The sequence below is a fragment of the Tenrec ecaudatus genome, chromosome 5, assembly GCF_050624435.1.
Source record: "Tenrec ecaudatus isolate mTenEca1 chromosome 5, mTenEca1.hap1, whole genome shotgun sequence".
NCBI classification, from domain to species: domain Eukaryota; kingdom Metazoa; phylum Chordata; class Mammalia; order Afrosoricida; family Tenrecidae; genus Tenrec; species Tenrec ecaudatus.
Genome location: NC_134534.1, coordinates 91,813,377 through 91,885,465, shown reverse-complemented (window position 1 = coordinate 91,885,465; position 72,089 = coordinate 91,813,377). Strand labels below are relative to the sequence as shown.

The 72,089-nt window shown below is 42.5% G+C and overlaps 2 protein-coding genes across 3 annotated transcripts in view; both read left to right on the top strand.

Moving 5' to 3' along the window:
• Positions 1-19,204: 19,204 nt before the first annotated feature.
• On the top strand, positions 19,205-36,714 carry LOC142448166 (uncharacterized). Of its 2 annotated transcripts, none has more exons than XM_075549747.1 (5): positions 19,205-19,436; positions 22,038-22,096; positions 23,012-23,138; positions 23,389-23,484; positions 34,357-36,714. In XM_075549747.1, the coding sequence occupies exons 2-5, from the start codon at positions 22,082-22,084 to the stop codon at positions 35,721-35,723; spliced, it is 1,605 nt and encodes a 534-aa protein (XP_075405862.1). In that variant the 5' UTR covers positions 19,205-19,436; positions 22,038-22,081; the 3' UTR covers positions 35,724-36,714. The 2 variants fall into 2 exon arrangements, with proteins under 2 accessions (XP_075405862.1, XP_075405861.1); XM_075549746.1 differs by having other exon boundaries at positions 19,205-19,501.
• Positions 36,715-68,137: 31,423 nt separating this feature from the next.
• FAM240B (family with sequence similarity 240 member B) overlaps positions 68,138-72,089 on the top strand; it is an 8,715-nt gene continuing 4,763 nt past the window's right edge. The window contains exon 1 of the mRNA XM_075550695.1: positions 68,138-68,298. Coding sequence (XP_075406810.1) covers positions 68,156-68,298 — 143 coding nt within the window. The 5' untranslated portion in view covers positions 68,138-68,155. The remainder of the gene's footprint in view (positions 68,299-72,089) is intronic.

Here is a 72,089-nt window from a genome sequence, read left to right as displayed (position 1 = left end):
GAGAGACCTGATTACAAGGATCTACATATAACCTCCTCCCTGGGGAATGGCCAACAGAAAAGTGGGTGAAGGGAGACGTCGGACAGTGTGAGATATGACAAAATAATAATTTATAAATTATCAAGGGTTCATGAGGGAGGGGGAGCGGGGAGGAGGGGATAAAATGAGGAACTGATGCCGGGGGCTTAAGTGGAGAGCAAATGTTTTGAGAATGATGAGGGCAATGAATGTACAGATGTGCTTTACACTATTGATGTATGTATGGATTGTGATAAGAGTTGCATGAGCCCCTAATAAAATTATTTTTTAAAATTTATGCTGGAATGTACATGAGGATTACTTTAGCTCTAATAGATCGTTTTAGGGAGTGTTGATATTTTTATAACATTATGTCTTCTTATCCATGAGCATCATGCATTCTTCCATTTAGACAGGCTTCTTTTGTTTTTTTGTAGTATTTTATATTTTTCTTTTTATAGGTTGTTTCTTATATCAGATTTATTTCTAAAATTAAACTGTCTTTCCCTTTAAAGATTTATGATCTCAAAAACCTTAAAGGGCAGTTCTGCTTTGCTCTATTGAGTCACTATGCATCAGAATTAACTAATTGCACTGGGTTTGGTTTTGTGGTGTTTATTTAATTTTTTGGGTAACTTTTGTATATGACATTATTTTGCTTGATTATCTACTCAAACATCTCTTTGTGAATATTACACAATGCAATTGATTTTTGTATGCAGTGTCAATCTTGCACCTTGCCATTTTGCTGAATTTTTCAAATAGTTCCAGTAATTTTCTTGCCAAGTCTTTGAAAATTTCTATATATAGGATACCATCATCTACATATAGAGATAGTTTTTTTTTTAGCTTTTTGGCCAACTTGTATGTATTTTATTTTATTTTCCTTCCAGTTCTGACTAACTCTTCCAGCACTGTATTGATAGGAATAGTGATAAAATGTGTTTTTATCTATTTTCCCTTCACAAGCAGGCTTTTAGTCTCTTTCCATTGAAACTAATATTAGCCATTGGTTTTGCATAAGTGCCTGTAATGATATTGAGGAATTCCCCATCTATTCCTATTTTGTTGAGTATTTTATATTTTCATTGTTGGAGTATGTCAAATGCTTTTTCTATATCAATTGATATGCTTATATGTTTTTTATTCTGTTTTATTTGTATGGCAGATTACACTGATAGTTTTTTATAATGTTAAAGCATCCTTACATACCTGGTATGATTCCCATTTTGTCCTGGTGTATTTTGTTTTTCTCTTGCTTGAGTCTATTGGCTAGGATATTTTTGAGAATTTTTATTTTGGGGTGCATAAATGGTATTGGACTGTAATTTGGTTGTTGTTTTTTAACAATGCCTGTATGATTTTGTTATAAGCATTTGATTCTTTACATTGTCTTTCTATTTAATTTATTTCTGCTCAATTTTTTATTATTTCTTTTCTTCTGGTGATGGTAGGCTCATTTTGCAACTATTCTTTTAATTGTTAGAGGTTTGAGGTTAAAGGTTTGATTTGATTTTTTGTATGTATGTTTATTACTGTACATTGTCCCCTGAGCACTGTGTCTGCTGTGTTTCAAAGGATTTAGTATGCTATGTTTTCATTTTACTTGATTAAACATATTTTAATTTCATTTTTAGTTCTATTACTCAGTAGCTTGAAAGCAGAATGTTACTCAAAATCCATGTATTTTATTTTTTCTCTTCTATTATTTATTCCTAATTTTATAGTGTTTTGATTTAAGAAGATACTTTAATATTTTCCTGTTTTAAAATGTATTGAAGCTTGCTTTGAAGCTTAAAATGTTTTATTCTGGAAAATATTCCATATGCACTGGGAAAGATATGTATTGTGTTGCAGTCGGGAAAAGAATTCTGTATATGTGTAAGGGGTCATTTTGATTGATTGCATTGTTGTTCGGGGTCTCTGTTGAATCTTTCAATTCCAGTTTTCATAAAAATCACTGTATTAAACTCTTCTATTATGATAATTATAGAGCTTTTATTTCTCTCTTCAATTTTGTTAACTTTTGTTTTATGCTTTTTATTATATGCCCAATGAAAGAAGCTCAAAATACATAAATGTATGTCCTCTTGTTTAATTAACTCTCCTTTTTATTGTGGAATAATTCCATGACCTTTTTTAAAAATCATTTTATTGGGGGCTCATACAGCTCTTAGCACAATCCATACCAATTGACTCTTTAATCATAATATAATATCCTTTCTTGTCTCTTATGCTAATATTTACCTCAAAATATATCCAATTGAAATTAATATTCACACACCTGTTTTGATGACCATTTGCTTACATTCAGTATAGTATGATAGGTATGAATTTATGACTGTAATTTTGCTGCTGTGTGTGTGTTTGGTTTTGCTGGTTTCTTGATCACACATGATTTTCCATGCTGAGTTCATTTTGTTGTAGGTTTCCTTGTCATTTCCCCCCATTGCTATTGTTTTGGTGTTAATAAGCCTTTATGAGTTTTCTGGTTTTTATTTTCATTAAGTTTATTAATTTTCTTTATTCTTATTCATTTGAATTACTCTATAATTTATTCCAAAGTTAAAAACTGTGTGTCATATCTTGAAATCTATGTGACTTCCTCTCTGTTCCCTATTTTCAGTCTTGTAGGTTTGTCTTATTTTGGATACATCTATATCTGGAATGACTTCTGGGTGGTGTTGCCATGTATATTAATATCAGGTTGTCTGCTGTTACTGGTTCTCTATTTCAAGAATTCTCTTTAATGTTTCTTGTAAGGTTGTTCTGTATTTTAAAATGTTCTTTGATGTTGTTTATCTGGATAGTGTCTTAATTCCACTCACATATTTGAGGGACAATATTTCTGGGCATATGACTATTATTATTTTTAATCAGTTTATTAGGGGCTCATACAACTCTTATGACAATACATACATACATCAATTATGTAAAGCACATTGCCCTCATCATTCTCAAAACATTTGCTCTCCACCTAAGCCCGTGGCATCAACTCCTCATTCTATCCCCTCCCTCCCTCTTGAACCCTTGATAATTTATAAATTATTATTTTGTCATATCTCACACTGTCCGATGTCTCCCTTCACCCCCTTTTCTGTTGTCCATCCCCCAGGGAGGAGGTTATTTGTAGATCCTTGTAATCGGTTACCCCTCTCCACCCCACCTTCCCTCTATGCTCCCAGTATTGCCACTTGCACCACTGGTCCTGAAGGGACCATCCGCCCTGGATTCCCTGTGTTTCCCGTTACTATCTGTACCAGTGTGCATCCTCTGGTGTAGCCAGATTTGTAAGGTAGAATTGGGATCATGAAAGTGTGTGAGTGGGGGAGCATTTAGGAACTAGAGGAAAGTTGTATGTATCATTGCTACACTGCACCCTGACTGCCTCGTCTCCTCCCCAAGACCCTTCTGTAAGAGGATATCCAGTGGCCTACAAATGGGCTTTGGGTCTCCACTCCGCACTCCCCCCCTCATTCACAATGATATGATTTATTGTTCTGATGATGCCTGATACCTGATCCCTTTGACACCTCATGATTTCACGGGCTGGTGTGCTTCTTCCATATGGACTTTGTTGCTTCTGAGCTATATGGCCACTTGTTTACCTTCAAGTCTTTAAGATCCCAGACGCTATATCTTTTGATAGCCGGGCACCATCAGCTTTCTTGACCACATTTGCTTATGCACACGTCTGTCTTCAGTGATTGTGTCAGGAAGGTGAGCATCACAAAATGCTGGAATGTTAGAACAAAGTGTTCTTGTGTTGAGAGAGTACTTGGGTTGAGGCCCAATGTCCATCTGCAACCTTAATTCTTAACATATAGATATGAGTGCATAGTTCTATTCCCCTCTCATTATATATATTTATATATATACATGCCTATATTTAGGCTTCTATAAAAGCCCTTTGCCTCCTGGTTCTTTCTTCTATTTGCTTTTTACTTTCCTCTTGTCCCTCTATCATGTTTGGCCTTCATTCAGGGTTAGTAATTCCTCACTACTACATTGGGTAATATATTTTTTCTTTCAGAGGTTTATATATGTTATCCCATTGCCTTCCTCACTGTATTATTTCTGTCAAGTTTAATTTTACTGGTTCTCTTTTGTAAGTAACTTTTCTTTTACTCCTTGTCTTTGGTTTTCTAAAGTTTGGTAAGGCTATACCATGTTGACTTTCATTTGAGATCACTCTTTAGCGGGATTTGTGGAGCTTATGAAATGAACAGATGCTCTCCTTTCGTGATTTTGTACTGTTAGGTGCTGTTGAGCTGGATCTGACTCACGGCCTCTCTGGGCACCACAGGGTGCAACACTGCCTGGTTCGGCAGCGCCTTCACAATTGCTGTTATCCCGGAGCCCATGTTTTAACCGCAGTGTCCGTTCAGCCTGTGGAGGTTTTCCCTATTTTCACTGCCTTTACATTTTACCACTTATGATGTCCTTTCCCAGGGACCTGTCTCCTCTGATGACGTGTCCAAAGCATGGGACAAGGTCTTGCCATCCTCGATTCTCTTAAATTTATTTTCCAATTAATTAATTCTTTTCATCCCTGTTTCTTATTTTTTTAAACATTTTATTAGGGATTCATACAACTCTTATCATAATCCATACATATACATACATCAATTGTGTAAAGCACATCTGTACATTCATTGCCCTCATCATTTTCAAAGAATTTGCTCTCCACTTAAGCTCTCTGCATCAGGTCCTCATTTTCCCCTCCCTCCACGCTCCCCCCTCCCTCATGAGCCCTTGATAATTTATAAACTATTATTTTGTCATATCTTGCCCTTTCCGACATCTCCCTTCACCCCCTTTCTGTTGTCTGTCACCCAGGGAGGAGGTCACATGTAGATCCTTGTAATTGGTTCCCTCTTTCCAACCCACTCACCCTCTACCCTCCCAGTATCACCCCTCACACACCTGGTCCTGAAGGTATCATTCACCCTGGATTTCCTGTGCCTCCAGCTCCTATCTGCAACAGTGTATATCCTCTGGTCTTGCCAGACTTGAAGGTAGAATTCGGATCATGAGAGTTGTGGGGAGGAAGCATTTAGGAACTGGAGGAAAGCTGTATTCTTCATCGGTGCTACATCGCACCCTAACTGACTCATCTCCTCCCCTAGACCCCTCTGTGAGGGGATCTCCAGCAGCCGAAAAATGGGCTTTGGGTCTCCACTCTGCACTTCCCCCTTCATTCACTATGGTAAGATTTTTACATCCCTGCTTCTAAGGCACATTCTGCCTGTACTTTTTCCTAGATATATTTGTTGGTTCTTTGGTAGTTCATGGTTGTGTTAGTTTGGGTAGACTAGGGAAACAAATTCATAGACACTCATATGCATATAAGAAAGAGCTTTATATACAAGAGCAATTGAATATTGAGGAAACATCCCAGCCCAGGCCAGATCAAGTCCATAAGTCTGATATTAGCCCATATGTCAGATATCAATCTATAAATTCCTCTTCAGGCTCATGAAACACATGCAATGACAATGAATGAAGGAAAATCACAGGTCAGTGGGTGAAATGTCTTGTGGATCCAGTGGTAGTGGAAGCATCTTAGCTCTGTCAGGGGACACTGTGTGGCTCCTTCAGCTCCAGGGCTCTAGCATAGCTCCATGTGTCTTCTCAAGGGAATATCTCTCAGGGAGTGAGTGTGTGTCTTGCCTCCACTAGCTGTTTATCTCCTTAGTGCCTCCAAATGAGGTCCTCAAGCTGCAACCTGATTGACAGGCTAAACTTCACCCCTCACTCTTAAGTTTCAAATTGGCACCAGATTATATAACCACTACAATGGTAGTTTCAATATTCTTGCCAGCACCACAATTCAAGTGCATCAATTCTTCTTTGGCCTTCCTTCTTCAGTGTCCAACACTCATAGGTATATGAGCAATTGAAAATACCATGGCCTGGTTCAGGTGCACTGTTGTCCTCAAATTAACATCTTTGTGCTTCAGTATTTTAAAGAGGTCCTGTGCAGCAGATTTACCCAATGTAATGTGTTGTTTGATCTCTTCACTGCTTCTCCTATTAACATTGATTGTGGATTCTTGCACGATGAAATCCTTGACAGCGTCAATCTATTCTCCATTTACCATGATGCTACCTACTGGCCCAGGTGTAAGGATTTTTGTTTTCTGTCTATTAAATTGCAATCCATATAAATTCCTCTTCATTTTTGGCAAGCAATGCTATGTTAAATGCATACGAAAAGTTGTTAACAAACTTTCCTCCTATCCTGATGCCACATTCTTCTTCATATAGTACAGTGTCTGGTATTATCTGCCTCATATAGACATTGAGTAAATACGGTGAAAGGATACAACCCTGACACACATCTTTCCTCTGCAGCTTTCCTGATGTTAAACCATGCAGTCTTCGCTTGTTTTGTTTGAATGGCTGTTTCGTAGTCCATGTACCATGAAGTGTTTTGCCTGAGTGTGCTGAAATTCCCATTCTTCTTAATACTGTCCATAGTTTGTTATGATCCCACAGTCAAGTGCCTTTGCATGAAACACAAGTAAATTTCTTTTGGTACTCTGTGCTTTCCACCAAGAGCCATCTGACATCAGCAATGATGTCCCTCAAGTCATGTCTTCTGAATCTGGCTGAAATTTCTGGTAGCAGCTCCTTGTCAAAGCAAATGTTGAATGATCTTCAGCAAAATTTTGTCCACATGTGATATTAATGATATTGTTTGATAATTTCCACATCCTGAAAGGGATACAAATATGGATCTCTTCCATTTGGCTTGTCAGGGAGCTGTCTTCCAAATTTCTTGGCATAGGTGTTGAGTTGTAAGGGAACCCAGTCCACGGGTTCAGTAAGCGCAACTGTATGGTTAAAATACATATAAAGATTATAGTAAAGTCATAGAGAAATAGGAGAGATGGGAGAGAGAGAGAGAGAGAGAGAGAGAGAGAGAGAGAGAGAGAGAGAGAGAGAGAGAGAAAGAAATAAAGAAGTCAGACACATTTCATGGTAGCATGCTCACCTCAGCTCCTGTTGGTGGTACATGTAGAAATGGGAGATGAGAGAGCAGGAGAGAGAGACTGGTTTATTGCTAACCAAAACTTTTATCTTTCAGGGGGTGTGCAAGCTAGCCCCTGCTCTAGTCCCGGATCCAAATGTTCCCTCCCCCCCCCCCCTTTTCCCTTTTAGCTTCCCTTGGTCTTCCAAACATGCTGCATTGGTGTTCTACCTGTGTGGGTTTGTTCCTTAATACCGGCTGGTCTTCCGTGGCCCAGGCCTAGGCCCAAGGCGTTCGGAAGCCAAGCCCAAGTAACTGCTGTTAACTTTCACCTTCCAATGATGCTGCCTCTGACATTTTCTGGAAAAGCTCTTAATACGGCTCCACTCCCAGGATTCTCCAGCCAGAGATCCCGATTCTTTAGAGGTTCCCGAGCTGCTGGATAGATGTCCCCCTTCCCTTCAGAGATTTGGAAGTCTGCTCCTGACAGCAGGCGTCTCTGTAGGCCGGGGTGCCACGCCATGCAGTGGCCCTCATAGCTTGGAATCTGGAAAAGCGGTCAAACCAGAATGTCGCGACTGGTCTCCGACTCCTCCCTTGGGCAGGGGCACCGCCTAAGGCCTCAGATTCACGCCATGCCACGCCGGCTGTGGGCGCTGAATCTGCGATTACCCAACCTCGAGGCATCGAGCTCTTGGTAATCTTTGTGTATTTGCTTTCCAGATGGGACAGAACAGCTCCATACTGATACCTTTGGAGGTTCCCGAGCTGCCAAATAGACGTCCCCCTTCCCTCCAGAGATTTGGAAGTCTGCTCCCGCCAGCAGGCGTCTCGATGTCACAGCTTGCCTCCGACTCCTCCCTTGGGCAGGGGCACCTGCCTGTGGCCTCAGATTCATGACACTACAGACGTGGGCGCTGAATCTGCGATTATCCAACCTTGAGGCATCGAGCTCTGGGTAATCTTCGTGTTGTTTGCTTTCCAGATGGGACAGACCAGCTCAATACCGATACCCAGGGATTACCCCCTCAGATGCATCCTGTTCAATTGGGAAAGTGGTGGGAGATGCCGTATATTAGAGCATTCTTCCTTTCAAGGAAGAACAGGGAGGTTTATTCCCAGTGCACCCAGGACCCCCTGAGGGACCCTGGACTAGAGAGACTGTGGCCTCAACTCTGAAGTAGCCCAGAGTATTTTACTTGTAGTAGAGGCAGCGGGGGAGCTTGGTCCCCAAGCAATTTACAAACCTTTCACCCTAATTGAACTCAAGCAAATTAAAAGTGACTAGGGCAGTTACTCTAACAAACCCGAACAGTACATAGGACACTTCCAGCACCTCACCCTAGCCTGTGATTTAACCTGGAAAGATGTCATGATCATACTGGGACAGACCATGACAGATTTTGAGAAAGAGCATGTGCTCAAAGGTGCTAGAAAGTTTGCAGAGGAGTTAGATGTGATGAATGAAAAATACCCTGTAGGGGAAACTGCTGTACCCTTCACAGACCCTGCTTGGAGTCACAGTGAGCCTCAGCACAAGTGGGCACGGGAACATTTCCTGATGTGCATCACGGGTGGACTAAAGTCAGGCAGGCAAAAGGCCATTAATTATGCCAAGGTGACAGTGATTCACCAGGGACCTACCGAGTCTCCTGTAAGCTTCTTAGAGAGGCTAAAGGAAGCGCTAAAGAATCATGCTGCTGTAGATATTGATTCCTATGAGGGGCAAGTCCTGCTCAAGGACAAATTCCTCACACAGGCTGCACAGGACATTCGCAAGAAAGTCCAAAAACTAGTGCAAAGGCCTGAAGGAGCTACGCTGGAGGAGATGGTTGCTTGTGCCAACACGGCTTTTTACAATAGGGAGCAGGAGAGCTAGGCTCGATCCCGGGAGAAGGAGGAAAGAAAGGACCTTAGGCATGCCCAGATATTAGCTGCACTCAACAGCAGATGCCCGCCAAATGCCTCCCAGGTTACCCAGACTTTTAAACCAGGTACCAAGTGCTACATTTGCCAGCGACCGGGTCACTGGGCTAGGAACTGCCCTGACCGGAACGAGCCTCCTCAGACGCCATGCGTCCATTGTAAGCAGACTGGCCACTGGGCTGGCCTCTGTCCTAAGGCCCAAAACCTGGAGGGGAGGCACCCACAGGCCAGCTGGCACCTGACATTGGAGGAGGAGGATTGAAGGCACCTGGTCCGGACGGCCCAGCAGCAAGAGCTTCCAGGTGTTCCTCACAGTGGAGGAACCTCTGCTTCCCCCACAGGAACTGTGGGAGCAGATGAATACTCCTGTGAGCCACTGGATGGTCTGAGGATATTTCATTGACACCACAGGACAGATAAGTCTACCTCACACCCCTCACTCCCTTTAGGCCAGTGAATACCTTTCCTCCGTTCCTGTGTTTACAATGACCAAACTCTGTGACACTAACCTAACTTCAAGGGCACTGCCACCTTACAATCTTACCTATGTCTCACTTAAGCTGTTCACCTGTTTGTTTGTTTTCCAGTTCTCAGGTTCCCAAGGCCTCTAAACCACGTGTGCCTTCTCCAGGACCACCACCTCCAAAACCCACCTCGACCTTATCTATCCTGGGCTCTTAATGGACAACCCCTTCTAACAGAGTAGGAAGGGTATGGACCCCAAACTCCACTATGCCCCTTTGTCAGTAGGAAGCAGCTAGAGATGTCGTCATCCAGTACCCCAAAGATTTGGGTCCATATCTCTTCAGGGGGGAATGTTAGGCAGCTTAGCCTAGGTGATTGGGAAGTCCATTGACGCATGCCCAGGAGAGCCAGCAAAGGACAAAGCTGGATTTTCCCGCCGGTGGGCGCAGATGGGCGGTACACCTGGAGCAGCCCACCTGGGCCAGGTGATTGCAATTCAGCCAATGGGATCGACCTGGGGTTGTTCACCACGCCTTCCCCGGGAATCCTTGAAAAGGGAGGAATCGAGAGGGAGAGGGTCTTGCTTGGGTGGTCTGGTCGTCTTCGTGGGAGGGGAGAGATCTTTGAGTGACCCTGAGCATCTCTGCCAGGCCGCATGGTCAAAGGAATCCTATGGGTGCTGCGTAAAACCTGAAGCTTCTTTTAGCTCTCATTAAATACACTTGGATCATGAACCAGGCTTCAGCGTGAATTCTTTCTCACGCGGAGCCAAGGACCGAGGCTGAAATTTAGGCCGGAGAGAGACCTTACAGAACCATTGAAGATAGGTATCCTAGGCACTAGTGAGCTAAAATGCCCTGGAATTGACTATTTTGGATTAGACAATCACATAACGTACTCTGCCAATAAAGGACAGGACTAGCATCATATTCTTTGTCAAAAGAATATTTTAAGCTGTGTCCTGAAATGCAATGCTATTAGTATAGCATAGAGCCATCTGCTGACAAAGAAGACCAGTTGCTATGCCTCTGATTCAAATTTATGTACCAACCACTGTAAAGGCGAAACTGAGGTGTGGGGAGACGGACAGGCATAACTGATAGGATGAGGGAGAGAAGAAACAGAAATAGCTTTATTAGGGGGGGAAGCTCGCGAACAAGGTTCACTGATCTAGGTCAACAGGTCAGGGAAGTCGTGCTCAGCAGCTGGGGGCACAGGTTTATAAAGCGGTGGTGAGAAATGTATGGCAATGAGCATATGGGGACTGGACCCTCTGAGGACTGCTTATCGACTCCTTGCGGCTCTCTTCAAACCTGGTTTCACTAGTTATCGCATCTGGCGGTTATCTTATCTGGCACCGTCTGCTGCTGACCTTTGGGATGTGCAGGGAACCACATGCAGGTCTGGGACCTGCTTCAGCTTAGTCCAAACAGGGCTGCCTAATTCGGACCCGGCCCAAACAACCAGTGCCAAAGATGAAGAAATTAAAGGTTTTTACCAACTTATGCACTCTGAAATTGATCAGCTATGCAACCAATCTGCATTGCTTATTACTGGTAATGGGAATGCAGAAGTTAGAACTAAAGACAAAGGATTCCTAATTTAAAAACATGACCTTGATGACAGACACACCACCAGAGGGCATATGATAGAATTTTGCAAGACTAAGGACCTATTCATTAGAAATAGAGTTATATATTTTCAAATATATATATATTCAACAATATATTGGCAATTGTACATGTGGACCTACCGGATAGGAAAGATAGAAATCAAATTAATTATATCTGTGAAGAGATGATGGAAAAATTCAATTCCCATTACAAGATTCTAACCTAGGCATAAACTGCTTGCTCAAAAATAAAAAAGCTAAAGTAGCATTTTGTGGGTTTTTTTTCATTTTCTCAACAGCGAGTTTTTTCAAATACAAATGTCACGATACTGAAGGCAATGAGTGGGGCTTACCTTTCCTAACCCTTCCGCCCAGGTAATTCCTAATACTCACTTAGCAGCTGCAATTGTAACGGCAATGTGCTAACAAACGCCCTCTAATCGTTAATCACATCCAATATTCATATCTATCCCACGTAATACCGATAGCAGTATGTAGGAAAAATCAATATAATACCAGCACTGCCAAATCCTAAGCACAAGTCTTTAAACAGTAAATGAAATCCTTTCTTATCCCGTTCATATGCGTCATGTCCCTGGGACCCAGAAACATCAAACCAGGCCCAGGCCATTCTGACTGATCAGCATGGCTTTTGCCTCAAGACTTCACGTTTCCACATCCGGAGCCACAATCTATCATCCATTACATTCATTTGCTCAATTTCAGGTATGAATAACTAAAGATTGAGAGGTTGAAAACGGAGGGCGGGGCTTCTCACCAGCCAGAGGAAGGCCAGGGCAGCACAAGAGGCCCCTCCTGTCGGTTGCGGGTCTTTTGGAACCAAGATGAGAGGTTGGAGATGGAGACATGGAACAGAGATAGAATTTAGCCAGGAATGTGAAGTTGAGAAAGATTTTATGGAGGCAGGGAAAGAATTCCCGGGAGGGGGAAGGGAGAGCAGAGGAGGACAGGGGCATCTTGAGCCGCCCCGCCCCCCGCAGGGCAGGTTCAGAGACCCAATGAGTTAAGTCAGGGGAGTTGTACTTGGCAGTGAGGCAGTGGGAACATGGATAGGGCTTGAGCCAAGGACGTATATACTGGTAAGGGGAAGGAAGACCTTCTGGTACTGAAGTTGCAGGGTCTGAGTCAGGATGTGGTCTGTGAGTAAATCATCCTGGAACGCTGAAGAAAGGGGCTGTACAGACCCTGCCTGGAGAGAGAAACTCCTTGGAATGCTAGAGGCAGGGACTGCACAGTCTAGCTCTGGCCTGGAGAGGCAGGAGGAAGGGGTGCTACAGTCCAGCAGGCTATCTTTCCGGAGAGCTGGGGGAGGTGTCTGTATGGTCCGGCCCTGGCCCAAAGATAATTTCTAAGAATGAAAAGTTTTATTCCCTATATGCTTTCCAGATAACACTATATCTGACCCTTGGCTAACCAAAGAAGAAAAATCCAATTCCATCTAATTACCAGAGGGCAGACAAGTCTTCACTCTCTAGGTTCAAGATTTTTTTCCCTATAGCACACCACTCCACCAGAACTATACTGTGTTAGGCCAGGTTGTCTAGAGAAACAAATCCAGTGATATTCATCTATGTGTAATAAAGAGCTTTATATGGAGACGTAATTACATATTAAGAAGGCATCCCGGCCCAGTCTAACACAAGTCCATATGTCTGATGCTAGTCCAAAGTCCTTCTTTCAGACCCACATAGCCACATGCTGGTGATGCAGAATGGTGAACCAGAAGATAGGAAGATCACAAGCCCATGGAGCAGAGCCACACAGATCCAAAGTTGATGGAAACATGGTGGGATGCCAACAGCAATCAGGATTGTCAGCAGAGTCCCAGAAGAGGGGAAGGCAAAGGGGCAGAGAGAGGGAGGGAGGATCCCAACTTAACCCACTTTTAAGACCACACCCCCAACATGGCATCATCAATCTGTGACCTGATTGATTGGTTGGCTTCTAGCCCTATACTTTAATACATCTTCAAGGTGACATAAAATCAGCTAACTACTGCACCAACACAGGAAAAACTATCCATTTTCTTTAAAATTGATGCCAATTGCACTTATGGAAGTGAACATACAGAAGTTGCAACAGAGATCAAGTCCAGACATCCTTTAGTAAAGATTTGGTATTGTGAGCTGAGAAATGAAAGAGAGCACTTCAAGATACTTAAATTTTTTTCATACCAGGTGCTATTAAGGACTGCCTAAGGAAGGACACGTTTTTTTGTTTTGAATCATTTTATTGGGGGTTCATACAACTCTTATCACAATCCATCCATCCATCCATTGTGCCAACCACATTTGGACATTTGTTGCCCTCATCATTGCTTTCTACTTGAGCTTTTGGTATCAGCTCCTCATTTTCCCCCTCCCTCCCTGCTCCACTTCCCTCACAAACACTTGATAATTTATAAATTATTTTGTCATGTTGTGATGTCTTACACTGTCCAACATCTCCCTTCAGGCCTTCACCCACTTTTATGTTGACCGTCCCCCAAGGAGGGGGTTAGATGTAGATCCTTGTAATCAGGAATCCCCCTTTCTGCCCCACCTTCCCTCTACCCTCCCAGTATCACCACTCTCACCACTGGTCACTACTCTCACAACTGGTCCTGAGGGGTTCCTCTGTTCTGGATTCCCTGTGTTTCCAGTTCCTTTCTGTACCAGTGTACATCCTCTGGTCTAGCCAGATTTGTAAGGTAGAATTGGGATCATGATAGTGGTGGTGGGTGGGTTGGGAAGGAAGCATTTAAGAACTAGCGGAAAGTTGTATGTTTCATCCTTGCTACACTGCACCCTGACTGGCTTGTCTCCTCCCTGTGATGGAAAAGTGTTTTTTTTTTTAACATAACGCAAACTGTCATCCAATATTCAAGTAAAAACTACCTTTCAACTGTACTGGAAACTGGGCTACTAGTATTTGAGGGCCTATTTCAGAGTATAAAAGAGACCCCAGATCTCAAGTCTAATTTAAGGAAAACATTTATTAAATCTTATAACAAGATACAAGGAAGACCATTAGCACCAGGTCATAATGGTGTCCTAGAGTTTGCAGAGATTCAGAGACTTAAAAAGGACATGGAGGGCAAACTAAATTGTCTCAAGAGCATGATTGGTGGCAGATCGATACATCATAGTCATAAGTAGGAATACAGAAGCAGGAACAGGGCCATGCTGGAAAATGTACATTATGTTAGACAGAAGAGCTCTTCTAAAACATAGTTTATTGGCATATGCATCACATATTATACAATTTAATCATTCAATCATAAGAGTTGTGCAATCATCACCACAATAAATTTCAGAACACATTCTTCTCATACTTATTATTGTTTACCCCATCTCCCCTTGCTATGCACTTATATAATTATTAATCCAGTTACTCTCTGTAGATTTGCCTATCCTGGATTTCATATGCAGAAAGTCAACAGAAAACAAACAGGAAGCAAAACAACAACAATACAACTAACAACAAACAAAACCCTCAACAATAATGGTTAGACAAAACATAGAAAAGCCTCTGAAGATAAACAAGCGGCCATCTAGCTCAGAAGCAACCAAGTCCACATGGAAGAACACACCAGCCTGTGTGATCGAGTGGTCCCAAAGGGATCAGTTACCAGGCATCAAAGAACAAAAAATCATATCATTGACTGCACACCTCCATGATAGGATCGCTGAAGACAAATGGGTGCATAAGCAAATGTGGTGAAGAAAGCTGATGGTGCCCGGCTATCAAAAGAGATAGTGTCTGGGGTCTTAAAGGCTTGAAGATAAACAAGCGGCCATCTAGCTCAGAAGCAACCAAGTCCACATGGAAGAACACACCAGCCTGTGTGATCGAGTGGTCCCAAAGGGATCAGTTACCAGGCATCAAAGAACAAAAAATCATATCATTGACTGCACACCTCCATGACAGGATCGCTGAAGACAAATGGGTGCATAAGCAAATGTGGTGAAGAAAGCTGATGGTGCCCAGCTATCAAAAGAGACAGTGTCTGGGGTCTTAAAGGCTTGAAGGTGAACAAGCGGCCATCAAGCTCAGAAGCAAAAAAGCCCACATGGAAGAAGCACACCAGCCAGTGTGATCACGAAGGGACCAGGTATAAGGCATCATGCAAAAAAAAAAAAGATATAAGTGTGTGTATGTATGTGTATATATGTGTATATGTATATATGTATGTGTATATATGTATATATATCATATTAAATGAAGGGGGAAGTGCAGAGTGGAGACCCAAGGCCCAAGTGTCGACCAATGGAGATCCCCTCATAGAGGGGTTTAGGAGAGGAGATGGGTTAATTAGGGTGTGAGGTAGTATCGATGAAGAACACAGCTTTCCCCCAGATCCTGGATGCTTCCTCCCCCCAACTACCATGATCCGAATTCTACCTTGCAGGGCTGGATAGGACAGAGGCTGTACACTGGTGCATATGAGGGTTGGAGGTACAGGGAATCCAGGGTGGATGATACCTTCAGGACCAAGGGTGTGAGGGACGATGCTGGGAGAGTGGAGGGTGAGTGGGTTGGAAAGGGGGAACTGATTACAAGGATCCACATGTGACCTCTTCCCTGGGAGAGGGACAGCAGAGAAGGGGGGAAGGGAGACTCCGGATAGGGCAAGATATGACAAAATAACGATGTATAAATTACCAAGGGCATATGAGGGAGGGGGGAATGGGGAGGGAGGGGGGAAAAAAAAGAGGACCTGATGCAAGGGGCTTAAGTGGAGAGCAAATGCCTTGAGAATGATTGGTGCAGGGAATGTATGGATGTGCTTTATACAATTGATGTATGTATATGTATGAACTGTGAAAAGAATTGTATGAGCCCCAATAAATTGATTTAAAAAAACATATGAAAAAGAAAGCAGAAAATATTAAAAAACTGAAATAACTTTAAAGTGGATCAAAAGGGGAATCAGATGATAAGGTATTACATTTTAACCTAACTACATCTGCCATAATATTATGTGTTACAATGCTCTGTATGATAGTAAGGCCATTCACATCCCCTGACTGTGTTCGCTGGAGCTTCACCAGAGGCTTAGTCCATGTAGAAATCCCACAAATGTATTTTGCAAATGTGTTTGGGGCTTCCACTGTCATCCATTGTCTTCTGTAAACCAGGTGTTCACAATTTAAACTCTGATACGATTCCCTCCTTTGGATTTGGATTTTATTATTTACAATCTGTGGACCACACAGAGTGGTCTGCTTCTTTTTTTTTTTTGTGGTCTGCTTCTTTAATGTGGACTTCATTGACACCACACTTAGAAGATTCCTTGTTGTTGTTTTTTCTTTGTAGTTTTAAAAAATCATTTTATTGGGGGCTCGTACAACTCTTTTTTTCATTTTTATTTATTTTATTTATTTTAAAAATTTTATTAGGAGCTCATACAACTCTTATAATCATCCATACATATACATACATCAATTGTATAAAGCACATCTGTACATTCTTTGCCCTAATCATTTTCAAAGCATTTGCTCTCCACTTAAGCCCTTTGCATCAGGTCCTCTTTTTTCCCCCTTCCTCCCCACTCTCCCCTCCCTCATGAGCCCTTGGTAATACATTGTTATTTTGGCATATCTTGCCCTATCCGGAGTCTCCCTTCCCCCCTTCTCTGCCGTCCATCTTCCAGGGAGGAGGTCACATGTGGATCCTTGTAATCAGTTCCCCCTTTCCAATCCACTCACCCTCCACTCTCCCAGCATCGTCCCTCACACCCCTGGTCCTGAAGGTATCATCCACCCTGAATTCCCTGTGCCTCCAGCTCCCATATGCACCAGTGTACAACCTCTGTCCTATCCAGTCCTGCAAGGTAGAATTCGGATCATGGTAGTTGGGGGGGAGGAAGCATCCAGGATCTGGGGGAAAGCTGTGTTCTTCATCGGTACTACATCGCACCCTGACTGACCCATCTCCTCTCCTAAACCCCTCTATGAGGGGATCTCCAGTGGTCAACACTTGGGCCTCGGGTCTCTACTCTGCACTTCCCCCTTCATTCACTATAGTGTACACACACACACACACACACACACACACACACACACACACACACACATATATATTCTTTTTTTTTTTACCTGGTCCCTTTGGCACCCCGTGATCGCACCGGCTGGTGTGCTTCTTCCATGTGGGCTTTATTGCTTCTGAGCTAGATGGCCGCTTGTTCACCTTCAAACCTTTAAGACCCCAGACACTATCTCTTTCGATAGCCAGGCACCATCAGCTTTCTTCGCCACATTTGCTTATGCACCCGTTTGTCTTCGGCGATCGTATCATGGAGGTGTGCAGCCAATGATATGATTTTTTTGTTCTTTGATGCTTGATAACTGATCCCTTCGGGACCACGCGATCACACAGGTTGGTGTGTTCTTCCATGTGGGCTTTGTTGCTTCTGAGCTAGATGGCCGCTTGTTTATCTTCAAGCCTTTAAGACCCCAGTCACTATCTCTTTTGATAGCCGGGCACTATCAGCTTTCTTCCCACATTTACTTGTTCACCCACTTTGGCTTCAGCAGTTGTGTCGGGAGAGTGAGCATCATAGAGTGCAAATTTAATAAAAGAAAGTATTCATGCATTGAGGGAGTGCTTGAGTAGAGGCCAAGGTCCTTCCACCACCTTAATACTAAACCTATAAATATAGACACATAGATCTATTTCCCCATCCTCATATATATTTGCATGTACATGTCTTTGTCTAGACCTCCATAAATGGGGGGCTCGTAAAATTCTTATACAATCCATACATACATCCATTGTGTCAAGCACATATTTACATTTGTTGCCATCATTCTCAAAACCTTTGCCTTCTACCTGAGCCCTTAATATCGGCTGCTCATTTAAGATTCCTTGTCTTAAGACAAGTCTTTAAGATCCCAGATGCTATATTTTCTGATAGCTGGGAACTATCTGGTTTCCTCACCAGGCTTTGCTATAGCACCCATATCTTCAGTAATTGGGAGAACATTGAGGAGGGCCATATCATAAGAAATAATTGTTCTTAGATTTGACAGGAAGATAGATTAGGCATAAAGGGGCATTTTCCACTAAATGCATATCTAAACGAAAATTAGTTGGCCACAACACACAAAAGGGGTGGCAGAAAAATTAGGCACACATTAGACACCTATGGGAAACCCAGAACTGACCATTCGTAGACTAAGGTCAATGGTCACAGGTCAAAGTCACAGGTGCGCAGAATTTAGCCCCTGGAGTAGCAAAACCATCAGCCACGCCCCTCAAGTAATTTCGAAGATAAAGGCAGAGGCCAAGGGCAGCCGCCTTCTTGGCACCTGGGTTTTCGCACACTTGTATGGGTCTCGTGTGTACTCTCTGAGACTAATCCCGGAAACTCCCCGTTCCCTCCTAAGAGTCACTTGGATTTAAAAAGTGCTGCTTCTGCCGAGTGAATGCTTTCAGCGTTGAGAACCGAGGCAAACCAGCCCAGAAACCTAACCCTTTGGGCAGGAATCACATGGATAGCACTGGGTTTTGTCTGTTCATTAACCACCTCTTTTCTCTTTGTTGCGTGTGTCGCGTAAGTTTTGTTTTCCTCGCTATTATAACGGATAATCCCCCTACAACAGGCGCACTTCCGGGCAACGGCGGCATCCTGGCCACGAGTGGAAATGGTCTCACCGACCACTTACAACCACTTACTGAGAACACCGTTTCTGGGGCACTACCTTCAAACTAGATTCTATCTGTGCCAAACCTTTTTAAAGTTTGAAAGAGTTTAAATTCTGCAGAGAATATCCTGTGATGAGTGCTGACTTTATTAGCAAATCCCGAGCAGTATTTCTAAGGCAGGGTCCGGGGTGGTGGGTTCCAGCAGGTAATTTGTTGGGTGCCAGCCAGCTTTTCGTCGTGAAGGAACTGATTGTCTTACAAGTACATTTCCCTGTTTTTATTTATAAAGCGCACGTCTGCTCGAAGGTATAACATTTTCTTTGAAACCGCAAGTCTTGAAAAGTATTCCACTTTTGTTATGGGACCTGTAGGTACAGGCGCCCTCACAGAACCTAGCTCCCAAAGGAAAGCGGAAGCATATTTGAAAGCAAACAGATGACGTCACACGAGCGCGAGGGCTCACGGGAAGTGTAGTCGAAACTACACTGGCATCCTATTGCACGCTGGGAAGGGTCATCGGGGTCCACTGCGCATGTGCACCAGCTGCCCCGCCTCTCTATTTCCGCCTGTGGAAGCTGGCTCGCTGGTGGTGCGGTGGCTAACCTTTGGCTGCGATCCGCGTGGTCCTCAGTTCAAGACCACCAGCCGCTCTGCGCGCGAGAGCCGCCCGGTCTGTACTCCCGTAGACAGTGGCAGTCTCGGAAGCCCACAGGGGGCGCTGTGAGCCAGCCCTGACTCGATAGCCCTGGGAAGATGGTCTCGCAGCTTCCGGCTGAAGCCACCGGGACGGTGAGAGTGCAGCCGCGTCGTCCGGCTTCGGGTTTTCCCGGGAAGCTGTAGCTGTGCCCCCGCAGGTAGGAGCGGGGAGTACTCATTCGTCCGTGACCAGCGTCAAGGGAAGCATCCTAGGTCCGAGGCAGGGGCCGTCCGAAAACGGTGATGATAGTGGTTCGTGGGATGACCGTGTGAATAAGCGATCACTTGCGAGGTAGTTCCCCAAAGGCTTAACTCTAGCATCTTGGCGAGTGTATGATAACCGAGTTGCCGTTTATTCTGGTCCTCTGTTTTCTCAAGTGATCCAGCTAACCATCGTATGCCCAAGCCCCCAGCGATGGAAATACAGGCAGACCCTTACCACGTGCCCGCATAGCCTGGAGTTTTGGAGCCGCAGGCGTGGAGCCGACCCTCCACTGCACTGCACTGGGCATCTGTGTGTAGTGCTGCCCAGTAGAGAGCCTCAGCCAAAACCCAAACTCATGGCCGCGGAGTAGATGCTGACGCACAGCCGCTCTGTAGACCTTCCTCTGGGCGCTTACAGGCGCAGACAGGCTCACCTTTGCTCCTCTGAGTGACTCGTGGGTTCAAACTGCCGACCTGGCTGCTAGCAGCTCAGTGCGTAACCCACATAATAATAATAATTATTATTACTAGCAACAGTAAAAACGGGACACAAGAAGGCACACCTGGGTTGAAGACCTGGTCTCCAGCAAAAGCATAACCAGCCAGATCTGATAAAAACTTAAAAGTCTCTCATCTTTTGTTTTTCTACATCTGAGCTGCTGTCATCCTATGCCTGTCTCCACAGGTGGCATCTCGTGACCCCTGTAGCTGAGCATTTACAGTCTCAACATGACAGTACTGCAAGAGAGATCTCGCGCTGACTCTTGACAGCCCCTCTAAAATTAAACCTTAGTGGGGTTTTGTTTAAGATATTACTGTGTTTGGTTTAACTCAGTGTTTCCCACAGTCGGCGGTATTGGCCCCTTGGAGAGCGCTGGAATGATCTGGTGGGGGAGGTGCAGTTACCTACACTTGATCCTGGATGATGAGCTATAGGATTGGAGTTTTCAACTGCCGGTGGACGCTGAGTGATATTTTTCCTGCTTTGGGAGCAGTAGGCCAGATAAATGTTGGAGCTTATTTGTGATCTAACTCATGGGTTCCTAAACTTATTTGGCCTTACTTGGAAAGCACTGGTCTAACTGAAGGCCTGTTGTCTACATACTATTAATAAGAACTAGACGAGTAGCCTTTTTGGATAGCATGAATTTGCTGAACAGGTAGGATTCCATCTCTAGAAAGGTTAGTGATTCTCCATGCCCTTTCACAAGTTTGAAGCCCTCTGCTCCCATAAAGACTTAGCGCCTCAAAACCCATACAGAGTACTTCCACGTCAGAATCCACGTGACCACAGTGGGTTTTGGGTTTAATTTGGGTTAAGATGTTACCTCTAAGATCCGTTACCAAGTGCCTGCTACTTATAGCATGACTACCAAATGCACTCTATTTTAAACCTGCTCTTAGGAACCCTGGTTCCCCTTTGCACTGCAAGCTGCCAGATCAGCCGCTGAAATCATCAATGGCTCTGTGGGAGAAAGATGGGCTTTCTGCTCCTGTAAAGAGTTAGTCTTGGAGACCCACGGGGTGGTTCTACCTTGTCATAAAGGGTCACTATATGTTGGCATGGAGTCCGTGTCAATGAGTTTGATTTGGATTAGGAGCCCTGGTGAATAGAGGTTGAAATGCAGGACTGCTGAACACAAGGTCAACCGCTTGAAACCACCAGCTGCTCCCCAGAAGACTTCCATAAAAAAATTATAGTCTCGCAGTTTTACCCTTTTATGTAGGGTCACTATAAAATTAAGTTCAAGTTGGAGTATCACAATTAGGGAGGCTCCCTAGTGGAGCTGTTGGGCAAACTTTGTACTGCTAACTGCTGAGGTCAAACCCACCAGCATTCCTCAGGAGAAAGTTGAGGCTATCTGCTTCTGAAGAGATTTACAGTCTGAGAAATCCTATACACAGGTTGCTATGAGTTGGAATCAACTCATTGGCAGTGCGTTTTTGGTATTAAAAACTACCTGTTGGGCTGCTAACCACAAGGTCAGTGGCTCAAACTCACCAGTCATTCAAGTGGTGAAAGATGCGCTGGCTGCTCTTGTAGAAGAAATTTATAGTTGAATCCCCTACAGAACAGTTGTCTGTCCTACAGAGTAGCTCAGAGTTGAAGTGTGCTGATGGCAGGGGGGTTTAGGGTTCTAATTGTTACCTCACTTGATCCTCATAATCACCCTTTCTCAGTTAAAATCTGATTTTTTTAACCAATTGACTTGTTTTTGTATAATTCGTTGTTAATTAGCAAGAAAGGTACAAATTATTAATAAACTAATAAGTTCCTTCACCCAGTAAAAATGCAAGGACAAATCTACAAGGTCATAGTATTAAGGTGGTTCCACTTCTGTGCTGTATTATCTGCCCCTTCTCAAGGGCAAAGGGGCATTTTTACATGGGGAAGCCTTTTCTCTGTCTGGGGTGGTGAAGTTTTTAGGCAAATGGTTATAGGAGTTAACTGAGTTTCTCTGATAGCAATGTTCTCCTCCTTCTCCCCAGCTGCACCCCCATTGTCCTGGACAGAATCTCCAGAGCAGCAGAAAATGAGCAAATCTTGGGTGAGTTAATGTCATGACTTTGTAGTAGTCTTTAAAGGAGTTTAAGGGGTCCATGCAGTAACACAGTAAAGTGGAAATAGAAATGGATCAGTATTTGGTGGTGATCTTAAAGGAGAATATGAACATTATGTAATACTGGAATAATCTGTTGAAATATGGAAAAATAATTGTGGGAAGTCTTATTTTCAGTTTATATTGCTTCTTAAAAGTCTGTAACATATATATATATATATGCATAGTGGTTCATAGTCTGTGTCCTGGGATGGCACAAACAGTTTGCTTTTGGTCACTGTTCAAGAGACTGTCTGTCTGAGTCCCCCGGCAGTCCCTTGGAAGAAAGACCTGTGGGGATGCAGTGCTGTAAGATTACAGCCAGGAAAACCCTGTGGAGCGCAGCTGCCCTCGGAACCCCACGAGGTTTCAGTGAATTGGAATCTACTTGGCAGCAGTGTGCTAAACCTTTTTATCCAAATGAGTAATTATAAAATACAGTATTAAATTGGGTCCAAAACAGTTATCTATTTTTTTAAACAATTTATTAGGGGCTCATACAACTCTTATCACAGTCCATACATATACATACATCAATTGTATAAAGCACATCTGTACATTCTTTGTCCTAATCATTTTTTTTTCTCCTCTTTTCTTTTTTTACATTTTATTAGGGACTCATACAACTCTTATCACAATCCATACATATACATACATCATTTGTATAAAGCACATCCGTACATTCCCTGCCCCAATCATTCTCAAATATTTGCTCTCCACTTAAGCCCTTTGCATCAGGTCCTCCAAAAGAGTTATCTTTTATAGCTATTTGTTTGAAGAGTAAATTTGATAATTAGGATCAAAGTGGTGTTTTCCTAGACACTTGTTTCTGAACTCTTGCTCTTGCCCGTGATTGTGTTACAGGCGCCCGTGACCTTCGAGGACGTGGCTGTGGAGCTCACCCAGGAGGAGTGGCGGCACATGGGCGCTGCCCAGAGGACCCTCTATAGGGAGGTGATGCTGGAGAACTACAGCCACCTCCTTTCAGTGGGTGAGCCGACCGCCTATGGGACTTCCTGTAGAGTGCATTTTATTTCCTCTCCCTTCAAATGTTCAAAACGGGTGAATTGCTCAGAGATGTCAGTTCCCGTCTTTTGAGCTAAGAGTCTAAGAGTCTGAGCCGCAGAGACATTTCTATTGTCCTCCACCGGTGAAAAAGTCCAAGATCTAGTTTGCCACTTCCTTTGCCACTCCTAGAGTCAATGTTCTGCCTTCTAAACTCAGTTTCCCCCCATTTACAGGATATTGTACTGCCAAACCAGAGGTGATCTTTAAGTTAGAACAGGGAGAAGAGCCATGGTCCTTAAAGGAAGACTTCACAAAGCAGAGCTACCTGGGTGAGTTTCTAAATGCTTGACAGAAAGAATCCTGGCATAGTATATTTTATAATCCAGTGATCCAGACTAACACATAAAGTCAACACAAATTATGATTGGGGGAGGGGAAAATAGAAAGGAAACAGGCTGATTTTTTTATTATTTGCAGCACTCAGTACCGAATATATATTGTTAAAACTAACAGTTTCAGAAATTCTGAAAGTTGTAGTTATAAGTATTCCTACAGCAAAAATAGTCATTTTAATTATCTAAAGTAAACTACAGTTACTAAATTATATTTTATGAAGCTCCACAAACAGCATAATACAAAAGTTGGCATAATTTCTTTTTAATTATTTTATTGGGGCCCCGTACAACTCTTACCACAACCCATCCATCCATCCATTGTGTCAAGCAAATTTGTGTGTGTGTGTGTGTGTGTTTTGTGTGTGTGTAAGAGAGAGTTTATGTAAAGGGTAATTGTACATTAAGAAAGCATCTCAACTCAGTCCAGTCCAAGCCCTTAAGTCCGATATTGGCCCACATGTCCAACACCAATCTATAAAGTCTTCTTCAGACTCACAAAGCACATGCAATGAAGCTGAATGCAGGAGGATTACAGGCCAGTGGATAGGAAGTCTTTGGATGCAGTGGTGTAAGCATCTCAGCCCTGGCAGGAGTCTCTACATGGCTTCTCTGGCTCCAGAGGTCTGGTTGCATCAGTGTGGGTCCATGTGGCTTCTCCAGCTCAGGGCACTAGAGTAGTTCATGTGTCTCGTCAGCTGCAATGTGAAGAGAGAGAGAGAGAAAGGAGAGGAGAGAGACTCCCGTCTCCAAGGAAGAAAATACCCAATTTCCCAGAATTCTCAGGAAAAGGCCCTGCCCATGTAGACGTCTCATCCATACATATACATCAATTGAGTAAAGCACCCCTATACATTCGTTGCCCTCCTCATTCTCAAAATTCACCTTCCACTTGGGTTCCTGGAATCAGCTCATTTTCCTTTTTTTCCCTCCCCCTCCCACATGAACCCTTAATAGTTTATAAATTATTATTTTACCTTAGCTTACACTGCCCGGGGTCGCCCCTCACCCACCTTCCCGTTGCCCATCTCCAGAGAGGAGGTTACATGTAGATCCCCGAGATCGGTTCTCCCTTTCTACACCCTCTTCCCTCCTGGTGTCGCCACTCTCACCGCTGGTCCTGAGGGGTTCATCCATCCTAGATTCCCTGTGTTTCCAGATCCCCACTGCACCACTGTGCATCCTCTGGTCTAACCACAAGGCAGAATTGGGATCATGATAATTGGAGGGGGGGCTGTCAAGCACATTTGTACATTTGTTGCCACTATCATTTTCAAAACATTTTCTTTCTACTTGAGCCCTTGGTATCAGGTTCTCATTTTCCCCCTCCCTCTCTCAGCCTCCCTCCCTCATTAACCCCTGATAATTTATAAATTATTGTTTTTTTCATGTCTTACACTGCCCAATTACTTCCTTCACCTACTTTTCTGTTGTTCATCCCCCAGGGAGGGATAAGCATGTCTATCAAAAATATAAATGATTAAATGAACTTGATTGGATTAAATAGAAAGATATCCCTAAATAAGTCACAGAAAGAATGCAAATGCATATGTCAGTACTTTGTTTTATTACTGATAGTACTCTGTTGCATGAATGTACCACAGACTTTTACAATTTTCATTTATTTAACTATTGGACATGTGAGATTATTTTACATTATAACCAAAGGTACCATGAACTTTCATGTACATGGTGTTGTGGATGATAAATATTGAATTCACCTGGTTAAGGATCTAGGTCTCATGGGTTACATTGTAAGTATGTTTAAATTTATAAAAATAATAAACTTACCTAAAGCAGTTGAATAATTATGCATTTCAATTATCAGTGTATTGGCAATTTGCAGTTCTCTATCAGTGCTGGTACTTGGTTTTGCCAATCTTTGACTTAAACCGTTTTAATAGGTGTGTAGTATTTAGTCTATGCCTCTATGACGCTGAGTTGTGTAGAGAAGCAAAACTAGTGAATATATATATATATTCTTTATATATATATAAAGAACTTTATATTAAGAAGTAATTCTGTATCAAGAAGGCACCCCAGTCCAGTGCGGCTCAAGTCCATGCACCTGGTGCCAGCTGGAGCCCTCTTCAGACTCACATAGCCGCAGGCCAATGATTCAGAAAGATAAGTAGGATGCAGGCAGGGAGATCCTGGGCCAGGGGTGGTACAGACTTGAGTGGATCGAAGGTTGGTGGGAATATGGCCTGGCAGTTCCCTGAAGACAGTCCCAGTGGGGAGGAAGACAGAGGCAGAGAGAGGCAGTGTCTCCCATTAAATGACCGTACCCTGAGGAAGGCATCACTGCTAGATTGGATTCCACCCCTACACTTTCACACAGCTTCAAGTGGGAATGAAAGCTAACTGCCACAATGCCTTAATTTATATTTTCATAATGAGTTGAATATGGGCATGTCCATTTGTTTATTTGATGACTGCATGTTTTCCTTAGTAAATTGCCTTTTCACACCATATCTTTTGCCCATTCATTATTGTTTTTGTTTCCTTTTTGTTTTTAATTTTACTAATTCTTTCTATTTCTGGATGCGAGTCCTTAATTAGATATACTACCCATTACTGTTAAACCAATTCTGCCTCAGTGACCCCACAGGACAAAGCCGAGCTGCCCTTCTGGGTTTCTAAGACTGTAACCGTTTTTCCTTCTTTTTACCAGTTTTATTGGCACATAATGCACATCATACAATTCAATAGTTCAATCATACCAAGAATTGTACGATCATTACCACAATCAACTTTAGAGCATTTTACCGTCCCCCATCGTTAAATCACTTTTAAAATGAATTGTGCAACCAATCAGTTTTAGTGCTCCCTCCCCCCAAATGCATTTAGTTTGCTCCTGAAATCCCCTCACCCTCCCTAACTCACCACCCACCCCTGTATGCCCTATAAACCCTTGCATCAGTTATTATCTTCATGCCTCTGCTCCTCTTTACTTCACAAGTCAGAAGATCTAACAGAAACAATGTAAAACAAAATGGAAAGGATAAAATAATAATATAAAAATGCAAATAATAAGAAAAAACCACCATCAATATTTTAAAAGTCAGGGAAGACATTTTTTCAGGGAACAAACAAGAGATACTTGCACCTAGAACAAATTCAGTTGGGTCAAGAGGGAGGTCAAGTGACCATGTATCAAGTTTGATGGAGCATAATCAAGGCTGCAGTGATTCCTGTCTGGTTGTACGGTTGGTTTGAGACCCTGGCCTGTGGCTCGAGGGGATCTGCCAGTGGCTTAATCTGACTAGGTACTCTGCAGATGGGATTTTGGCTCCCGCTGTCCTCTAGCCTCTGCTAATTAGGTGTTCATAGTTTTAGCTCAGATACTTTTCGTCATATTTGAATCTTGTTATTGTCATCTTTGGGTCACACAAGCTGGAGTGCTTCTTCCATGTGGACTTAGTTGGCTCCTCCCTCAAATGGCTGCTTGTTTGAACACAATCCTTTAAGACCCCAGATACTATTGATAGTTGGGTACCATCTGCTTTCTTTACCACACTTTGCTGTAGCACCCTTTTATTCAGTGATCATTTCAGGGGCCATGTTGTCAGAATTAACTGTACTTGGATTGGGCTAACGTTAAGTAGGAGCCCAGAATCATCTGCTTGTCCATGAGCTATGCATGACTAAGGTTTACTTGGGCAGTCATATTATGACTAAATATAAACCCCATATGACCATCTACACCAACAACAGCAACAAACTAACCGTCAAACAAAAAAACAAGCAAAAGCCAGGAAAACAAAATCACAGATTAACAAGAGAGTGCAACACTGTCAATCATCCCCCTGCGCTCTGAGGCAGTTGCGCTGATGACATCTTCATGTTCCCAATGACAGCACTCTGGACACTGTCAGTATGAGGAGTCTGTGCGAGTACAGTCCCACCCTGAGGCCCAGCCCGTGAGCTGCCTACAGAGTTTGAGCTCCAAATCGATTGAGCTCTGTGTACCCTCAGCACGGGGATTGGGGCCAGGGGAAAACTTCCTGAGCAGTTCTTCCCAGTGCATATTCCTGCCCAACAGATCAGAAGCTGCCATGTCACTGCGAGGGGGCATCAGGTACTAAATACATGGTGATTGTGGGGCCCTTTCCATTGGACACCCACCAAGGTAGGGTTTACCCCATGGTCCAGTGGCCCCCCTCTTCGAGTGCCCCAGTCGTTGGTCTAAGGGTGCAGGCAACTTTGAGGCAGGGCTCTGTTCACTCAGTCAGCGCTCTCTGCCAAGACCTTCTGGTGTAGCCCCTGCAATGTGCCATGCTGTCTGCATGGTCAGTGTCCAAGGTCAGCAGTGAACCATGGCATGGTTCACTGAGGATTGAGTAGAAACACACTCATAGAATCTGGTCCATTGTCCTGCTAGGTTCCCCACAGTCATTGTTTTGCATCCCTTCCCGATTTGAGGTTGCTTCTCCCCAGTCTTCCACCATACTCAACAACAGAACTACCAGCATCTCCAAAAACGTGAAAACTCCTTTCTCTGCTCTTAGCTTGCCGGCAAGGATCTCTTACCATTCGTGTGTGTGTGTGTGTGTGTGTGTTGCATAGCCTCAAGTGAACTGTCCTCCCATCTCCCCCGCTTGAAGGAGTGACCCCAGAAAATGTGAGGTCGCCTCCAAGGTGGCTCTTTAGAGTGCTCAAAAGGAGGTGAGGTGTGGTTCATGGCTGGTCAGTAGTCTTCTCCCCATTTGTTCACGAATAGGTTCCTAAGACCTATTTAATTGGTGTTTCTCCTTGTAGGAGTTGACTCATACACAATTCTTGCCTTTTTGTGTTGACTTATTTCACTCAGCATAATGGTTCCCAGGCCCTTCCATGTCAAGAGGTGTTTCATGCTTTCATCGCTGTTTTTTAGGGGTGCATAGTATTCCATTGTGTGTATGTACCAGAGTTTCTTTATCCATTCTTCCACTGTTGGGCATATGGACTGCTTCCAGTTTTTTGCTATTGTGAACTGTGCTGCTATGAACATGGAATGTTTACATCCACTCGTGTTTTGTCTCATTTCTTTAGGGTATATGCCTAATAATTGTACTGAATCATATGTGATTCAATTCTCAGTTGCTTTAAGTATCACATCATTTTCCACAGTGGCTGTATGTACTTACAAGTCCACCAACAATGTATGAGTTCCAATCCCTCCACATCCTCTCCAGCATTTGTTGTTTCCATTTTTTTAAATTGGGCTAGCATTGTTGGTATAAAGTGGTATCTCATTGTGGTTTATTTTGCATCACCCTGATGACTAGTGATCGCGAGCATTTTTTTCATGTGTTTGTTAGCTGTTTGTATTTCCTTTTTGGTGAACTGTGTTCATATCTATTTTCCATTTCTTAATTGGGTGTCTTGTTAATTTCTTATTGAGCTGTTAGAGTTCTTTCTGTTTTGGTATTTAGCCTTAGTCCAATGTGTAAGGCTTTGTGGAAGTAGGCTGCCACAGCGTTCTCCTAGAGAATGGTTGCTAGTTTCAAACCATCAATCTTCCGTTAGCAGCGGAACACTTACCCATTGTGGAAATAAGCTAACCCCAGACCAAATCCACTGCCCTAGAGTTAGTTCCAACTCAGTGGCCTTCTACAACGCTGGGTTTGCGAAGTGTAACTCTCCACAGACTTGTCTACCCTATTCTCCTCCAGCAGAGCAGCTAGTGGGTGTGACCACTTGATGACTACTTGATTAGCAGGTGAATTTTGCTGACTCACAGTGCCCCTGTGGGGTTCCTAGATGGTGTCTGCTAACAGGAGTAGAAAGTCTGTAGTCTTTCTTCCATGGAGTTGCTGGTGGTTTTGAACTGCTGGCCACGGGATCGCAGCCCAGTGTGTAACCAATGAACCACCAGGGCTCTTGACTGTGCCATTAGGGCTCCTTTAATCAGATCTACAACTTGAACTTTTAAAAAGTTTTATTGGCATATATTTCACATGCCAGACACTTTAATGATTCAGTCCTAGTAAAAAGAGTTGTGCTATCATCCCCACAGCCAGTTTCAGAACACGCTCTTCCTGCACTCGGTGTTAGCTCCTCATTTCCCCCTACCCTCTCCTGCCATGCCCGGAAGGAGCTGTTAATCCAGTTACTAGATTTATTCATCCTGGATTTCATATACAGAAAAGCGTACCAAAAAAACCCAGGAATCAACAAAACATTTTTTATATTTTTGATCAAGTGTGTCTTTTGTGAGGGAGAATTTTATAATTTTGATAAAATCCACATTTTAATAATTTTTATTAGTGTTTTTATGGCCCTTTAATTTTGCTTGCCTAAAAGTTGTTGCCAAACTCAGCACATTACAGATCTCTTCCATGCTTTGATCCCTTTAAAATTTACATTTGTATAATGTAATATGTGTGTCTAGATGAATTAAAAATAGAGATAAATATCCAGGTATTTCAGTCCATTTTTTGAAAGGCAATCCTTTGAATTTTCTTTATGCTTAAAAAAAATGGCCTGCCTGTATTTGCTTATCTTATTTCTAGCATCTATGTAATTTTCATTGAACTATGTATCTTTACTTCTACCAGTACCATATTGCATTGATGAGTTTACTTTATGTTAATTATTGAAACCAGGTGCCAGCAGTCCTCCAATATAAGTTCTCATCTTATGTCAGTTTTAAAACATTGCTTATCATCTGTAGACAATTGGACATCCCCTTTCAGAAGGTTCAAAGGAAGAGATGAGTCAGTCAGGGTGCAGTATAGCACCAATGAAACACACAACTTTCCTCTAGTTCTTTAATGCTTCTCTCTCCCCACTCACTATCTTGACCCCAATTCTACCTTACAAATCCAGGGAGACCAGACATGTGCATTGGTACAGATAAGAGCTCACAATACAGGGAATCCAGGACTGATAACGCCTCAGGACTAATAATGAGAGTAGCGATTCCAGGAGGGGAAGGGGAAGGTGGGGAGAGGAAGAGGGAAACCAATCACAATGATCAATGTATGACTCCCTCCCAGGGGATGGACAACAGAAGAGTGAGTGAAGGGAAACAGCAGTCAGTGTAAGACATAAAAAAAATTATTAATGTTCAAGAGTTCATGAGGGAGGGAGTGTGGGGGAGGGGGCAATGAGCTGATACCAAGGGCTCAAGTAGAAAGAAAATGTTTTGAAAATGGTAATGGCAGCATAATGTACAAATGAGCTTGACACAATGGATATATGCGTGAATTGTGATCAAAGCTGTAAGAGCCACCAATAACATGATTTTATATATATCAATAGTTACAAAAAACTTACTGGGATTTCAATTTGAATTTGGAAGAATATGTAGATCGAATTGGGGAGACTTCCTTTTACCGTGGTTTGGCCTTTCAACTTCTTCTGCATCGTACATATATTTTTATTGCATTTATGTCTCATTTTGGTGTACTGTTATTTTACACGCTACTATTTCTGTTGTTTCCAATCTTCAGTTACTCGTTGCGGTCGCCCAGGCACCTGATTTACCTGAAACCTTGACTTTGTGTTTGTAGCCTTGGAGAAGTGTGAAGGAGTTTTCAGAGCTTTTCTAGAGCTCTTTCCAATTCTCTGTCTTCCCTCTCCCTGTGTCGTTTATTTCTCTGTCTTGCTCATTGCACTGTGGGCTGACTAGAGTGTCGAGAACGAGTGGTCAGAGTGACAGCTCTTTATTTTCCCTGGTGCTGTGATGTAAACGGAATGCCTTCTGTAGAGTACTTCATTGAGTTCAGTGTTCCCCGTCCTACTTGGTGAGAGTTTTCACATTGAGTGGATGCTCCAGTTTCCCAAATTCTCTTCTGTTGTCAATTAATGTCAGCCTGTAGGTTTAGTTCTTCAGACTATGAAGATAATAGATTATATTCACTGACCTTGCAATTTTGAAGTAGCTGTGTGTTCTATGGTGAACTCCGGTGCAAACATGAGGAAAGATTGCTAGTAGGTTCGGTTCATACGTGCACCGTTCATTGAATGGCATCTCTCTGATCAATAGATAGCTACAGACAAGTTCTCTCAGTAAAACACTGTCTTAGTCTCAAGAGGTACCGTTAAAAACAAACAAACCGAAAGGGCCAACTCAGACATTGGCTTCTGAGGGCTTCTGAGGGAATCTGCTGGGCCAGTTATAGTCAGCTCGGAAAGTCGTGACAGCTGTGTTTTGGGATTCCAAAGAGGCAATCTTGATATTTTCTTGAAGGGTAAAGGGTAAGCAGGTGGCTTACTATGAAGAAATTGTAAGAAAATTAAACATGGAATTGTTGAGAAAAAGGGTTAACGCTGCATCGAGGCATTGTTTCCAGCATGACAATCTTCTTCAAGGGTAGCAAGGACTACAGCCATGACCTTGCCCTTTCAGACTTCTTTGTTCCCGAAACTCGAAGACATTTAAAAGGAGCACAATTTAAATCCTTGGAGGATGCCAGAGCTGCCATTTTGACATGTCAATCAAAGCACGCAGAAGTCTTGGAGGAACGTCAGTATGGCACAGACTGTGTGAACGATATGCCAAGAAATAATCGCTGCCGTCTGATATTTCTGTGGAATAAAGGCTTCTGTGACTTTATAACAATGCTTTTTCTAAATATATCAGTTTTTAGCAGGAGCAGGGAGCTAATGATTGCGGCGTTGTTGTTAGGTGCCATCGTGCAGGTTTTGACTCATAGTGACAACAGAATAAAACACTGCCCGGCCCTGTGCCATCCACACAATTGTGTCCATTCCCGAGACTATTGTTCCAGCCACTGTGTCAATCCATCTGGTTGAGGGCCTTCCTCTTTTTTGCTGCCCTTCCACTTTACCAAGCATGCTGTCCTTAGGGACTGGTCTCTCCTGAATGCAAGTTCAAAGTACGTAACATGAAATCTTGCTATCCTTGCCTCTAAGGCGCACTCTGACGGTACTTCTTCCAAGACAGATTTGTTTGTTCTTTTGGCAGTCCATAGTAATTCAGTATTCTTTGCCAGATCCCTAATTCAAATACATCGATTCTTCGGCAGTCTTCCTTATTCAATATCCAACTTTCATATATATATGAGGCATGACCGGTTTCAAGTGCACCAAAGTCCTCTAAGTAACAGCCTTGTCTCTCAATACTCTCAAGACATCGCGTGCAACAGATTTTCCTGATGCAGTGCATCATTTGGTACTACTGCTTTCCTGAGTGTTGACTGGATCCAAGCAAGATGAAGGTCATAGCAACTTTAATCATTTCTCTCTTTATCATGAGGTTACCTGTTGGTCCAGTTGTGAGGGTCTTTGCGCTTCTTTACATTGAGTTGTAATCGGTACTGAAGGCTGCGATCATTTCTGTTCATCACCAGGTGCTTTGAATCCTTCTCGCGTTCAGCAAGGAAGCTTGTGCCATCTGTGTGCTGTGGGTGGTTAATAAGCCTTCCTCCAATCTAGAGGCCACAGTCTTGTGCACATAATCCGGCTTCTCTGAAGATTTTCTCAGCACACACATTGAATAAGTACAGTGAGAGGACACCACCCTGTTGCACACCCTTCTTGATTTTAACCCTGCAGTTCTGTTCTCTTGTTCTGTTTGAATGCTGGCTCTTGGTCTCTGCGCAGGCTCCACATGAGCACGATGGAGTGTTCAGAATTTCCTTTCTTCTCAAGGGTATCCATAGTTTGCCATGATCCAATAAAAGCCAAGTAAACTTTTTTCTGATATTCTCTGCTCTCAGCCAAGATCCATCTGGCATCAGCAGTGATAGCGCTGGCTCCATGTCCTCTTCTGAATTCAGCGGGAACATCTGCTAGCTCCCTGTCAATGTTCTGATCCTATGAGTAGCCTGGATACAGAGTAGTGACTTAAATGGCAGTTGATATTTTGAAATGCTCATAAATACTTGTTATCAAATTGGTTCTTTGTTCATAGATTTGTTAAGGTTTTGAAAATTAGAGTTTACCCTTTTGTGTGCTGTTTTCTATACTAGACTGTTCCTAGGGTATGAACATCCAGCGTATGTGCAGTTTGTTACTATGAAGAAATGCCTGTAAAGCTTTTATATGAGAATTCTACAAATTACATGAGGGGGCTTCAAAAAGTTTGTGGAAAAATTCCATTATCTTAATTTCATTTTTCTATGAATTTTCTGAAGGCCCCCTCATAAGTGATGACTTTTTACTTTATTATTATTATTAAATTATTACTATTATTATTGAAGGCATTTTAGTGTATTTGGCAGTGTTTCTTCTATTTGTTTTTAATGCATTAATTTATCACTGGCATTGAACCAATTCTGGCTCATCATTACAAAATATAAGGTTTTCAAGACTATAAATCTTTATGGAAACAGACAACATCATCTTTCTCCAGTAGAGCAGCTTGTTTGTTTGAACCATTGATCTTATGGTTAGCAGCCCCATACCTAACCCCCAAAGTCACCAGAGCTCCATTTTTGCATGCATGTATATATAATGGTATATAAGACAGATGTATGACTGATTGACTATATACAAGCCATACCTGTTTTGCCTTGAATGTTCAAATTTGACATAGCATAATTAGGTATAGGACATATTTGCAGTCCTGGGACTGCTGGTATTTTTGGTTGTCTTTCATTTAAAATGAAGTCCTGTGGTACAAGTGGTCAACTTGCTCAGCTTTTAGCCAAATGTGGTTTGGATACACCTAGAAATAAAAATTTGGTGAATTATTGCTAAGAAAGCCATTGAAAACCTTACAGAGACTAGTTCTACTGTGGTTTAAATGATTTGACTTGATGGAATTTTTCTTATTCTTAAAAATTGTAAATGAATGATTGTTGTTAATGTTGTATGCTACAAGAGTATCTAAAATATTTGTTTTCTTTTAAACAGTACATCAAGAAATTCACCTAAAAGAGAAACTCTACAGATATGAATTAGATACATATTTCTGCAACAAACAGTCAGTGCTCAGTGTACATCAGCAAAGTGATACAGGACAGAAGTCCTTAGAATGTGGTGAATGTAGGACACCAGAGTATCAGAATGAACAGCACGTACAACACCAGAGGATCCACTCAGGGAAGAAGCCTGACGGATGTAAGGAACAACGGGATTCCTTTGGTTGGAAGTCACGTGGTAGAACTCCTCTGTGGACCAAATTCAATGAATGTCATAAATGTGGAAAATCTTTTTGCTGGAAGTCAGATGCCAGTGAGCAGCTAGAAAGCCACACCACACAGAAACATGAAGACAGTCCATGTAGAGAATATTTTAAGAATTCTGCTCACAAAGAGCACCAGATGGATGGTACAGAGAAGAGACTCTATCAGTGTAATGAATGTGGGAAAGTGCTCTCAAGGAGTTCTGCCTTTAGAACACATCAGAAAATCCACACAGGGGACAAGCCTCATAAGTGTCGTGAATGCGGGAAAACCTTCTCCCAGAAGGCACACCTCAGAACACATCAGAGAATTCACACAAAGGAGAAACCCTTTGAATGTACGGACTGCGGGAAAGCCTTTTCCCAAAAGCCACACCTCAAGGCACATCAGAGAACCCACACAGGGGAGAAACCGTACAAATGTAATGAGTGTGGCAAAGGATTTGCTGATGATTCCAGCTTCAGAGTACATAAGAGGATTCACAAAGGGGAGCGGCCCTATGGATGTAATGAGTGTGGGAAAGCTTTCTATATGAAGGGGAATCTCATTATACACCTAAGAATTCATACAAGGGAAAAACCCTTTGAATGTCAGGAATGTGGGAAATCTTTCTACCGCAAGGACCACTTCCGTACGCATCAGGTAGTTCACACAGGAGAGAAACCCTATAAATGTAATGAATGTGGGAGAATGTTCTCTCTCAAAATGCAGCTTCGTGTGCACCAGAGAATCCATACAGGGGAGAAACCCTATGAATGTAGTAAATGTGGGAAAGCTTTCTCCCATAGGGGAACCCTCACCACACACCAGAGAGTGCACACAGGTGAGAAGCCTTATGAATGTAATTTATGTGGGAAAGCTTTTACCCGAAATGATACTCTCATATTACACCAGAGAATTCACACAGGAGAGAAACCCTTTGAATGTAATGAATGTGGAAAAATGTTTTCCATAAAGTCATACCTCATATTACATGAGAGAATTCACACAGGAGAGAAACCGTATGCATGTCATGTATGTGGGAAAGCTTTTGCCCAAATTTCAAATCTCAAAGTACACGTAAACATTCATAGAGTAGAGAAAGCACACAGGTAGTGACAATGGGAAAACCTGTCAGAAACCAGGATTCAACACATGAGAGGAGTCACACACAGGATAACACCTGTGAATCTCTTGGGTGTGGGAAAGATTTTAATGATAACTCCTTTAGGAGGATTTCTGTTTGTAGGGCAGGTTTGTAAATTCATTTGAATTCACCCAAGAGAAAAACCTTTTCCCTATAAGTCACTTTATTATATAACTCACAAGGGAAAAACGACATTACACAGTCCAACAACTTGTACTGTAAGCATACCCTTTTACTTTAGGCTTGTAGCTATTCTAGAATTATACTTGATTCATCTAGATATACTAGGTGACTGCTAGTCTTTTAGACATGCCAAATAGGCCACATCCAAGTCTAATCCATAAAAGATTTAACTCACATTCTTCCTTACCCTGTTAAAATGGGAGGGAAACTCCATAAATCCATAGAATAGGATGTCTTAAATTCAGCATGGCAGAGCATATGGTGAAAGAACCTAAAGATTGAGCCAAATTTTCAATAAATAGATTGAGCCAAATTTTCCATAAGCCAAGACCTTCAGTTGAGCTTTTGGGTTTTTTTTTAAAGCAAAATATGCCTGTGTTCTACGTAGGTCTTGAAAATTTGACACTTAACTGTTCAATTGCTTAAGCATCTGTCTGGGGTTGCTTAAGCCCTGTGATTACGTTGAATGTGACCAGAACGGAGTACTTGGCCAATCATATTAGTAAACTCCCACAAAAAAGTTACCTTAGCCATTATTGCCCTAACACAACTCCAAGTCCGTGGTTTGAAGGACAGTGGTGTTGAAGATGTCCTCGATGCTAAAAGTAGGTTCAAGGTGGTACTGCTAGGAGAGCCTTTATTTTATTACCGTCTCATTGGAAGTTGGGTTGTTTAATAAACATTGTTATTCTAATATCTAAATGAGTATCCATCTTTACAAATCGTCTCCTTTTGTCCATGGCATATCCTTAGAAGGACCAGTTGGAATAAAGTAACCATTTTTTAAACAAGCTTTTTATTGTGATCTATGAAGGTCAGAGCAGATCATCAGTTTTATGTCCGACAGTTCATATTTTATCTCAACTTATACATTGCCATTCCCTTAGTGTTGCATCACTTACACCACTTGCTCCACATGTTTCCTGTTTCCATTTTTCTTTTGTTCCTCACCTGTCTCACTTTGTCGTGGGACAGATGCTGCCCTTTTGATCCTGAATGGTTGATTAGTCTAACTCTGGAGTAAGTTCAGTTGCAGATCTGAAGGGTGGCTAAAGTCCATCATCTTGAGTGCTAATCTCTCTTCTTTTAAAAAAAATCATTTTATGAGGGGCTCATGCAACTCCTATCACAATCCATATATACATTAATTATGTAAAGCACATTTGTACATTCATTGCTCTCCACATAAGCCCCTGGCATCAGCTTCTCGTTTTTTCCCCTCCTTCCCTGCTTCCTCCTCCCTCATGAACTCTTGATAATTTATAAACTATTATTTTTTCATATCATACACTGTCTGACGTCTCCCTTTACTCTTCTGTTGTCTGTCACCCAGGGAGGAGGTTATATGTAGATCCTTGTAATCAGTTCCCCCTCTCCACCCCACCCTCCCTTCATTCTGCATTGCTACCCTCACCAGTGGTCCTGAAGGGATCATCTGCCCTGGATTCCCTGTTTCCAGTTCCTGTCTACCAGTGTCCATCCCCTGGTCTACCCAGATTTGTAAGGTAGGATTGGGATCATAATAGTTGGGAAGGAAGCATTTAGGAACTAGAGAAAAGTTACTTGTTTCATCATTGCTGCAGTGCACCCTGATTGGCTCGTCTCTTCCCCGTGACCCTTCCATAAGGGGATGTCCATTTGCCTACAGATGAGCTTTGGGTCCCTACTCTGCACAGTGATATGATTTTTTGTTCTGATGATGCCTGAAACCTGATCCCTTTGGCACCTCATGATCACGCAGACTGGTGTGCTTTTTCCATGTGGGCCTTGTTTCTGAGCTAGCTGGCCACTTGTTTACCTTTAAGACCCCAGATGCTAGAGTTTTTGATAGCTGGGCACCATCAGCTTTCTTCATGTTTGCTTATGCACCCACTTTGTCTTCAGCGATTGTATCAGGAAGGTGAGCATCAAGGAATGCCAGTTTAATAGAACAACATATTCTTGCATTCAGGGAGTTCTTGAGTAGAGGCCCAATGTCCATCTGCTACATTAATACTAAACCTATACACATATGCACATAGATCTATTTCCACATCCTCATATATAAGTATATTTACATATATACATGCCTTTATTTAGACCTCTCTATATGCCCTTTGTCTCCTAGCTCTTTCCTCTATTTCCTTTTAACTTCCTCTTGTCCCACTATCATGTTCAGCCTTCATTTGGGTTTCAGTAATTCCTCTCGGTTATATTCCACTTGCTTACGCCCTACCAGGTCTCCTACACCTACCTCACCACCGATTTGGATCACTTGTTCCCTTGTCCCTGGGTTTGTTAACACCACTTTCTCACCCCCACCCCCACCTCTCCCTCTCTCATGTCCCCCTGGAACTGTTGGCCCTGCTGTTTTCTCCAGATTGTTCATTCATCCTATCTAGACAGATCTGCCAAGATAATAAGCACAAAAACTAGACAGAGCAAAACCAAGCCACAAAAGAAAACAAAACAGCAACAAGCCAATGACAAACAAAAACAACACAACAAGAAAGAAAAGCTGTAGTTAGTTCAAGGACTGGTGGCCTTTAGGAGTGCTTTCTGGTCAAGTCTGATGGCGCATCAAGCCTTGGCCCCAAAGTCTATTTTTGAAATTCCCTGGGGACTTCATTGCTCTGTTCCCCTTGCTGTTCTGTTCCACGCCCTTAGTGTTTTGCCTCGGTGTGGTGGGATCAGAGCGGGTGAAAAAGTAGCTTTTAAAAAATATTTATTTTATTTCCCAAAACTATTTTATTGGGAGCTAACGCAGTTATCAAGGGTTTCATATACTGAAAAAACATTGAAATTCCAGAGCTGAATTTCAGAGCAGGCCTAACATGCATCAGAGGGGGATTTAACAAAGTCTGGCAAAGTTTTTCACCTTCAAGTCAGGTTTATTCTTTTGACCTAGGAGCACCTTTCTTTCAGTACTCCTTGACATCCTTTGGCATTTGTCTTCTCTCTATATCAGTGATTTTTTAAAAATTGTGATTTACTTATTGTGAGCTAAGTGGAAGGTTTACATTTCCGATCATTTACTCCATGTTCAACAGTTTAAACTACTAGTAGACTGCTCTTCTCCCTTTGCTGGACTCCACCCTTCCTTTCACATAAGTGAATGCCTGTCATCCTCCCGCCCTTTACTTCGTCTTTCCTCCTCCATCCCTCGGTAGTGACCTCCAAAATTTGCTCCCTATGATATGAAAGTCTTTGTCTTGATTTTTTTCTTTCTAATACTGGTCCTTTATGTGATTGACTAATTTCAATTAGTTCTCCTTTACCACTTATGCTTCTGAGGTGCTGCATGGTTTCGTTGTTTTTCGGTGATGTAGGAAGTTCTATTGTGAATATGTACCAAAGTTTGTTTAGTCTTCTGATGGGCATTTGGTTGGTTCTGTCATCTTGCTATTGTGAACTGAGCTGTGATGAACATGGATGTGGTAGTTACATAATTCTTTGTCAACTCAAGATAAAAGGGTAGGGGTGGTATCCAACATGTCAATCAGGTCACAGCCTGATAGTGCCTCTTTGTGGGTGTGACCCTCTCGTAAGGAGGGCCCTCTCTCTGCCTTCACCTTTCTACCTGCTAGCCACCCTGAGAGCTGCTGGAACCCTGCCATGTCTCCACTGACCTTGGATCTACATGGCTTTGCAATCACCAGCCTGTGAGCTTCCTGCATTTTGCATCATTGCATGACTGCGTGAGTCAGAAGAGGGACTGAAGGACTGGTAATAGACTTATGGACTTGTAGTTGGACTGGACTGGGGAGTCTTTTTGATATATAACTACTTCTTAGTATAAAGCTCCTTCGTACACATATATGAGTGTCACAGGATTTGTTTCTCTGGTCAACCCAGCCTAACACAGTGAATGTGCATATGTCTGTTAGGGTATGGCTCTTGTTTCCAGGTATATACCCAGCAGAGGTCTTGCTGGATCATATGAAATCTCCATTCCCAGTTGTTTGAGGTAGCACCACATCACTTTCACAATGGTTGTACCTGTTTACAAACACATCAGCAATGTGAGGGTTCCAATCTTGCTGAACCTTCTCCAGCATTTGTTGTTTTCTGCTATTTTTCAATGTGGCTGTTGTGCTCGTATACGGTGGTGTCCCATCGTTGCTTTGCTTTGAATCTCCCACATAGCTAGTGGTCATGAACTTCGTAGGTTTGTTACCCTTTTGGATGTCATCTTATGGTGAATTGCCTTTTTATGTCCTCGGTCTACTTTTTAATTGAATGATGTGTCCTTTTCTCATTGCAGTGTTGAAGTTATCTGTGGATTTGAGAGCTTACTCCCATATCCATTGTGCCATCGCAAATTTTGTGCCCCAGTCTGTGGGTTCCTGTTTTACTCTCATGATAATTTGTGATGCGCATAAGTGTCTTACTTTTAGTAGATCACAATCATCATTTTGTCTTCTGTGTGTGTTTCCTTCATTATAGTTGAAAGTCTATTTATAGCTTGTAATAGGGCCTTGTCTTTTCATTAACAATCATTATATTTGGGGGTTGACATTCAGGCCTTTGATCCACCTTGTGTGTGTTTTTCTACATAGGGGGGGGTGTAGATCCTGTTTCAATCTAATGCAGAGGAGATCTAGTTTTGTCAGCACCATTGTTGAAGGACAGCTTCCCGTTTAATGGTTTTTTGGTCCATGGGTGAAGATCAATTGTAGGTGAATGGATTTATTTCTGACTTCTCCATTCTGCTCTATAGGTCTATGTACCTATCATTGTACCAGTGCTAGGATATTTTAACTACTCTGACTGTGGACAAGAAGTGGGAGGCTTCCTATTTTATTCTTCTTAAAAAGTTCTTTGTTTATTCTAGTCTCTTCTCTCTCCATATAAACCTAGTAATTAGTTTTTCTATTTCTTTAAAGAGTGAAGTTGGAATTTCCACCATAGTTGTGTTGTATTTCTAGATTGCTTTAGGTAGGATTGGCATTTTCACAATATTAAGCCTTCCTCTCCATAAACATGGAATATTCTTCCATATATGTAGGTCTCTTTATTTCTTTTAATAGTGTTCTATAGTTCCATCAGGTTTGATCAAGATGAAACCTCTATTTACTAGCTCCTGAGACATTTATTTTGCCCGCACCATAGAGAAGTCAGAGCAGGGCCATGCAGTTGTCCACAGTGGAGAAACTATCCCCTGACATCAGTGTCGACATCTCAAAGCAAGAAGAAGCAGCCAGGGTTGAAGCAAGCAGGAGATCATGGCTTTTCTCTAAGAAATGTGTGAACAAATCCCAAGGCTTCTGACTGCCAAGTAAGAGCCATGGTATTTCTGGGAACCAAGGGAATTTATATCAGGAGCTCCATTTTCAGCTGCTCTAAAACCATGCTAGCTCAAACCACTCTCAAGGCAATCCATGTTCTGCTTAGCTAGGGAAATGGAGATGTAAATTAGCTCAGTCCTTTCACAAAGTACTTTGCATTCAAGTACAATTACGTTTTGGGGCCCTTTATTTTATTTTTAATTGTTTTATTAGGGGCTCATACAACTCTTATCACAATCCATACATACATCAATTGTATAAAGCACATCTGTACAGTCATTGCCCTCATAATTCTCAAAACATTTGCTCTCCACTTAAGCCCCTGGCATCAGGTCCTCATATTTTTCCCTCCTTCCCCGCTCCCTCTCTCTCATGAGCCCTTGATAATTTATAAATTATTATTTTGTCATGTCTTGCCCTGTCTGACGTCTCCCTTCACCCACTTTTCTGTTGTCTGACCCTCAGGAAGGAGGTCACATGTAGATCCTTATAATCGGTTCCCTCATTCCAACCCACTCTCCCTCTACCTTCCCAGTATCGCCATTCTCACCACTGGTCCTGAAAGGATCATCCACCCTGGATTCCTTTGTTTCCAGTTCCTATCTATACCAGTGTACACCCTCTGGTCTAGCCAGACTTGCAAGGTAGAATTTGGATCATGATAGTGGGGGGAGGAGGAGACGAGGAAGCATTTAGGAACTAGAGGAAAGTTGTATTTTTCATCTTTGCTACATCGCACCTTGACTGGCTCATCTCCTCCCCTAGACCTCTCTGCAAGGGGATCTCCAGTGGCCAAGAAATGGGCTTTGTGTCTCCACTCTGCACTCCCCCTCTCATTCACTATGGTAAGATTTTTTTGTTCTGATGATGCCTTATACTTGATCCCTTCAACACCTCGTGATCGCACAGGCTGGTGTGCTTCTTCCATGTGGGCTTTGTTGTTTCTGAGCTAGATGACTACTTGTTTACCTTCAAGCCTTTAAGACCCCAGACGCTATACCTTTTGATAGCCGGACACCATCAGCTTTCTTCGCCACATTTGATTATGCACCCATCTGTCTTCAGCAATCGTATCGTAGAGGTGAGCACATAATGATATGATATTTTGTTCTTTGATACCTGATTACTGATCACTTCAGCACCTCATGATCACACAGGCTGGTGTGTTCTTCCATGTGGGCTTTGTTGCTTTTGAGCTAGATGACTGCTTGTTTACCCTCAAGCTTTTAAGACCCCAGACACTATATCTTTTGCTAGCCGGGCACCATCAGCTTTCATTACCATATTTGCTTATTCACCCGCTTTGTCTTTAGCAATTGTGTCAGGAAGGTGAGCATCATAGAATGCCAATTTAATAGAAGTATTCTTGCATTGAGGGAGTACTTGAGTGGAGGCCCAATGTCCTTCTGCTACCTTAATACTAAACCTATAAATACAGGCACATAGATCTATTTCCCCATCCTCATATATAAATATATTTGCATATGTACATGTCTTCATCTAGACCTCTACAAATGCCCTTTGTCTCCCAGGTCTTTTCTCTATTTCCCTTGACTTTCCTCCTATCCCACTATCATGCTCAGTCCCCACCTGGGTTTCGGAAATTCCTCTTGGTTACATTACCCTTGATCATGCCCTACCAGGCCTCTTACACCCACCTCACCACCAATTTGGATCACTTGTTCCCTTGTCCCTGGGTTTGTTAACACCACTTTCTTTCCCTCCCACCTTCCCCTATCCCATGTCCCCCCGGAACTGTCGGTCCTGTTGCTTTCTCCTCCAGATTGTTCATCCAGCCTATCTTATTTAGACAGACCTGTGGAGATAATAACATGCACAAAAACAAGACAGAGCAAAACCAAGAAACAATATACAACAAAACAACAACAACACACCACTGACAACAAAACAAATCACAACAAGAAAGAAAAACTTGTAGTTAGTTCAAGGATTGTTTGTTGACCTTTAGGAGTGTTTTCCAGTCCAGTCTGTTGGGACACCACTCCCTGGCCCCAAAGTCCACCTTCAGCTTTCCCTGGGGACCTTGCCGCTCCATTCCTTGCTGTTCCGCTGCATTCCCCCAGTGTTTTGCCTCGGTGTGGCAGGATCAGATCATGCACAATTCCCACACTGTGTTGCTGGTGCTGTCTTGGGGCCCTTTAATACAATGATCCCACTTCAGTGAAAATCCAAGTCTAGGTGAATGTATCAGTAAATTCTATCAAAGTATTCAAGGAAAAAATGATACCAATCCTTTAAAAACACAGGAAGAGGGAACACTGCTCAACTGCTTCTATGAGTTAATTATTACCTGGTAGGAGAACCAGGCAGAAGTATTCAAAAAGAAAACTACAGAATAACATCTACCATGAACATATATTCAAAATCCTCAACAAAGTATTAGCAAATTTAAAACAGCAGCATATAAAAAGATATATCTCAGAAAGAGAATATTGATTTAACATATATAAGTGGATATAATATCAATAAAGTTAAAATCTTACTCATCCTTGAGATGTGAAACTAAACTCACTCCTATGTTATCGTAGTTAAGATTGAAATGTCAGCATTTACCCATGGACAGGGAGTAGGGAAGTAGGAGGCATGGAAACAGGAAGCATTTAAATGTAAAACTGATGATATCACTGAGTACAGTGCGGGCCAGCTGTTTACCATCCCAGGATGACGTCTATCTGGATAACTTGGAGTCGAACAAGATGGCGACTCCCAAGAATGCTCCAAGAGAGCTACACTGCACTTGATCCAACCCCACCAGGCATTCTACGCCCTCCTCACTATCAGTTTTAGATCACTTGTTCTCTTGTCCCTGGGTTAGTTGGCTCCCTGGGGATTGTTTATCCTGCGTATCTTATATAGGGGGAGGGGGGAGCACCTATAAATAGTTCCAGGCCTGTCTGCTGACCCTTATGAATGTTTCCCAATTGGATCTGATGAGGTGCAAAGCCCTACCCACTGAGTCTGAAGTCTATTTTCGGGATTCTTCAGAGACCTCGTTGCTTTGCTCCCCTTGCTGCTCTGTTGCATTCCTTTCATGTTTGCCCCAGTGTTGGGGGTGGGAGGAAGAGTTGTCAGACCAGGCAAAATTCCCTCAGTGTGTCTCCAGTGCTGTGGATGTAGTGACGGGTGGTGGGGTCAACCCTACAGTCCTCTGTGTACATTGGCTGTTCCGAGCAGGCGTGCTGTCCTTGGGCGTGTTGTCCTTGGGCTTAGTTGGCCAGTACGCTGTGTTCTCGCTATCTCTCTCTCTCTCTTTACTAAGTTTGCTCCCATGTGGTCTCGGCAGATCTGCCATCCTCTGCAGGCTGTACCTTCAATGCTGTCCTCTGGAGTGCTTCTTCTGCAGTGGGGAGGTCTAGGTAGCTGGGACGGGGGCCGACCCTGCAGTCCTCTCTTAGTTCACTGCTCCAAACTGGTATGTTGCCTCAAGCCTTGGTGCGCCCGGTTGAAGGTCTGGTCCCTCTCCTCCTATTTTCCATTTGTATATATACAAAAATCTTAGAAAGAATAGAAAACTCTTGAACTTGGAAAAGGATCTATTTTGTTTTTGTTTAGCTAAAATTCACCTTGGGGCTACTTTTGCAGAATATTCTAAAATGAATTATTAAAATACTCATAATTTAGAATTTGTAGCCAAAGGCCCTTAAAACAACAAAAAAAGTTTCACCTAAGGATGGAATAAGTCTCAACAATAACCCAGTCATGGTAGAAAAGTCTCATCACAGTTTCAGAATTGTCAGGGAAAGGTTGTATAAACATAAAAAAAACATCTGATTCAGATGCTAGGAAAGACATATTGACTGTAACAGCATAGGTTCTCATTACCGGAACGTTCTCTAGCTTCTAGGCCTGACTTCATCATTTACTAAGTATGTGACCTTTACCAATGAGGGTAGTTCTTCTCAAGAGTGATAGGAGAGTAACACACGCCCCGCCTACCTCACAGGGACATTGTGAGGGTTTCACTGGTAGATGTAAAAGTTCTTTTTGAAATATAACTTGCTATATAAGGAGTTAATAATGTTATTTGTTGCAAGGTTAGTCATAATAAATTGAGCATTATCAATGTTTCACTTTGTCCTAAAAAATCGAATAATTGTAATGGCCAAAAAGCGATGCAAATTTGTTTAATGGAAAAAAAATGAAACTGATGATCTCTTCTGTAATTCTTCACATAAATCACAATTAAAAATAAGAAAGACAGAAGACTACATGATGATCTCAATAGATTCACAGAAAGCCTTTGGCAAAACCCAACATCCACTCACGATTAAAGAAAAACAATTCAATAAGCGAGGAGTAGAAGACAACTCCCCAATCTGATCAAAGGAATCGACAAGTAACAGAAAGCTAACGTTCCACTTGAGAGCAAAGGGTCAAGATAGCCTCTTCTGAAGATTGTAAACAAAGAGGGTATCCTCTCTCGTTATTTGGTTTGTTTGAGACAAACTTGTTTGTCATTAAAACTTAAAGCCTTCAAATTTTACTTTTCCTCTTTTTTTTTTTTTAAGCCATGGGCTGCCTCAAAAGGTTTCCTACACTGTAGTCATCATGGAGACAGATCATCAGCTCTGGTCTTCTGTGGAGTGGATGGTGGGGTCACACTGCCAGGTTTTCAGTTAATAACTGGACACGGAACCTTTGCAATATGTTCTGCTTTTTAAAAGTTCACTTTATGCCATTTTAGGTTCACTTTTGCATTTGTACCAGTTTTTGCTAACAAGAAGACATATGAAATGGATTTTTAATTTTAAGGGAGGAAAAGGTGAAAATAGTGTTCAGAGTCTGTTTGTACTAAGCTATTAAAGAGGCAGCATCCATCCCTAGTATAGCAAAAGTGACATTGTCACGCTCCACCCTGAGGATCTATACTCAGCATCTTGGCATCAAGTTGCAATAGTTTTGGATCATGTCTGTTAATACTGTATGTTCGTGCTATTTTAGGGTTTAGATACCATTGATATTATTTGGTAGGTTATTTTTGGATCTGGGACCACTGAAAAAATTTCCTCATAAATGAAAGGAAATTGCTTTTTCTTTTTTAATTATGTTATTGGGGGCTCATTCAACTCTTATCACCATCCATACATCCATCTATTGTATCAAGCACATTTATACATTTGTTGCCATCATCATTTTAAAAACATTTTCTTTCTACTTGGGACCTTGATAATTTATAAATTATTATTTTTTCATGTCTTACACCGACAAATGTCTCCCTTCACCCACTTTTCTGTTGTCCATCCCCCTGGGAGGGGGAGATAGATAGATCATTGTGAGTGGTTCCCTCTTTCTCCCCCCCACCCCCCAACCTTCCTCTTACTCTCCTAGTATGGCTACTCTCAATATTGATCCTGAGGGGTTTCTCCGTCATGGATTCATTTCACCTCTTTGGCTTAAAAATATTCCATAGGCATAGTCTCTTTTCACATATCCGTGATGACACCCGAGTGTGTGTGTATGTGAGTGTAAAAGACAGGAACCCTGGTGTCACTGTCAGGTAAACATTGCACTACTAGCCCCAGTCCATGATTCAAGTCCACCAGATGTCCCTTGGGGGGTGGTGGTGGTGGATAAATTCCTCTTCACACTCACGAAACACATGCAATGATGCTGAGTGCAGGACATCACAGGTCAGTGGGTGGGAAGTCTTGTGGATCCAGTGGGGTGTAAGCATCTCAGCACTGGCAGGGGTCTCCATGTGGTTTCTCCAGCTCCAAGGGTCTGGCTGCCATCATCCTGTCTCCATGTGTCTTGTCAACAAGAATGTCTCACAGGGACTGCGCATGAGTCCTGCCTCCAGCGAGCTATTTTTCTCCTTAGTGCCTCCAAATGAGGTCATCAAGCTGCAAGCTGTGACCGGATTGACAGGCCAAACTCCACCCCTTCACTTGCAAGTCTCAAATTGGCAATAGATTATGTAACCACCACAGAGACATTTTTATATTGAGTTGTTTTCCTTTAGAATGTTGATGTTGTATTTATAAACTCCCAAACTTATTCCGCCTACTGTCCCCTTTTCAGGAAAAAAAAAATTACTCAGCACCCACTAGCAATTAAAAACTTCCGTACAATAGCTCATAACCCAGGATAGAGTGTAGATATCTACTTTTACAACCCCTCCGCCCCTCCGCCCCCCATGATCATTCCTGTGACCCCTCAGAGGGTGGTATCGCCCAATTTGGGAATAAGTGGTACCGTGAAAAATTGCTCTTCTCTCTCTTTGCCATGGATTGAATTGTGTCCCCCAAAATGTGTATCAAATTGACCAGGCCATGAATATCAGTGATTTAGAAATTATGCAGTGATTCAGTGGCAAGTAATGGGGTTAAGGTTGGATTAACACCCTTACTCAATTTACAGCCCTGATATAATATAAGGGCATTTTCCTGGGTGGAGCTGACATCATCTTTTATCTTACAAGAAAGAAAAGGAGCAGAGAAATGGAGACTCATTACCACCAAGGAAGAAGAGCTCGGAGTGAAGCGTGTCATTTGGACCTCAGATTCCTTTGCTGGGAAACCCCAAGACTTGGGAAAATTGATACCAAGACACATAAGCATCTCCAAGAAATACCAGGCCCGCAGATGTTAAAAGAAGACAAGGATCTTCTCATGGCCTGATAGAGAAAGCCTCTCCCTAGAGCCAGCTCCCTGGATTAAATTTTAGGCTTCCTAAACTGCGAGAGAATAAATCTCGGTTTGTTAAAGCTGTCAGCTTCCTGTAATCCTGTTATAGTGCCCTTGATAAGGAAAATGCTGCCTTTGAGAAATCTCCTCTTTACATTTGGCTCCACTAATGAATTAGGCATCAAAGTAAATGGACTCACTAAAACACATCCACAGACTCAATAGCAAATATTACTTCAAAATAAAATGTAAACATCTGTATTAGACAAGGGGCCACATGTAATGCAAGTTATACATTTATGAGTCACGGGCCCATGTGATGGGTATGAAGTCAGCAGCGCAGTAGAAAGATTTGAAGAAAAGCAGAGCTATTTCTGTTCTCAGATGAGTGCGCAGTGTGCATGTTTTTCTTCAGGACAAAGTGCTCCTCCACGATGGAATAAGAGCTACTCTAAAAGAAGAAGGCGAGCTCAGTTGGATGCGTTTTACTGGAAAACATTCACCAGGGGGTCAATTCCCGTTGCAGCTGGTAGACAACTAAGCAGACCGTGATATGTCATCACCAGATTCCATGCAAGGATTAATGGCTCCAAAGAACAAGATACCTCTCTAAGTCTTCTTGTAATGTTACACCCAAGTGTGATTCGTCCCACCATTTTCGTCCCTTTACACACGAAGGAACAGAGGGTAGCTTTTCACAAGTCCCAGAGGAGCGAAGCACATGGATAATCCAGTACATGTTCTAAATCACCTCCTTTTGTCCAAGCCAAGTCATAGCCCTGTGGGACCTGCCAGAACAGAAGCTTGCCTGTCTCCGGGCAAGTCTGGTAGCAAGAGATGGGATTTGTTTACAGTCATCTCTCATCATGAGGGCAGGCTATAATGTCCCCGGACAGATATTGTCTGATTCTGCTACTAATTGGACTCAAATGACCTTGAACGGCTGAGGATTTCTGTACCTCCTCCACTCCGCATATAAATAACGGGATGCGGCACTAAGAGTTGAGGACTGTGCCTGTAGCCTGCACAAATCCAAGGGCTGAGGAAGCAGCGGCGGGGCTGGGATACCTACCCTCCTTTCCATCTGCTCAGCTCACCAGCAACTCACCTTAAAGGTACAGTGCATTGAGATTGTGTGGTCCGGTGCAAGAATTTCCTGTTGGGGGCTGGGCATTGAGGCAGATGTAATCCTTAAAAATCTGTCTTTTTTTGGTCACTCGGACTCATTTGTGAGCCCTCTGCCCTGTACTGATTTGGAAGCGACTTGGTTGGGCCAATAGATTTATTTCTATCTCTGACTTTTTATACATCAATGATGTTAGGATTTCTAGTTAAATGGAATTAAAACAGTCAGAAGTCAGCATATATCTCACTGAGCAAGGCTCTGATCAGATAAAATAAAATAAATAGCACCTGTTAGTTGACGGGCAACTTGTTCCAAGGCAACATTCATTGTAGGTGCTGAATCAGGGCATCTCAGGAGGCTGATGGTCAAGAGAATTCATCTGAAATTTGGGAGTTTTACATGACTCATAACCTAGGGCTTAGAAAATTAAACTATGAAATGTTCTTTTTATTTTCCTGTTTGTTTAAAAATGGATGATTATCTGGTCGCCTCAGACAAAACTTTATGAGCCTTATACAGGCAACACTCAGTAAATGTTATGTTTATTTAAATGTGTGACAATACAGTGAGTTCTAGGGTTCCGTATGTATCCTTTAATTGTGTTGTTATTCATTACCATGGAGTTGCGTCCAACTCATGGTGACTCCGAATGTACAGCACCAAGCTGTTCATTAGTGGTTTTAAGACTGCGACCTTCTGAAAACTGATAGCCAAACCTGTCTTCCAAGACACTTGTGTGGGTTCAAGCCACAAGCTTGCGCCTAGTATTCAATGCTCGACTGTTTGCACCATCTAGGACTTCCATGGGAATTTTAGCTTCTCCAAACTGCTAATGATTTAATACAAAGAGAATAAATTCTCTCAATACAGGTAAACTTTTAATTAATATGCTTTTGGGTCTTGATGATGTATCTAAAAACCGTCCTCCTTTGCAAAATATCTTCTAGCTGTTGGCATCTATAGCAAGACTGTCCTCACATGGAAGAGCCTGCAATTTTGAAGAGATACACTGTGTCTTGAACTTGATTCTGAACGATTTTCCTGCTACCCCAAACCTCATTTTAGAGATGGCATTAAAGTGAAGTATCTTTTCCAAAAATCTTAAAAAGTAAACTTAAAACAAAAGTGACTGTTTGAAGCACAACTGAATTACAACTGCCTTACGTTTGGCACCACTGTGATTACTAATTCATTCGTCCAACGTGTTTTTGGAGTGCCGACTCCCTTCTGGGGCTTCCTGGAGGGGTACAGTTGGGTGCCTTCTCTTGAGCACAGACCATGTGCTGTGGCTGTGTCGCTAATGCGCCTCACCGACTAGCAGTTTTATGTCTCGGAGTTAAAGCTACAGATCCACTGTACATGTGAGCAACCTGCATGCGTTTACTCAGCGCTTTTATAGTGTCCCTGAAGAGAAGTTCAGCTAAATGCCCACCGCATGAGAATGGTTGGATACGTTTTGCTATGTCCATATACACATGACTATGAAGTTGTGAAAAATAACGTGTTCTGGTAAGGAATTATATCCTTGAGTGGCAAAGCAAATGTATAACAGAGTATGTAGCACGATCCTGTCTGCATAAAGTAAAACGTCATATACACATACATATTCATATATGTGTTATATTAAACTGAAAACATAAATAGGATACCAACTGCGACGCTGTGGGGATGTGATGCTGAGGTAAGCAATCGCTCAGCACTTTTTGAAATATTTGGCCATGTACACTACGTTTGCATTTTTGTGTAATCTTTGCAGAGCATTTTTACTAATGGTGTAACTCTTTGAACAAATTAATTTGGGAGTTTTCTGACAAGAAAGAGTGAATAAATTACTATATGGCATAATTTTGATATGCACCTCCCAAACATAGACCATCAAAAAGAACAACACAACCGTCCGGAAATGCTCAGGGAAAGAAGAGTAAAGTCTCTAGACTTGCTGCTCTCCTGTCACTTCCTCCAACCCCACTCCGAGTGTGCTAAGTGTATTTGCTCTCCTCTCCCTCAGTAGCCACCCTCTCTTTTCCGCCCCTCTGTGTCCGGGGACTTATTCTGTGTTCAGGATAGCCAAGCTAGGTCAGAGACACAGCCTGTGGAATAGGAATGCAAGACAACCACCACCATGATTTTATTTTCACTACACAGGACACTAGACAGACATTCCCCTTGAAAATGTCCCCCCTAGAGTCTCAAGTCACTTGAGAAACCAGGGGCCGCACTCTTTTAAAAGGGACACATCACCCATTTTTATTCTCAGAAAGAAGTTAACCTTTATTGTAATAGTCAAAGAGCTACTGGGCTGCACTGGGAGGGCGGGCTACTAAGGGAAAGAGCAATATTTTAACAAAAATCTGCATTTTAGCCAAATTTATAAGCTTTACAGGTACAGAATTTAAAATTTGCTAAAGAAGTTCTCACTTTTAGCTCAAATCCTTGGGAGAGTGACATCCTTCGGGTAAGTGGTGTAAGCATGTAAGCTTAACCACATGTGCATTTTCTATTAGGTGAACAAGCCGATTGATGGCTCACTGTGCAAGGTGTCTCCAGGCAGTGCAAGCAATGGTTAAGAACTTGGTGGAAACCCTATGGAACACTGTGTTATAGCAACTAATGTGGTTTTATATGTGAGAGGCACCATTTTAAGTCAGATCCTTTGTACACTGATACAACTAAGGAACTGGAAACATGGGGAATCCGGGACAGATGATCCCTTCAGGACCAGTGGTGACAGTGGCGATACCGGGAGGGTGGAGGGGAGATTGGGTAGAAAGGGGGAACCGATTATAAGGATCTACATATAACCCTCTCCTTGGGATTCAGACAAAAGAAAAATGGGTGAAGGAAGACATTGGATAGTGTAAGACATGACAAAATAATAATAATTTATAAATTATCAAGGGAGGGGTGGCAGAGACGGAAGGGGAAAATGAGCTGATAGCAAGGACTCAAGTAGAAAGCAAATGTTCTGAGAATGATGATGGCAACAAATGTATAAATGTGCTTGACACAATAGATGGATGTATGGGTTGTGATAAGAGTTGTACAAGCCAATGAAATGATTTTAAAAAGTCAGATCCTTGCCCTACACACGTTTAGCATCCAGTTGAGGACAGAGTATAGGATCAAAGCCATGCAGAATAGAGACCCGGCTCATGGCCTCAGTTGAGCTAGACACTTGCTCTCTTAAGTGTGGCACCTGGGCAGAACCAGGGCTTTGCAGTGCAACCAGGGTAGAATGAGCTTAATGCTCTCCTGGTTCCCTTCTAGCTCCCGACAGGCGACGAGGATGTACACGGAACAGTCTGGCCATAACTAATGCAAACCCTGCTGGGATTGCAGGGCAGTGGGAGGAGAGGAGCTGTGTCTGTTTGCTTTTGTTTTTCTATGTTTCATGACCGTTATATAAAAATAAGGATATTACAACATATTTAAAAATCAGAGCAGTTTGCTTCTCTTGCAATATTGGATGATCTGGCAACCCTGGGACCATGTCCGATTAACAACAACCGTCAAGTAGAACTGGGTGGCAGTGACTCCCTTCAATGGGCCCCACAAGCTGGAGGTCGCCAGAGACCCCTGTACACCTGAACCCTGCAGGCGTACGTGCTTGTGATCCCTGATGTGTGATCAATATTATGAATATACGTGAGATAGTCAGAGATCTTACTTTGTCAGGTGCTCAATACCTACTACAGGCAGGTTCGTTAATTTGAAGCTCATTAACATTTTGAAAGTGTCGTCTTTTGTTTTACAGATGAGAAAAATTGAGATTTAGTTCAAGTAACTTAGTAACTTGTCATATGGGATGTTAAAAAAAAAAGTGTTACTGCCAAACCGATTCTAACTCCTGGCGACTCTAATGTGTTGTACAGCTGTCACCTTTTTCCCCTGACAGTTTTATTGGCATATAATCCATATATCATTCAGCTCAATGATTCAATCACACCAAGAAGAGCTGTACAATCATCAACACAATCAGTTTTGGAACACTTTCTTCATTTTTTATTAAACAATCATTTTCTTCAGTTTTGTACTTATTGTTATTAGCTACCCATTTCCCCCCAGCCCCTTGCCATGCCACCAAGGAATCCAGTATTACTGTCTCTAGATTTACCTATCTTGGATTTCATATATAGCATAACATTAAAAACAAACAAACAAAACTAACAAGAATAATAAAGTAAAACATGAAAATCTCAATGGAAAAGAAAGCAGAAAATATTAAAAACTAGGACAAAAGTAAGTGGAACATATGGAGATTGGATGATAAGATGATACATTTTAATTTAACTGCTTCGACAACAATACACTTTCCAAGTACTCTGCTTGATAGCAAGACTATTCACATCCCTGGTTCATGGTCAGAAGAAATTCACCAGAGACTTAATCCATGTGTATTTCCCATCACTTTTTTTAAAAACTGAAACCTCTTTAAAATGGGTCAGAAGGCATTTTGACCTAACTACATCTACTATGCCTCCTTGACGATGCTCTCTGACTGGCAACAAGGCTATGCACACCCTCACCTGAATGGAGGGGACTCACTGGAAGCCTGACCCATGTGTGGACCCTGTAAATGGATTTTGGGCTTCCGCTGTCATCCATACCTTTTATTAACCAGATGTTCACAATTAAAGCTCTGATCAGCTGTTCCATTTTTACTTGACTTTATCTGCATTGGTTCTCTTTCCAGTGCACTCTGAGGGGAGAGCCAGTCCCTGGAGGCCTCATCCACTCTAGGCTTTCACTGTCATCCATAGCCTCACTCTACACAAAGTGCTCAGAACTGAAGCTCCAATACAACTCCCTCCTTGGTCTTGGATTTTACTACTTATAATCCTTGGTTCAGAAAGCTGGTGTGCTTTTTCCATGAGGATTTAGCTGACATTTTTTTTAAAGCCTCAGCTCTTGTTCTTTCTGATAGCCAGGCCCCATCTGATTTCTTCACCACACCTTTACAGCACCCATATCTTTAGTAGTCCTCCAGGAGAGTAAATATCTAGCAGGGCTGCATCATAATCCAGTTGTTTTTAGGTTAGGGTTTATGGTTAAATGACTCAAAGTCCGTGTATGTATCTGTTGTTAGGTGCCATTGCATCAGTTACAACCCACAGGGACCCTGTACACAACAGAACACTACACCATCTTGTGCCATCCTCACGATTGTTCCTATACCCGAGCCTATTGTTACAGCCACGCCTCAATTCATCTCCTTGAGAGCCTTCCCCTTTTCCCTGCCCCCGCACTTTACTACGCCAGATGTTCTTGTCTAAGGACTGGTCTCGCTTAACAATATGTCCAAAGTATGTAAGATGAAGTCTTGTCCTCCTTCCCCCTAAGGAGTGCTCTCACCGTATATATCTAAACTTCGTATATATCCAGCATTATCAGCTTAAAAAAAGTTTTTTGATATAAAATTCACATCATGTATCCATCGTTAAGTCACTTTTAAAAAGAATTATATATTCATTTTCACAATCAGTTCTAGTGCTCCCTAGCACCTCCTGCATTCATTGTTTGCTCCCCAGTTCCTCTCACCCTCACCACCTCCCATCCCCAATAAACCATTGCATCAGTTACTGTCTTTATGCATCTACACCTTCTGTGCTTCATAAACTGGGAGACCTCACAGAAATAATTTTTTTAAATGAAAGAAAAATTTATTAATAAAAATAAAGAATAAGAAAGAAAAGACTACCAGCACTATTAAAATAAGCCGGAGAGGAAATTTCTGTCATGGAACAACAAAGATATTTAAACCTAGACAAATTTAGGTTGGGTCAATATGGAGATCAACTGACCAAGTGTCATATCATAGTTCCATCCACTAGAACCAAGTTTACAGCATTCTCTGTCTGATGGCAAAGCTGTTCTTGTCCCTTGCCCGTGGCTAGAGGGGATCTGCCAGAGGCTTAATCCGACTAGATACTCCACAGATGGCTTTTGGGCTCTCATTGCCCTCCATAACCTTCTACAAATTTAGTGTTCACAGTTTAAGCTCTGAAATTTTTCCCTTCATCATATTTTGATTTTATTATCGCCATCTTTGGATCACACAGGCTGGTGTCCTTCTTCCATGCGGACTTAGTTGACACCTGACTTGTCTGAACACAAGTCTTTAAGATCATAGATGATATGCTTTTTGATAACCAGGCACCATCTGCTTTCTTTAGTACACTTTTCTGCAGCACCCTTATCTTCAGTGATCTCTTCATGATGGCGAGCATTGAGCAGGGTCTCGTTATAAGAACTAACTGTTCTTGGACTGGGGCTAGAATTAAGTGAGAGCCCAGACTGCATCTGCTTGTGCTTAGGTGATGGTGGAGTCTGGTTTAGTTTAGCAGTCAGTCATATTGTCATTTTATGGCAAAAGCAAAAATACCTAAACCACCACAAAACAAAAACAAACAAGTCTCAAACAAAAAGAAGGAAAACATTGTCAATCATCCCTCTGGGGCATTGACAACATCAAAATTTATCCAATGGCATAGAATTTAAGGTCCTGTTGAAGAGTTTGTGCGAGTATACTGTCCAGCTGTGAGCTGCAATCCACCAGATGTTGCTTTGCACAGATTGAGTTCTGAAATGATTGAGCTCTCTTTACATTGAGCATGGGGATTGGCGCTAGAAGAAAATTTCCTATAACATTCATTATAAGGACCGATCCTTGCCTATCAAATTAATATCTGCCATGGTAATGCAAGGGGAGCTTTGAGGTAGTAAATACGTGGTGGCTCTGGGTCCCCTTTCATGGGATGACCATTAAGCCAAGGGTCCAAGCCAAGGGTCATTGGCTGCCATTTTCACAGTCTTGGAGTGGCCATCCTTTGTTTTCTCTCCCATTGGGGAATTTCAGTCTTAAGTCCAAGGACTACAGATAGTTTTGAAGTAGGGCCAGTTTGTTCAATTGGGTTTCCATGTCAAGTCCTTCTGGTGTGTTCCTTGGGGATGCTATGTTCCCTGTAAGGCCACTGTCTAAGGCCATCACAGTGTTTAGTCCATGTCATGGTTCACCGAAGGTTGGCTAGAAACCTATTCAAAGTGTCTACCCAGGAACGTAGAGCTGGGTTTATCTCCCCTTGGATTCCCTACAATTATGCTTGGCATCCTTTTCCGATGTGAAGTTGCTCCTCCCCACTTACCCATCATGCCCACCAGCAGAATGATCAGTGTCTCCTCTGAGATGTGGATCCCCCTCCCCTCCCTCGCCTTAACTTGATTTCCCAGTAAGGGTCTCCTCTCATCCCTGTGGCGGGTCTGTGGAGTAGCCGCAGCCTTGTCTCAATGGCGTAGAGCATCAAGTGCATGGTCATAGTCTTCTCCCTTTTCCCATTCTTGAAGGCATGGCACCAACCAAAGAGAGGTCTCTGCGAGGCGGGTCTTCTGAAGTGTATATAAGAGGTGTAATGTATGCTTTGTGGCTGGTAGATAGACTTTCTACCCCTTTGTTTGGGAATTGGCCCCTAAAATTTGTTTAATTGGTGTTTCTCCTGATAGTAGTGGACTCATACAATATCTGTCCTTTTGTGATTGACTGACTTCCCTCAGCATAATGGTGTCCAGGTCCTTCCCTGTTGTGTGCTGTTGCATGCTCGCATCATTGTTGTTCAGGGAGGCGGAGTACTCCATTGTGTGTGTGTACCATCGTTTCTTTATCATTTTTTCCACTGTTGGACATTTGGACTGCTTCCAATTTCTTGCTACTGTAAATTCTGCTCCTATGGGAGCATATACATCCACTTGTGTTGTGCCTCTCATTCCTTTGGGGTGCATGCCGAATAGTGGTATTGCTGGAATGTATGGGGTTTCATTTCCAGTTGCCTTAAGTATCACCATATTGTTTCCATAGTGAATGTATATATTTAAAAGTCCACCAACACTGTATATGAGTTCCATTCTCTCCACAACTTCTCCAGCATGCTATTCTCTGTTTGTTTGTTTAATTGAGCTAGCATTGTGGGGGGTAAGATGGTGTTTCATTGTGGTTTTAATTTGCACCTTCCAGACCGCTAGTGATTGTGAGCATTTTTTCATGTGTTTATTAGTCATTTGTATTTTATTTTTGGTGACCTGTCTGTTCATGTCTTTTTCCCACTTCTTAATTGGGTCATTTGTTGTTTTGTTACTGGGCTTTTGCTGAGTTCTATAGATTTTGGTAATTAGACCCTGTCTGGTGTTTCATTGGTAAACATTTTTTCCCAATCTGTAGGCTCTTGATTTAGTCTTTTGGTGAAGTCTTTTGATGTATATAAGTGATGTAATTTCAGCATGTCCCAGTCATCTATTTTGTCTTCCCCTGTGCTTCCTTTATTATATTTGGTAGTCAGATATGGTCTTGTTTCATTCTTCTGCGTATGGTAATCCAGTTTTCCCAACACCATTTGTTAAAGAGGTTGTCTTTGTTGGAGTGGATATTTCTTGGCTGTTTGTCAAAGATTAATTGCCAGTAGGCTGATGATTGTTTTCAGACGTGAATGAGATAGAGCATGAAAAGCACTTACGATAATGCATGGCTCAGGGCAACTATTCATCCTTCTCTGTATTCATATTAGCAAGTGGTAACAAATACAGTAGCACGAGTTATCTCACTTAGTGCTCAAAATGTTGTGGTAGATTTATTTTATTGAAAGAGAAAGTGAGAGCGAACAAGGAATCCAGCCTAAACCTTCTGATTCTAATATCTATCCAGTCAGTGGGGGCTGGCATCGCACATAAGGAACAGTGAGTCAGGAATCACGCTGTCTTGAAAATGCTATCATTTAGCATTTTTAATAACCCTATCAATAGTTCAGGAAGCAGGTTTCATTGTTTCCCTAGTTACCAGACAAGGAGCAGGCTCAGAAAGTTTAAATTCTAGCCTAAATCAACGAGCTAGTAACTGTTGGGACTGGGCTCTGAACCCGAGCTGCTCCATTCCAAAGGTCCTGTCATCGCCGACGGCAGCTAGAACCACTTTCCCCTTCTCCTTTAGAGGAGAGTTCCTATACCCTTAGGGGGAAAAAAGAAAATTAATTAATGTCTATCAATAGAATATAATTATCCCAAGAAACCTTGCTAGGTTATTTCTTGGGTCCATGTAGGTCCAATATTTGATAGATCCTTCAGTTCTGAAAATCTCTTTGGGCAAGTCTTGTTCAATAAATTCAACAATGCCTGATAGTGATCTTGTGGAGGAAAGTGTTTTCTGGGCACCTTGCTAGAAATGAGTACCAGTAAGACCAAATATGTCAATCTAGCTAGTTGATCTGCTATTAGAACAAAACAAACTCACCACCATTAAGTTGATGCCAACTCAGAGTGACCCTATAGGGCAGGGTAGAGCTGGCCCTGCGAGTGTCTGACCGTGACTCTTCACAGGAGTAGCAAGCCCCGTCTTTCTCTTAGAGTAGCTGCCGCTGTCAAATTGCTGACCCTACGGTTAGCAGCCAGACACGTCACCACTTTGCACTCAGGGCTTTACCATTGCTAGAAAGGTCAATATCGAATCACTGGCAAATTGGTATTTGTACAATGATAGGATTTATTCATGGTAGATTTCTTGAAGTGGACACCTGTACTGTGATTAAGAGAATGACCATGTTCTTAGGAAACATAGATTGAACTATCATTTTAATTTAGAGGTGAAGGGTCATAATTTTCCATTCTTCTGGAAGTTCTTGATGCATTTAATATTTTTTGCCAATATCATAAGTCAATTTTCTAATAATTATTGATGTCTCTTGTCTATGACTTAATATCATCACATCAATTTAGGTAAACCTCAGAGGGAACAACATGACTGGATTATTAGGGACACATTCAGCCATGCCTTTGTTTTCTTTTAAATCCTCTTTTAATTAAAGATTTCAACTATACAAGAATTCATTTTAAAAAAATCATTTTATTGGAGGAGAAGAATTCATTCTTACTGTCCCTGGTGGTCTCTTCTTTCCCCTGAACCCAGTGCCACACGGTGGGTAAGAATTGAAGTGGGTAAGAATTGGTGTTTTTTTAAGGGTATTGATTGTAGGAAAAACTGTGGAGAGGGACTTGAGACCTACTTTAAATGGCCTGACTGAGTTTTGGAAGTGAGATTGAAAAGAAAGTGCTTTTGGAAAGGTGCTTAGTTGAGGTGACTGCGCCCACATGCTACTCCTACTCCGGCATGCCGCAGTGAAAGGGAGGGTGGGAAGAGTGACTCCACTCCTCTCCATCCAGTGGATGACAGCAGGAGAAATCCAGTAAAACACCCCGGGCCACCTCAGCTCCAGCCATCACAGCCATCAGAGCTAATGACTTCAGCTCCAGAGGGACTTTTCCACACGCAAGGGGGAAAAAGACTATGGGAGCGAAAATGAAGTGACAGCCAAGCCCCCACACCTCCAGAGGCCTACTCTCCAGGTGATTCAACTGGGGCTTTGTAGGATGATGGGTCAGGTGCATTTTACCAAATGCTAAGTGCCAGGAGGACCTGGTGGCACAGTTGTTCTGTGCCACAAGGCCAGCAGCCCCAAACCACCAGCCGCTCTGCAGGAGAAAGACAAGGCTTTCTACTCCTATAAAAAATTAGTCTTGGAAACCCACAGGGGCAGTTCTCCCCTAGCCTATAGTGTCACTATAAGTCAAACAGACTCGATGGCAGTGAGTGTGGTTTGATTGAAGTGTCAGCTATTAGGTCCATGAGTACTGCCAATGGTTCCCACTGGGCTACTAACCTACTAGCTGGCAATTCAAACGTAGACAGTGGCACCATGGAAGAAAGGCCTGGCAATCTGCTTCCATAAAGATTACAGTCATGGAAATCCCATGGCGCAGTTCCACTCTGTAACTCGGTATCCACGAGTCAGAATCAACTGTACAGCAACTAGTACTTGGAGTTAGGAGGAGACAGGGCTCCGAGTTTTTATTTGTTCCCATAAATACATGACCTGCTACACATAGAGCTTTTAACACTGAGCACCTCCGACAGGCGGCGTTGGAGAGTGAAGGAAGACTCATCTTGATGTGCAGCCACCACTCTTCTGTCGGGGGAGGCTTGCATGTGGCTATGATGCTGAACAGGCGTTGGCAGAGCTTCCCGACTAAGATAGATGCGGAATAAAGACCTGGCAACGTGTTCAAATCATGGCCACGAATCTCAACGGTCCAGTTCGGGCATGCTCTTAGGGATGTATCAGGGAGAGTTTTCTTGCACTGTGCATGGGATCATTATGGATCATAAGCCAATTAGAATAACCATCTTGAAAATATGCTAATCCAGTTGTGTCTTGATAAAGAATTGTACAACGTTCATAGCAACATTTGATCATGATACATACTACGTTATGTGTAAATAGCATAATAGTGATAAATGCAGGATTTGAGATTTGACAGGATTGGAATCCCAGCTCTGCGAGCCTCAAAAATGTGACTATGGATAATGGCTTATGTCCTTGAGCCCGCGGAAAAATACGGGTCCAAATTAGGATGCTGTGAGAATTCGGTGTGAGATTTAAAACCCTTTGAAGAGTAAAGAAGATTGGCACTGCATTGCAGTAAAACAAGCCAAAGAGCAGAAACTAAAAGCCCACTTAACCAGTCAGTGAAAGTGTAGCCGGATGTAGTTGGCCCTTTGGTGAGACAGAGTTACTGGGTGGCACAAAGGATTAAGTGCTAGGTTACTAATCTAAAAGTCAGTGGATCGAACCCCTCTAGAGGTACCTCCCAAGAAAGGCTGGGGATCTATTTCCCAAAGATCACAGTCATGGACAAGCTTCTGGAGCTCTACTTTGGAAGACACGGGATTGCCAGGAGTCAGACTGGAGTGGATGGCAACAGGTTTGGTTTTATTTGGCTTGTTTTGCTTTTTGGTGGGTGCAGAACTACTCTGTCCCTAGCCTCATTTCCACTTTGTACTGGTTACTCAAGTGAGTATCAGTTGCCAATACCAATGAATTTTGCCCTTTAATTCATCTTAAAGAAGAGAAATATTTCTCTGTACCCACGTTTTATCAAAATTGGGGAGCCAAAAAGAGAAATGCTGTAGACCAAATCTTTTATAAAGGGAGGAAACAGATATTATTTCTAAGTGAATGTGCACATAGTCAGGATAACTCACTTGTATGACTTTCTGGTCCTTTCAGATACTGAAACCCACTATTCTTGATGTTGAGTCATTAGGAAGTAGAGCACAGCACACTGATTGTCAAGAAAAAGAAATTATGTTCTTGGTGACTCTTGAATTAGAAGAACTCAAAGGACATGAAAAGCACACACACACCAGGGAGAGTAAAGAACTGACCTCAGCCAAAGGGAGGGCTGAAGTTCCCAGGCGGTGCCAACAGTTGACTTAAAGCTGAAAGCTTAGCGGTTTGAGGCCACCCAGAGATGCTTCCTGAGAAAAGCCTGCTGATCTACTCCAGAAACATCGACCTTCACAAAGCCGACGGAGCACAGTTCTACTCAGACACATGTTGGGCCTCACTCAGTGAGTGAGATTCTAGGGACTTCCCACAAATACATTTTCCTAAATGGTGTAAATGTGAAACTCATCAGCAGGAGTGTTTGCTCAAGGCTTCTCTGCACTGACGCTAGCGCTGGACCTTGCACGACACACGGGGAGCATGTTATCACTGTGATGAAAGAATTTCCAATTCTGAGAGCCCAGCAATAGAGTCAAATAAACCTCAAATAGGAGGCAAGTCAATCAGAGGCAAAGTGTTTAGCATCATGTGTAAACTAAAGGCAATCAAAACGTATTATAGTGGTTATTCCGTTTCAGTAAATAGCTTTGCTCTGCATGAAAAGTTGACTAGGAGTCAATTCTGACTCGTGACTGCACGTGTCAGAGTTGAACTGTGCTGCCAAAGGTTTTCAATGACCATAATCTTTTGGAAATAGGCTACCAGGACTTTGTTCCAAGGCCCTTCTGGGGGGATTCAAACCACCAGACTTTCCATTATTACCTAATTGCTTAACTGATTGCAACACCCCATGCTCCTGATGGCTTTATGAGGACCTCAAAAACAAAGCAAACAAACAAACAAACAAACAAACTCCTGTGAGTTTCTGAGGACAAGTAGATAGTTGTCCTGGCAGCTAAACATCTAGTGAGTGTATTTGGCAGTATTCTAGGCATATTTTTCTGTATTTTCACATTTAATTCCCACCACCGAAAATGAAACTGAGGCTTAGATCAAGGAAAGGACTTGTCCACAGTCACAAAGCTGCGCAACGAGAGCCAGTCCTCTCTGCAGCTGGGCTGAGCAACGGAGTCCACCTGCCCCTGAAAGGGTGAGGTAGCTTTTGCTGAAGAACTCCCGTGCCAATTACTTATAGCAGGAGTCAGTCTAGTCAAGTAGGGTAGTATCCGATCACTTAAGTCTAGAAGCAGGACAGGATGTTGTTCCAAGAGGCTCAGCATGAAGAAAGGAAGCAGGGAGAAAGCCAAATAGCTCAGGGCGCGCTGTGGAGGGAGCACAGGAAGGGAGATTTGAGAAGAGGCATGGAATAAAAGCAGTACATCATTGATGTTAAGCGCCATCATCCACAGCTAATAAAAAGAATAAAAAATGAGTCAACAGCAACTGTCGGCAGGTGCCGCCAAGGTAGTTCCAACTCATACTAACCCAATAATGTACAGCAAAAAACTACTGATAGATCCTGTGCCATCTTTACAACTGTCACCTTTGGACCCACCCTGGCAGCCACTATGCCAATTCCTGTGATTGAGAGTCTTCCCTTTTTGGCTGATCCTCTCTCCACTTCACCAAGCCTGCTTTCTTGCTCCAGGGATCGATCTTCTCTGATAACATGTCCCAAATACATAATATGTAGTACAGCAGGAATAGTTCTGCCTAGAGAATGAGCATTATTGAAATCTTACTGCAATCAGGGAAGCCAGCCCCTAACAAATCATCCCAGGTTCGGCAGGCACAATTGCACAGTGATAAAATAGTAAAGTTGTAGAAAATATGAGAGATTGAAATAATGGAGTCAGACACATTTCATAGTAGCATGCTCACCTCAGCCCCACTTGGTGGTGCATGTGGAGATGTGGAAGGTGGGGATTACAGGAGCAAGAGATAGGGGGAAAGGTAGAGGGTGGGCAAGAGAGATTTATTGCTAACCAAGGCTTATATCCTTGGGGGGGGGGCATCCAAGCCCCCTAATTACAGGTAAAGACATACATCACAGGAAGGGGTTGTACTATAGGGGTATCCACACAATAGGAAGGGGAAGTATTGGGGGGTACACATGTGACAAGATAGGCAGATCCTAGATTCAGGCAGGCAGCTTAATTTTGGATATAACTGAGCTAGTTTGACCTGTCCTCTGGCTCACTATAGAAACCATTATCTGTAGGGTATGAACTCCACTTACTGATAGCCACAAGCCTTTAGGGAGAAGTAGCCCATTGTCCATAACAGCAGGGAGTGGGGTCTACCTGTGGTGGGACCAGATGATAGTGTGGCAGCTGACTTCCTTCAGGGAGGATGTCTCTTTGCATCTGATCTCCTACCATGTGCTGGCAACCAGTGTCTGATGTTTGGCATATCCTTGGAGGAGACAAAGCTGGGGAAAAGTCTCCTTATAATCCCACATGTGTATAGATTTTTGAGCTCGCACTTCATCTTCAGCCCTTACCATGTAGCTGTACTCAATACATGCTCTCATGAGGAGCTCACTGAAGAGGTGGGTCTATCACAAAGTGTGGTGGAGACATCAGATGGTGTGGCGATCAGAAAGAATAGCATCTGGGGTCTTAAAGGCTTGTATTAAAACAAGCAGCCATCTAAATGAAGTGTCAGCATGCCAATCTGTGTGATCAAAGAATTATTAACAATAAAATCTAAGACCAGAGGGGGAGACTGTATCAGAGTTTCCATTCTGAGCAGTTTTCCCATGACAATGGAAGCCCTAACTCCATTTGCAGAGCCTCCACATGGACTGTCTCCTTGGTCCATTGACTAGGATATGAATCATTTTGCCCAAACAGAGTCCTTTGGAATGTTAATTACTGCAGATATGGTTCAGGTAAAATTTATATCTTTGCCATTTGTTTTTTCTTTTAACCCATTTTCAACTTGTTCTAGGTTTTATTACATCATTCCATCTTCTGGGTTGAGGTTCTTTTGTGTTTTAATCTGTTGTAATTGCTGGAGGTTCCCCAAACGCACCCCCCCGCCCCACCCCGGGAGGAGGGAAAGAAGGACTTGTTTGGGCTGAGTCTGGACTAGGCAGCCCCCATCTCCTCTCCGGCTCCTCAGGAGGATAGAACTTCAAGGCCCCCATTTCCAGCCTCTCTGGAGGATAAATGACCTATTGAAGTGTGCATCTTCTGCCCCAACATTCCAAGGAGCTTCTCTCCCCAGACCAAGGTTGTGCAGCCCCTGTCCCAGCACACCAGGGAGCAGGTTGGCAAACAACAAAGGCACTTCCCACAGGTCGCATCCTGACTCAGGGTCCTGCAGGTGCAAGCAATAATAGCTCCCTTCTTGTCAATGTATACCTCCCTAGTTCAAGCCCTATAGATCTCCTACCACCTCACCGACAAGCTGCGATTCCCCTGTTCCAACTCGTTGGGTCTTGGAACCATCCAGAAGCTCAGGATGCTCCTGTCCCTCTCTCTGCTCCCAGTTCCCTCCCGGGAGCTCTTTCCCTACCCTAATAAAGCGCTCTCAACCTCACATTTTTGTCTCAATCCTGTCTCCGTTTAGTGTCTCAGTGTTGACCTCTCAGGGTCGTCATTCTTTTATTTTTACGTGAATGATTTATTTGTAAGAAGTTCTCATGGTCACAAAGTCAATTCTCATTCGCAGCAGCCCTTTATGACAGACTAGAACTACTTGTATGTGTTTGTAAGACTATAACGCTTTACAGGATTAAAGACGCTTCATATTTCTCCCCAAAGCTGCTGGTGGTTTCAAACTATCGACCTTGTGGCTAGCAGCCCAACTCATAACAGACTACGTCACCTGGACTCTTACATGAAACTAAAGATAGGTAAAAACGAAAGATAAAGACAGTGACTAGATTAATACTTGTGGGGCTTTTTTTAGGTTATGGCAAAGGAGGTTAGGGGGAAACAGGGTGCTAATAATAATGGATACAAGAATGAAGAAAATGTTAATATACTTAAACATTGGCTTCTATGATATGTGAAAGATCTGTCAACAAACTCTTCAAAGTTTTAAAAATCCAAGTACTCAAGACAAAGTCTCGGTCTCCTTGCTTCTAGGAAGCACTCTTGCGTAATGCCCCCAAGATGAATTTGGTACTTTCAGTTCTTCCCTGAACCACAATTCAAGTGCATTCTTTATTCGCTGGTCTTCTGTAGTCATGTCCAGCTTTCACATGAAAATGAGGCAAGCTAAAACCCCATGACTTGGATCAGACACATGTTAGCCCTTTCAGTGATATCTGTGTTCATTAACATTTAAAAATAAGTCTCATGTAACAGATTTGCCCAATATAATAATATGTCATTTGAAAGGAGACAGTGGTTGGTGTGAGAGATGAAAAACATAGCACTGTATAATCAATAGGGGAGCTATGGGGTGGGGAGAGCTGGTACTGAGGGCTCAATAGAAAGTAAATGTCTAGAAGAGACTGAGGGCAACATATGTACAAACATGCCTGATTCAATTGATGTGTGGATTGTGATAAGAGTTGTATGAGCCCCCATAAAATGATTAAAAATCAAAAATAATATGTCCTTTGATTTCTCGACTGCTGCTTCTAGTAACACTAATTGTGGATTCAAGGAGAACAAAATTTTTGATAATGTCAATCTTTCTCCATTGATGATTTTGTTTAATTGCAAGTAGGAAACCAGAATTATTCCAGACTCGAGAATTTCCAATAGTTTCCCATCTAATTAGTATTGTCATGGAAACAGGGACCAAACAGTGTGCTTATATAATAACAATTTACCCTAAAATCGAGCTTCTAGCCTGACCCTGGAGTTTCTAGTTCTTGAAACTGACTGCACATAATTAATTCTGCAAAAGAGCTCATTGTTTGGCCTATGACCAAGCACTTGTTAAGATACTTATTAAAGTTAAAGATGACTTTAGAACCCCAGTTTTCTCCAGGCTTGAAATTCAAAAGAAGATTTCAAGGAGGTTCACCCCAACCCCATGGATTCCAGAAATCTGGGTTCCATAATTAAAACTCTTTCTCATTAGGTACAGCATTTCTATTTGTGGTTTTAAAACATTTTTTAATTGGCGATGGGTGCACAGCATTGTGACTGTAATTAGTGCTACTGACTTATATGCTTCAAATGTGTTAAATTAGCAAATTTTGTTATCTAGTTTTGCTATTATTAGTTGTCCTATCATTGATTCCAACTCATGTGCAGAGTAGAATGGTTTCGTAGGATTGTCAATGACTGAACGTTTAGAAACAGATCTCCAGGCCTGTCTTCTGAGGCACCTCAGGGGAGGGTTGAGCTAGCAATCATCTAGCTAGTAGGCAAGTACTTAACCATTAGCCATTTGCACTCCTCAGGGGATCTGCATCCCTCGAAGGAGCAGAAGGATGGACGTCAAACTTCCTCTTTTCAAGTGAGGTAGCTCGATGTGGAGGGCAAAAAAATGGGCTCTGACCTTTGATAGCTGTACCACTCTCCAGTTGAATGACCTTGATAAGGCGAACTAATGTCAACTAATACCAGGTCCCTTAAAAATAAACAGAGGCCACCTGTTTTGTAGTTCTTTGCATCTGCCTGCCTGCTACAATCACGTAGGTTTGGAAAACAGGAAATATGTGTGTTAAAGGGAAGCATTTTTTAGTATTAAACATGTAGACCATATTTTTATGTATTCATTGTTCTATGTTTTTATCCAACCTAGTATTTTTAAAGGAGTCTTGGTGGCATAGTGGGCTAAATATTGACCTAATAATAACAAGGTTGGAAGTTCAAATCCACTAGCTGCTCTGTGGGAGAAAGGTGAGGCTTCACTCTGTCCCTTGAAGATCTATATTCTCAGAATCCTTATAGAGCAATCCTCTGCCCTATTGGGTTATTATGAGTTGAAATTGACAGGAGGCAGTGACTCTGGTTTAAAAAAATTTTGGGGAAGAGTTAATATCAAATCAGTCCATGAGTTTGAAATAGAAAATATCCCCAAATGTCCAACTCGTCCAACATGCTAGTCTGCTCCATTTCCCTCTACCCCTCTTTGGGTGTATTCCATCATACCCTTGGGTTCTGAGATACACTAACACATCCCACAGAAACTCATGATGCTTTGAGGAAATGTCTCACATCGTAATGGATGATATTCAGTCCCAAATCTGAGGATCAGGCAAAGACAAGGCAAATACAGGGGGCAAAGCTCGTGGGCAAACATGTCCAAAAGCCACAGTAGGTCTTCTGCGTTCCCGAAGATCAGTCAGGAACTAGAGGTCTGGTTTTCCAGGCGAGGTGTTGTGTGCTAAACCAGCACTTATACATGCCCACCAAAGCTAGGGTCTGAAGTCACGTCCTCACCAAGGTCAAATCAAAACTACCCTCAAGGAAACAAAGTATGTGGCCTCGTTCACACCCTCTACGAAGGTGGGGGTCTTAAAGATGCTCCCAAGGAAACGAAGAGTGTGGCTCAGCCCATACCCTCCTCCAAGGTCAGGTCTGAATCCCCCTCCCCTGCTGTCCATCACCATAATCGAGAATGCCCTCCAAACTGGGACCATCACCCCATGCTTACAAAGTCCAGGACCATAATATAGCCTATAAGGAGCCAGGGCTAGCAAGGCCATATTGACTGACCATACCTCACTGCATTTGATTTGGTTTAATATTTTGTAAGTAATCTGTTATGCTAATTTTTACCGAGATGTTTTAAAAACGATTATAGGGGCTTACTTACAAGAATTTGTGGGGGTAGAGCTATTTATCCCAAAAATATAACACTGCACTGTTCGCATCAAAAATACACACACTCCCAAAACAAACAAGCTTGCTTGGGTGCAGCCATTGCCAAATGCAGTGGCCATTTTCTGCAATTCGGGTCTATAGAATAGAGCACATTGGTTTTCAAAACAGACCTGGTTTCCATCCCCCCAACCCCACCCCCCTTCCATCTGCAGTTATGGGTTATAGGAAAATGACAAACACCAATGTCTGGATCCGAACTCATCTTGCCATCATGCCAACCTGAGAGTGGTCTTATTTGAGGAACTAGGATTTGGTTTTCCTTTTCTCTTTTTAGGGGATGAACAATCAATACATGCGCCGAGAGGTCTTCTGCTGTGAAACTTGCCACGAGCTCAAACGCTTCTGGGAAAAAGAAATCAGCAAACAGACTTGTTATCGAGAGCTGGAGGAAGATCGTCAGGGAAGAAGTGCCCTGAGAAAGTATGTGGTTTGTTTCCTTCTGTTTGCTTTAAAGCCGGTTTTCCCTTAGTTTGCATTGAGTCAACTTCTCCTCCTGGCAAGCTCATGGGTGTCAGAGTATAATCACACTCCGGAGGATCTCCATTCTTGTTTACAAAGACAAATTTCACTAGCAGGTGAACTGCTTGTTCGAGCCTAAGTTGTGGGCTGAAAGGAGAACAGGTTACCTGTGTGAGAAAGCATGTGTCACCTAAGGTGCACCTGTCACCTGTAGTATACCTATAACTCTGGATAAGAGGTCCAGCACCTGCCCTCTGTGTGCCCCTCAGTGCCAGTGGAGCTGAACCCATGCACAATGTACTTGTGTTGAACTCAACATTAACTTCTAAAATCCTGACTCTAACTCCAAAGGGGAAATGACCTCTTGACATACGCAGAGAGCACCTCCCCCACCATGTCAGCTGCATTCCTGGTTACCTGCAGGGCAAATACAGTTTTCCTATTTGCCAGAAGGTTCACACAATCTTGGAGGGTACCAGAGGCACTGAGGAGAGTTAGAACTGTAGACAGCAGCAGGATCCTTTCTATACTCCCTTCCCAGGCTGGCCGGCAAGCCCACTGCGAGCCAGATCCACCATCAGCCCTCTGCAGTGTCTTCCCTTCCAGAAGCTCTGGGGTATGGGATTAATAACAACATTTGAAAAACAATCTCATTTTTTTCATTGTATTAAAATATGTGTTCAGTCTATCTCCATGTATAAGAAAAAGACTGAATTAAAACGCACTCAGACGTTGTCTATGTCAGTACCCACTGAGTCTGCTCCAGCGACCCCAGGTCCATCTTCACAATTGTTAGTAGCTCGGTCCATTGTTGTAGCCACTGTGTTTTTAACGTGAACCTAGGGCTCATCTTCCAACGCGGTCAGGTAGCAGTCTATTATGATCCATAGTGTTTTCATTGGGAGATTTTCACAAGGAGATTATTAGGCATCTTCTTTTGACTTAGCTTGGAAGCTCTGTTGAAACCTATCCATCATAGGTGACCCTGTTGGTATTTTAATTGCCAGTGGCGTAGCTTCCAGCACAAAAGTAGCACACAGCCACCATAGTACAGCACACTGATGGGGGGGTGGGGGGGTGGCTAAGACATTCAGAGGAGCTATTTTTGTCAGTTGGGGTTGCTGATGTGTGTGTGTGTGTATTCACTTATTTTTTTCCAATTCTCTACAATAATACTGTGTCATTTTGTAATAAGGAATTTTTGTTATTAAAAAAAGACAATTAGCTGCAAAGTGTCTATAGAACAAATGCAATCATTCTCCCCGGACCCATGTGTCCCAAAACTGATTCCCCTTCTAAAGCTTTGGGTACTTTTCTCTTCCTTCTAATCTATGACCAAAAGAATAAAGCTTTAAAATATGCTTGTCACGGGGAGGGTAGAGGGAGAGTGGGTTGGAAAGAGGGAACCGATTACAAGGATCTACATGTGACCTCCTCCCTGGGGGATGGACAGCAGAAAAGGGGGTGAAGGGAGACACCGGATAGGGCAAGATATGACAAAATAATAATTTATAAATTATCAAGGGCTCATGAGGGAGGGGGAGGAGGGAGGGGTAAAAAAGAGGACTTGATGCAAAGGGCTTAAGTGGAGAGCAAATGCTTTGAAAATGATGAGGGCAATTATACAATTGATGTATGTATGGATTGTGATAAGAGTTGTATGAGCCCTCAATAAAATGTTTAAAAAATAAAAATAAAATATGCTTGTCATGAAACAATGAATCATAATTTTCTCCAAATAATATTTAAGGATGTGGATGTTGTCACTACATTGCCCAGAACAGTGTAAGACTGTAAGTTAGGAGGGTGGAAGTGTGGGGAGCTTCCTATGGTCCTCTCATGTGTTCTTTTATTTTTATTGTCGTAGAAAACGTATATGTATGTATACATATATATACACAACAAAACGTTCATTAATGCCTCCGTTTCCTCTTACATGATTTGGCAACACTGATTACATGCTTATGCTGTGTAAACTTTATCACTATATTTTACAAAATTCTTCCCCTCACTGTTAGCGTAAACTCTACATTCCCTAAGCAAAACATTGCCTTCTGCTCCCTCAAACCCCTGTTAATCACGGCATTTTTTTGCTTCTCTATATTTTCTTTTTTAATGAAAGTGAGACCATATAGTATTTGTCCTTGTGTGACTGCCTTATTTCACTGAGCATGTGGTTCTCTACACCCATCCATAGCGTATCATGCCTCAGGACCTCATTTCATTTCATAGCTGAGTAGCATTTCATTGGGTGCATTCACCACATCTTGGTGTATCCCTTCCAGTAGTTTCCATCATTTGGTCATTGTGAAATAAGCTACAGTGAACTTTGGCAGGCACGTGTCTGTTGGCATTACTGCTTTTCCTTCTCCTGGGTATTTACCGAACAGTTGCTGAATCCTTCTGGTAGTTCTGTGCTCTATTTCGTGAAGAACTGCCCAGTTGTTTTCCATATTGGCTACACCTTTTTACTGTTTTAAATTTGCAAGTTGATACTTGTTCTTCAGAGCAGTAAGGACTTGAATGAGAATCATGGAAATGGAGGAACACTTCCATTTTTTCCCTTCAGGATTGAAAAAAGTGTGTCCTGTTTTGACAGACTACATTCAGTGTGGGTCCGTCCAACAGCATTAGGCAGAACTCGGTGGGGTGAGGGCCAGCAGAGTATGAGGGTTCGTTTTTCTACATCTTCATCACCCCCGCGCCCCCTTTAAAAATGTAAATGATTGCCCTTTCAGGGGGCGGGTGAAGTGGTATCTCATTGTGGTTTTGAGTAACATCTCCTTCCAGGGAAGCATTGGGCTGCTAACTGCAAGGTCGGTGGTTCGAAGCCAACACAGAAGCAAAATGAGACTGCTGTCATAAAGATGTACCAAGCCTCAGAAATCCTAGATAGGGCTGCTAAGTGGTGGAATCCTTCATGGTGATAGATTTGCGTTTGAGTTTTTTGGTTTAATGACTAGATATATTAAGCATCTTTTCCTGTTCGTGTTGGCCATTTGAATCACCTCTTTGGTAGAATGTCTCACTTATTGAGCCCTCCTTCCCAGAACTGTTACCCTTATTGGCTGTAAATAAGAATCCCTCTCTCAAAGCTTTTTCCTTTTTAAAGCACGAATGATAACATTGTATGTTTGCTTTTACTTTTGCTAAACACATAGACACACGTCACACATGAGTCAGGTTACACACATTAAAAATATAGGATCTAAACCTGTGGTTCTCAACCTTCCTCGGGGCGCAACCCTTTAATACTTCATGTTGTGGTGACCCCCCCCCCCGCCACAACCATCAAATTCTTTTTGTTGCTACTTCATAACTGTAACCTTGCTACTGTTATGAATCATTGTGTAAATATCTGATATGCAGGATGTATTTTCATTGTTACAAATTGAACATCATGAAAGCATAGTGATTAATCACAAAAACAATTTGTAATTATATATTGTAACATATTTATTTCTAATGACAAATAAATGAAATGTTGTCTTGAAGCATGGTGTAACATGGCTAACAGTCTTCACCTGGGTACTCGGCTGTGAGCGTATCTGCATGTGGGTGGACCCGCTTGGAGACGGATAGAGGAGCATTGTCTCGGTTCCCAAGACCATCAGAAATATGTGTTTTCTGATGGTCATAGGTGACCCCTGTGAAAGGGACATTTGACCCCCAAAGGGGTCATGGCCCACAGGTTGAGAATCGCTGATCTAGATGAATTCCAATCAAAGCCAGAATGTCAAAGTCATTGTTTA

Bases quoted from the DNA above. Each gene is read 5' to 3' on its own strand.
- LOC142448166 (XM_075549747.1), top strand. The intron at 23,139-23,388 runs GTGAGCCGACCG...CCCCATTTACAG, and splicing joins CAGCCACCTCCTTTCAGTGG to GATATTGTACTGCCAAACCA. The intron at 23,485-34,356 runs GTGAGTTTCTAA...TCTTTTAAACAG, and splicing joins CACAAAGCAGAGCTACCTGG to TACATCAAGAAATTCACCTA.